We start from the raw sequence: 70,541 nt of genomic DNA, 5'->3' as shown, positions 1-70,541 counted from the left end.
GAGTGTGCCGCGCTTCTGCCTGGCTCTCCCGCTCGCGGGGGCGAGAAGCGCCCTAAACCCGCATCTGAACCATGATGACGGAGTAGGTGAGCACGAAGCTAAGCAGGGAGAGCATGGTGGTCCTCTGCACGGTGAAGAAGTCGGCGCCGCCGAAGGACAGCGGCCGACGCGTCCGCTCGATCAGCAGCTGCAGCGAGAAGCGGTCGGCGGCCGTCAGCAGATGCCGCGACCAGCAGCTGCCTATCAGCGTGTCGTGCAGCTGCTGGCTGCCCTCGATAAGCTTGCTGCCCACTGAGCACACCGTCGCCAGCTTGAGCACGCTGATCAGCAGGAAGAAGGTCATGGCGGAACGCTGGACGACATCTGTGTCGCCGTTGCGGTACTGGGAGATGTTGACGTAGCCGCCGACTAGGAGGATGCCAGTCACGCTGGTGTGCAGGCTGGCGGTAGGCAGGGAGCAGAGGTCGGGCCGCCTCCTCTGCCAGCGCTCGCACGGCGCCATACGCCTCGGACAGCAGGCGCAGCCGCCGCGACAGCAGGGTTGAGACACGCGGCGACGCCAGGTGCGCCGGAGTCGGACTGGGGTCGCCACCGCCGGCTGCCGGCTCCTCGGCGGTCCGGGCGCGGGACTGGTCAGGCTCTGAAACGTCGCCTTCGACGCTCCAGATGACGGGCTGGTCCGGGTCTGGAAGGCGAGCCTCCACGTCCCGGGTGGTGGGCTGCTCTCCGTCGGTGTGGGCGAGCCCCCCGCTGATCTCGGCGGCTGGTTTGATTTTAACGCCCCTGCCGTCTCCGCCGCCGCCTCCACCTCCGCCGTCACTGCCGCCACCGCCGCCGCCGCCGTCGTCACCGCCGTTCAGGCACTGGCAGGCATACTGGGTGAACCGCGCTGTCTGTGAGACGATTGCACTCTGAAATCCGATGAGAATCAAGTCGAAGGTGAGCGTCATGGCGAATGACGTGATGACGAAAACCACCTGGAGGATCAGCACCACCCAGTACCCTGGCGGCTCCCGCAGCGCCGCAGGCACCATCACCGGGAACAGGTAGACGGGATGGTGCAGCTGACCGCCCGCGAAAAAACCGCCTACCCAGATGAAGCCCGACAATGTCGTCAGGGCAGCGAGGGTGATGGTGTGTTGTCTGAAACTGACATCGTCACACGTTCTGTGGTAGGTGGCGCTGGCGCGCGCGAGCGCAGTCATCCGGTGCAGCAGGCGGTGCAGCCGTCGCCGCTGGCGCGACAGGTACAGCAGCAGCACCAGCGCGTGGTAGGACGTCATGGCGATTATCGAGGCGTACAGGAAACCGAAGACGTTGCTCGCCGTCACCGCCTCGGCCGTGTTGGTGGCGATGGCGGTCAGCGTCAGCGCCAGCGCCAGGAGACGAGCGGCGCGCCAGCCGGTCGGCAGCTCAGCGTGCTCCACGTGCAGCCCGGTCAGCGTCAGCACCGAGCCGGCCAGCAGCACGCCGCGCAGCACGCGGGTCTGGTTCAGCATGCTGAGACGGCGGGTAGACCGCTCCGCGCTGGTCACGTCCGGACAAATGGCCGGCCGGCCGCAGTGGCGTCCTGAAGACGCCGGTTATGTGCGGCGTCCTGGAGACGCTGGTGATGTGCGGCGTCCTGAAGACGCCGGCGATGTGCGGAGTCCTGGAGACGCTAGCGGTGTGCGGCGTCCTGAAGACGCCGGCGATGTGCGGCGTCCTGGAGACGCTAGCGGTGTGCGGCGTCCTGAAGACGCCGGCGATGTGCGGAGTCCTGGAGACGCTAGCGGTGTGCGGCGTCCTGAAGACGCCGGCGATGTGCGGCGTCCTGGAGACGCTAGCGGTGTGCGGCGTCCTGAAGACGCCGGCGATGTGCGGCGTCCTGGAGACGCTAGCGGTGTGCGGCGTCCTGAAGACGCCGGCGATGTGCGGCGTCCTGAAGACGCTGGCGGTGTGCGGCGTCCTGAAGACGCCGGCGATGTGCGGCGTCCTGAAGACGCCGGTGATGTCGGGCAGCAGACCAGGCGCCCCGCCAATGCCGGCGCTTGCAGCTGTGAATGGTTACGAGCCCGCCGACTGGGCCGCAGGCTCCTGTACCGAACTGACTGATGTCCGACTCTGTAGTGAGCGGCCGCAGCGAGGAACGCCAGCATACATTCACATACGATGGCGCGCCGTTCGATACGAGGCGCAAAAGATATTGCATAACGCGAGGTCAAAATGACGCTAAATCAACATAGCAAATAGCTCGCATTATATACGAACAGCCTGCAAACTCAGGACTCATTCTAGTGGATGCGTTTATAGCACGTTAGTAATTGTGTGTGGCCAGTGGCCTCCCGCCACTGTTTTTATGCCGCGTTCGTGCGGCGTCGCTCCGTGACAAACAGGCCCTTTGAAACAACTGTTTGGTTTGGGCCTACCGGTTCCGGATAGGGCATTAGGATGGGCGCAATGAATGATGTGCTGCCAGCGTCAATTGCTTGCCTACGCTGGCGGATAGCTGCATGACTGTGACAATACAGGTACCGTTTGTGCACCGCGTAATCATCAGCCGAATAGACTTCCGTCGTGCGAGGTATGGGGACCATACAGTCTGTTCAAGACAGCAAACATGACGTGTGACAGCGTTGGGAGACTAACCGGGTCCGGTGACCTTCATTGCGCATGTCCGTTTTTTTGAAAACATCGGGGCCAGTTATATGAAGTATAGCGCAGGCTATGTGGCCGTATTTTATCGTTATTGGGATTAAGTTCCTTCCGCATTATTTTTCGCCGGCACTTCGGGCGTTAAGTAACTGTGACGAACAAGGCGGGGTCCGGGTGAGCTTGGTTGAGCCATGACGAAATTTCAACTTAAACGCCCCGGCTGATCCGGTCTAGATATTGAACGATTTAGAAACTAATATATTTTTGTCAAGTAATTGTAACTTACTGCAGTTTGTCGAAAGGAAGTGCAGTTTAGGATGTTGAGTTGTACAAATTCGTGAGTTTTTTCTCTTAAGCCGCACTACCAAGCGTAACTATTTTACAATATTGCAATTAAGAAGAGCACGTAGAAAAGCTAACTTTTCCTCACTGGTGCACCCAGGACGCTGTTGAGTGCGCGGCACGGAGCTCGGTGTGTAAGCATCACGCCCATTTTGATTTTACGCCTGCAGCTTTCCATGGTGAAAACGAAAAATCCGGGCTTTTAGGGGAGAGAGCTCGGCCGACCCGCACCCTCCTTTGGCAGCGCCCCTGCTTCCGCTTTACTTCCATTTAACAAGGGAAAGGTAAAAATGCAATTTGCGGAGTGGCTGGATAATGCGGATCGAAACCAGATCCAGATATCGACGCCTCGGTGTCCCAGCGGGCCCCGATGCAAAAGGTGAAGACAAAAATCAAAAGCAGAAAGCAAAAAAGGCAAAAGTCAAGAACCCAAAAAGTTAAAACGATAAAGCCGAAATGCAAGCAGCGAAATAGTCAAAAAGCAGAAGTGTCAAAGGAGAAATCAACGAATGTCAAGAGTCAATAAGCCAAATGAAGGGAAATGGATTGAATTCAAACTGTAGGCGTGACGTGCAAAAAAGCAAGCGAGCATAAAATGCAAAACGTTAAAAGGCAGAAAAAGCATTCAAGAGTAATTGCCATCTAACAGCATCTAGCATTTTGTGACACACTCAAAGATAAAGGATGCAACTAAAATAGATAACTCAAACCACATACACGCCAAACTGTCAGCCACGGCTCTCATTAAGTTTACGAACACACCAGGGTCCCCTGTATAGATATGCGTCCAGGATGGGGAGGGGGTACCCGAGGAGGTCAAATCAACTAATAATGATAAAACTTTCCTATCAAAGTCATCACCACGGATATCGAGTTGGGGGCTCATAGTTTTTCAGAGGAGTCCCAATGGGGGATCATACAGGGCGAGATTTTGGAATGGGAGTCCCGAGTTTGGATGGGGAGAGGCCCACAACAGTCTATTCTAGCGGTCAACACTACATCTTCTAAACCTCTCCTTTTGAACAAAATAAGTGTCGCTTTTCTTTGTTTTGAGATCTAAGTTGGCAACAGAGTCGTCATGTTTCGGATTTCTGGAAGGCGGTGGGAGCACGTCGCTAAAATTGATCCTAAACAAACGATATCTTCTGACATGATTAAGTGTAGCATTTTTAAGAACTAATGCTGCTCTCTAGAAAAGGTTAAGCCGTAAAAAGCAACAGGGCCGTTGTTAAAACTGATTCAGATTGTTTTTAACTCGTGGCAGAGTCTGCCAAATATTTCAAAACAATGTGCAGACCTGATTTCAAATTGGCTGCCTGTATTTCACCTGTTCTGTAAACACGCAGAGTGGATATCTCAGTTTTATCTATGGAGGGACCCTGACGCCCGGGCCGTCAGGTCTGCGGTGTCCTGATCTGGTGAAGGGACACGAGCTTGTTTTGCCCGCTTGTATCTGCCTGGCATGCATTGCATCTGACACGCAAAACTTGCGAGCTTAGGCGGACCCAATGTGTTATGTCAAGAAGCTGTGTTTAAGACATCAGAGATAAGTACTGGGATCGTGCTCCTGAGTACCAAATCTTTGGTTATCAAGGATCCAGGTACAGCTTTCAAGCGTTTCTTGAAGAAGTCTTCTGGGGTCTGAGCTCCAAGGATGTTCGCTGAAATTTTGTTTTAAGAATACTTGCGGTCCAGCGCCTTGTTTATAATTTTTTCAGAAACTTTTTTGAAATCTGGAATTTTTCCTTGAGATTGTGCACACATCACATGTGTGATTCCCGACGCTATTTCAAAATTATTTCGTTCCAAACTCACTACCTATGCACTGGAAAGGAGAACTTGCTAACTGTTGTTTCCAATCACTACAGCTGTTCTTACCTGGTATGTGTGACTCCTATGACGGACGTGCTTGAATATCTCAAGTCTCAGAATTTATGCAACCGCTATCAGTTAGTGGCTCACAGGCAAAGAAGAAAGCGAACAGTTGTAGGGGTAGCTCACCCCATCAATCGGCTAATCGTGGAGCCTTTGTGTGAGAGACCGGCAGAGATCAATGTGACAAAGGCGATCATTTGCCTGAGTACCTTCTACAGTTGCGGTCAATATGAGCGCAATGCGCGAGCAATGACTGTAATTTGATGCAATTCAGATCCTACTGAATCACGCTAATGACATCTCTCAAGAAAAGTGAGTCCAATTGTCGTCAGCTGCCGGTTTCACAACGACAAACTTTAAGGTACGCCTCTGTGCAGTTGCCGCATTCTTCCTAAATTTCTTTAGTTTCTGCCACGAGCTCACCAGTTTGGTCTCTGGGGCACCGCCCGGCGTCACAGCCGTGACGGAAGAGTGAGCCGTTCCCTGACCCCACAGTCCACACTGGTACACCAAACTCGAATTGCTTTCCGAGCTGTATCCGTTCACCTATACATACGCTGCGCCCCGAGGAGCGCTGGGGTCGTCTGTCATTGAAGAACTTTACGACTTAGGTAACCTCACATATAATATATATAAATAAAACATTCATATATATATATATATATATATATATATTTGTGTGTGTGTGTGTGTGTGTGTGTATGTGTGTGTGTGTGTGTGTGTGTGTGTGTGTGTGTGTGTGTGTGTGTGTGTGTGTGTGTGTGTGTGTGTGTGTGTGTGGTGTGTGTGTGTGTGTGTGTGTGTGTGTGTGTGTGTGTGTGTGTGTGTGTGTGTGCGTGTGTGTGTGTGTGTGTGTTTGCGTGTGTACAAGGCATAGGTAAAGAGAAGCGTGGTGTGGAGAATTGGGAAAATTACCAGCATGGGTATCAAAACATACAATGCTACCACGGTGCGCTTGTAATTTTAGTCACGATTTTCTCCAGAAGCTCTGCAACTTACAACGCAAGAAATATTTTGGATCCTAACTCCTCCGTGATATATAACTGAAATGCTGGAAAGTGCAAGTGGGTGAGTAACGAGTGGTATAATCGATTAGAAGTGGATAGTGAGTGGGTGTTGGCACAGTTCTACCGGCTGCGGATGGATTGAGCAAACCGAAATCATCCCCATGGAAGCTTTAACTGTTTTGCGGTACAGACGATTATGAGGCCGCCGTAATCCCGGATTGTGGAATGGCCGGCCTTTTCTATTTAGTGACGAGCGAGAGGGGAAATAGAGGTGGAAAGAGAGAGAAGAGAAAGAGAGAGAGAGAGAGAGAGGGAGAGAGAGAGAGAGAGAGAGAGAGAGAGGGAGAGAGAGAGAGAGAGAGAGAGAGAGAGGGAGAGAGAGAGAGAGAGAGAGAGAGAGAGAGAGAGAGAGAGAGAGAGAGAGAGAGAGAGAGAGAGAGAGAGAGAGAGAGAGAGAGAGAGAGAGAGAGAGAGGAGAGAGAGAGGGAGAGAGACAGACAGACAGACAGACACAGACAGAGAGAGAGAGAGACAGAGACAGAGAGACAGAGACAGAGAGCAATTGTTGATGATTTGTTGGTGAGGTTCGCCCCAGCTGAAGGCATGGGTGAGGGTATAGTCCAGCATACCGGCTTCGGGCCACACGTGCCCAGCTGTTGCCTTTTTGCTCAGAGTTACAAGTTGGTATTTACAGAGGTTCATGACGATAAACCAAGCCATAGTCGGCACCATTGTCATGAAGATCTGAGGCGCTTACTGACTGCTGCCAGCTTCGTGGCGAGCGTGCTGAAGGCTGCTGATCGCATCAGTCATTAATCCCATGAGGGTTTGTGCATGCGCTCTTGTCGACATTTGGTTTACATCATGGCTGGATGCAAACAACCTCAATGTATTAATTTCATAGAAGTAAGCCTTTGCATTAGTGTGCGTGCTTGATCTATTGTTCTCATCTGGGGTCTGATCTTTCCGGGCAATCGATTGTGGGCTATTTTCCTTGCGTATCAACTGCAGTATAAATTCACAGATACAGCATCTAAACCGACATAGAAGCAGATAGCTGGGGGGAGGGGAAGAAATATGCATCAAGGGATCCTGCAGCAGAGGGAAGTGGGAAGAACAAAGGATGTTGGCGGTCGGAGGGAACAATGGGGAACGCAATTCGAAACAAGTTGTAAACTTGAAGCGCCTTGAACTAAAGCACCGTCAACCCCGACATTAGCGTACCGCAAGAGCGTGTCTGGCAGCTCTTCTCGACTGGAACTGACAGCGGTCCACCACGAAGCAGCCTGCGGCGCCGCCTGCCCAGTCCCAGGGAGTTTGTCCCGGCGTGCGCCGCAGGCCGGTTCCGCGCAGTCTCCGGGAGCGGCGCCGGCAGCCGGGCCGCCGCGCGCCGCCACCGCCTGTCACTGCATGTGGGTCAGCAGCGCCCGCTGCCCGCTCGACCCTGCTGACGGACGGACGGCAGCAGCCGGCTCGCGCTGTGACGTCACGACGCCTCGGAGCGCACCGCTGCCGGCTGCCACCCGCCGTTGTGCCCCCCGCTCTGCTGGGTTGGAAGCGCAGTCCTGTGAGGTGCTGTCGGTGGTCTCCGCTGCTGGAGTTAGGGCCAGTGCTTTGGGCTTGAAGTGGCTGGTCCTGCCCGGAACACCTTTCAGCTCACGTCACGGCTTTGTGCTGCTTTTTCAAGCTCTCCTGCTAGAAATTTGTAAACGGTGGTTATGAATAACTTCAGTTCAAGAATACGAATTTTGAAGCTCCGCACAGCGGTATGTCACCGTTTCCTGCAATCATTGTAAAACAGGAAATGCAAGCAGTTGTTTTGAGCAAGCTCGATTCAATCAAACAATCTGTAGTTTTCTGAATCAAACACACGATTAAGCACATGCTCACATGGCACTGAACTGCAGTCGTTTGTAACTGGCTGGAGGCATCAAGATTTGATCCATGAAGACAGGTGGACTTAGTGGGGTTGCTTAATATAACCCAGAAGCTTTTAATCTCCTGTTTGGCAGCATCGTTGATAAATGTTCAATGACAAATCACATGACACGACTAGATTGAGATTGCATTTCCCAGTGCCGATGTCATCTGACATTCTCACGGACAATCTGTACTTGATCAGAGACTTGCGATGCCGGATACGAGGAGGCTCTTCAATTGCCAAATTTCACGTCCACCTCACCGAGCCACTGTGAAGTTCAAAGGTAGACGTATTGTTAGCACTTCGGACGCCTCCTATGAGAGCAGCTCGCTTTAAATATGAAGCAGATGAACCCAGTCGAGACAACGTTTTTCCGTAGCTGCAGGAAGACGAGCACCGGCTCTTTTCAACAAACGCAACATCTCTGTCCAACGGTCCTCCTTCACATTAAGAATCATCTCCTATGAGAGATAGCGGACGTTGGTTCTGATCTTCATTGAGCGGCCGGTTGTGTTGACGTCCGCGATTCGGCGGCAACATAGCAATTATGGCATTTGTCCGTGGTCTACGTCAGCGACTACGCCCTTCGGCCAGCCTTTGGGGAGCGGAGGAGCGGCGTGAACAAGAGATGCGCTCGGTACCACGGCACCGACGGCTGACATAGAAGCAATCCCGGTGGTATCGCATTGGTGTCTGGAATGGGATAGCTACTAGTTTGCCGATCACACAAAATGTGGACCTGTATGGAATGCATTGAAAGGCGATACCAGTGCGCCTATTAACCAAGTATTCCTGACTTTAGGCCGGTACTTATGCATCTCGGTTGGTGCTGGTTACGAGGTTTTAGAGAGCAACATGTAGAATTGGTCGCTGACGCCATTCCCGCTATAAATCCTGGAGCAAAAATTCAGAAAACGGATTGAGACTTTTTCTTCTTCAGCCGGTACTTTATCACACAGCTTTTCGGCACTTGGTGTGCCATAATCTAGACCGTCCTGAGAGCAGCAGGTTACCATGTGAAGAGACATTGTTACATTACTGCGGACATTTGATCCTTTCCTACATAACTATGATGGTAGGGCTATTTATGGCAACCGGTTCTTGTCAGATGAAGTTTTGAAAATCGATACAGGTAAAGTGAACACTTAAAATAAACTTACCTCTGCAGTGCACCACAAGAAACGTATCCACTTTGTCGCATCCAAAATACACGCATCTCAGCTCGACATTTAGTGTTGCTGGGTGCGCACTTAATGTCGAGTGCGCGCCCAGCAGCACTTAATTATCACCCAGGAAGCACATGGATTTGCCATATGCTTCCTGGGGAATGGGTTCGACGGCACGGATATCGTCATTTACTTTCATATTGAGTGAATTGAAGTCGTCTGATAAATGAGGTAAATAACCTTTCAGTGGCTGAGATGATCAAAAAACTTTCAGCCTTCATGAAAGCTGATGATATTGGCGCACTGTCAGGTGTCTTCTAAAATTGCTTTTGGAAATTTGGAAGACTTCACGCTACGTAATCTTGACCTTAAATGACCCTTATGTTTTCATTGAAACCGGCCAACAATTTTCTTCAAATTAGAGAGGCAGCGTTGGGAAACACCATGTCGACATCGACATTCGAACTGATTTTCACCTGATTGTAAACAGTATCTGCAAGCTACTGCTATTTCTGACGCTAATTTTGCAACCACTTCAACCATGTACACGTCCAGAACCACCAGGCGCGAGTGGCTATGGCGTAGGCAGTGCCGGTAATGTTTCAGCGCCGATAATTCACACTCTCACAGCGGCAAAGTTTCAGAACGCTGCATAGGCTCATTGTCTAGACAAGATAGAATACGAGAGCGCCCAGGTCAGGTGAGATCAGTTTCCGAAACCCGTATGGCCAAAACCTCGTCACCACGGTTTGGGATCAGCTGTCCTGCGGAGTTCTCGTCCCGCCGTCGGCGTGCTCTCCTCAGCTAGCGGCGCCCGTGACCGCCATCCGCGCGTGCGCGCACACGGCCGTGCGTGCCAGCCCCACCCAGTGCAAATTGATCGGGTCGCGGTTGAGGATTTATCACCGCTGCGTTTGGACCCGCGGCCATCGTTCATACCGATGTGCGCCGTGTGCACACGCATTGCTCATCTGAGACTGGCGAGCTGGGTCACAGTGCCCATCTGAGACTGGCGAGCTGGGCCACAGTGCCGACCTGAGACTGGCGAGCTGGGCCACAGTGCCCATCTGAGACTGGCGAGCTGGGCCACAGTGCCCATCTGAGACTGGCGAGCTGGGCCACAGTGCCCATCTGAGACCGGCGAGCTGGGCCACAGTGCCCATCTGAGACAGGCAAGCAGAGTCGCAGCGCCCATCTGAGGCAAACAAGCAGAGCCGCGGTACCGACCTGAGACAGGCAAGGGAAGTCGCAGTGCCCATTTAAGACAGGCAAGCAGAGTCGCAGCGCCTATCTGAGGCAGGCAATCGAAGTCTCAGTTCCGACCTGAGACAGGCAAGTGAAGTCGTAGCAGAGGTTCTCGTGTCCACGGGTTGCTGTGGACCGTTTGTGAAGGAGTCTGTGTTCCCTTGTGCAGATGACTATCCGTTTCATGCTTAGCCACACGTGCATGTCTCTGTTGCGCTGCCACTGAAGCGTATGCACATGCCGGGCGCTCCCTTACATTGATCCGCTTTTGTGAAGCCCTCGGCGTCTGACCTTATCACGCGCCCATGGCAGGTGACGTGGAATGGGTTCAGAAGAAACTATCAGATGGTGACATGCAGCAGGACATTCGGCTACAGAAGTGACATGGCCAAAATTTATCGGCAAATCGACCTCAAATCAAAGTAGAGGCACACATAGTTGGCCAGGGAGCTTCACGTGAAGCGGATTTCTCTTTGCACTACTCGACAAATAATGGTGTCTTTTCAGCAAGGTTTCCGCGATTCTCTGGTATTTTCACCTGTCCACTCTCCCCTAGTTTTCATCCTTTGTCTTCTTTCTCATCGTCAGCGACGGTGAGCGAGATCACATTGCATAGATCTACCTTCGGACCCACGCTTATTCACACGCTCCGTAACATGGCTTTCTGTGATTCAAACTGAATTAGTTCTATAAAGCCCTGCAGCCATACTCACTCCACACTCAGTGCGCGGTGTCACTGGATGCAGGCGCAGTGGCCGCGAGCGTCTCCCATGATCCAACGTAGCAGGTCCGCCTGCATTACATGCCTGTGGCTCAGAGAACGTCCGTCCGTCAGTCCCCTAATGAATGGTGATGAGCGTGAAACACAGCTCATGGCGGTCGGTTACATGTGATACACCCATTCCATTCACCAGTTAACCAGCGGTGCACGTGACGGCATCAACAACAGAACTCATTCAAAGCGGTCCCGCGGTGTCAGCGAAACTCACCATCAACACTGGACAGTCACATGGTCGGTGGATGGCCAAGCCCCCACGGTTGACGCAGCTGAGCTGGCGGCAGCGTACACGGAGACAGCGGACCTCTCACCGCGCGTGCAGCGCGAGTTCTCACGAGCCCGCGAGCGCGGGGAGAATGCGTTCGTTCTCCCGGTGAGCTGTGGCCGAGCGCTGTCCGTGGTCGACGTTAACAGCTGCACGACCGTGAGTTGTGCCCGGCGTCGCTTCCCAACGGCATTCCAGGCGGCGGAGCCGGGCGAACGCTGGCGGCCAGCGCGGGCAATTCACGGGGCACCCGCCGCGTGGCGGCCTGCGAAGGTCGACGACACCGTGTGACCTTTCTCGGGGCCAGTCCGGAGCCGGCGCCTCGCAGCCAAACCGCAGCTAATGGGGCAAATACGCTGCCCAGTGCGCCATCTAATGACTGCTAGAAAAGTGCCCGATCCAATACAGAGCATATATATTGTCGAATTAATTTCGGTTTTCGCGATTAAATCCAGTAAGAACGTTTTGAGAGTCAAATATTGTTGGTGGGCGAGGCCTTGTGTTGAAAATAGCTGGTCTCCAGCAGACCAGCAAACACCGACATTGATAGATAGCAAACATGAAAAAAGCACCGACATGATAGATAACAAACATGAAAAAAGCACCGACATGAAAGATAACAAACATGAAAGAAGCACCGACATGATAGATAACAAACATGAAAGAAGCACCGACATGAAAGAAAGCAAACAACCATTTTTTAAAAAAAAATATTTGATCAGAACCCTTTGAATGAATGGACTTTCGGGATCAGAGCTCACGCTAAGCAGCGCTTGTTGTGTGAGCCCTGACCCCCACCGTCCGATCGCACAATTCCATGTCAACGGCAGAATTTGGTGGCGAAAGCTTAACGTGCCGCAATGCTCGCCACGGTCCGTCCTGCCCTCTGACGTCAACTGACCTTTTAGCGCGACCGCTGCCACCGGCCGCATGCCATACCTGTCAAGGGCAAATAGCGAGCGCCCTAAAGCGACTCGAACCCACCCCGCCACGGGTGGGTGGATCGGAAGGCAGGTGCTCTAACCAACTGAGCCACCGGGACGGGCTGACCCGCCGGGACCATTGAGGGATATAACGAAAATACTAAGGATATGATATATGTTTCATAGGTCCTTGGGTCAAGGTTAGTAAGCAGCTAGTTGCACAATGTTTACGCGAGACTGCAAAAATGCGACATTGAAAATTGCAAAATTCAGAGCGCAGATTACGTTCGCAGGTGTCAGTGGTGTGCCTAGTAACCTAGTTTAACCATTCAATCGTGGCATGTTGATTGCCCGTCATTTTCAACACTAAAACTCGCCAGGCCGAAAACCAGCGGTTTGAGGCCTTCCTCACCTATATCAGACACCTCGGAGTTACTCTAACAATGCCTTCAGCCTTGTCTAGCCATTTTGTATCGCCCTCTCTGATGCCACAAGTCACGAATGGTGACGAGACCGCGTACCAGTAGTCCCCCCGAACAACTCCTTATCTGACAGATGCAGCGGTGAGCGAGCTGCCTGCCAGCTGTACCGTCCCGTCCTCTCCACGAGGCCGCGAGCTGAACATCATCTCGGGAAGGCTCACCGCCCTAGTGTTCAGCACAGCAGCGCTGGAGCGGCACAACTTGATACTAGCGCCCGCCAGCGACCAGCAGCCAACGGCCGGCAACGGTGAGTTGGCAATAAAGTTAAATGGTTTCGCTTTGGGACAATTTAATAATCAAGTGGGCTATAGCAGACCCCACCACGAGATTAGTCCAATTATCCCTTTATTTATTTAATGGATACGACCCACTGGGGTGGAGCCGGACGAGAAACACAGCCAGAGCTGATGTAGAGGGGTAGAGAATAGCGCAGACAGAAACGTATGACAACAGGATGTAGCGTAGCAGGTAAGGGAGAAGAAGAAGGGGGAAGGGGGAGTAAGACAAAGAAGGGGAGAAGTAAACGGAAAAGGAGGAGTAGAAGGAAGAGGAGGAGGAGGAGGAGAAGAAGAGACTATGGCAGGTAGTCTCTTGATAAGATACCCACTACAGATTACTGTACACGACGGGCATATTACGCACTCGTGCAGGCTGCTGCGTGCCCTCTCCTGGCCACCCGGCAGATCTGAGGAGCGGCGCGACCCGCTCCCTCCCAGCGCCGCTCCACATAGCGCAGACGGACGGGACCGACCGCGTCGGCCTCTGGCGTCGGGCCGAGCCCACCGCCTGCAGACAATAAAGACGTCCGTCAGCGTAGCCGGAGACGGCGGAGTATAAAGCGCGCTCGTGGGCCGGCCTCTCCGCGTGACTGTTCGCGTGACTGGCACGCCGCCGCGCGCCGAGTGACTTCATTCAACACGGCTGGGTGCACGCTGCCGGCTCGTGCGGCCGGGAGCGGGCTTTCTCTCCGCTCCTCACGTTCGGGCTGTCGAAATACGCGAGCGACATGGATGTCATGGTGTTGTTTAGCCTGTTTCTTTCTGGTGTGCTCGGGCCAGGGGTGTTGTATGCTCTGGTATTTCTCGCGCGGTATTCATCGTCACAAGGCTGATTGTCCGTCACTGACATCGCCGTCATTCAGATCAAATGTCACCGTCCGTTCATGTGCCTCCAAACATTCAGCTCCCTTTTCTTTCACGGTTTCTTCTCAATGCTTATGCTACCAGCGTGGCACCTGGCATTTTCGGACGTCTGGATTCCGTTTCCACATTTGTTTCCTTCAGCGCTGTTGAAATGATGATCCTTTGCGTCTGACACGGCCGTTGCATCCCAAATCCGTCACAAAAACGAATCATTCAGACTGTGGCTGGCACCAAACAGCGCCGCTGGCGCCCAGGGTCCCCGGGAACGGTTAGCGGTATCTCCAGCGAGCGTGTCCCCCCCCCCCCCCCCCCCACTGCCTCCAACGGAGCAGGCTCAGCTACTCCCCACCGCACCTCTGCCTTCGGTTGAGGAGACTCAACAGCCCCCTCCGCCGGGTGAGGGGCTCAGAAGCTGTCCCGCCACGCGCGGGAGCCGGCTCCGGGGCCCGTCGCTGCTGCTGGGCGGCGGGCCTCGGACCAGCACCGCCAGCCGCCCGGTCCCGCCGCCGTCCCGCCGCCGCCGATCGGCAGGCAGGTGCGGCGAGCCGGGCCGGGCCGGGCCGGGCCGCCGCCGCGGACAGCGTTATTTCGGGGCTCACCGATGGCTGAGTCAGAGTGTGACCTCCGCCCCCGCAGCGCCGCCCCCGCGCCAGGCCTGACGTCATCAGGGGTCAGGCCGCACCTCCGGCTTACCTCAACGCCGGATCCGGTCAAGCCGCCTGCCAAGGCCGCCCTCAGAGGCCATCGAACAGGCTTCGGGCTGGGGAGATTGTAATGTATCATCTTTATTGCATGATGGCATTGGCCACAGCATGCCGTCATGCACTTTGCAACTTCGTGCAAGGGGCTCATGCCGTTCTAGATACGTCATCTGTGCCAATACAATTACAATATTGCCTGTTTGAGTAAGGTCGAGACTCCAGATCTCTAAATCGAAATCTTTATCGAGGCATTGTTCCCCAAAGCGCTTTATTTCGTGATGCTCTTTAGCCGAAGCGTGAGTTGTTGACTTCGTAGTATGTAAATTCTAAGCGCCAATGTACATGGACCCAACCGCACTTGAAATGTTGCTGGGGTTCATGTCCACGTTTGGGGCATTTTATGAGGTCTAAACGCAAGCATCCGTCCATCCGTCCAAACAGCGTGGTTCGGACCCCACGGACCCATGCGGTGGTGGCGCCCCTGCCCATGTGGGTTTTCATGTTTGGTCCCACATATACATACGGTCATGAAGAACTTTCGTCTTTACGTAGCATAAATGCGGACACAGTTGAAGGTTGTGTTCACAAAACACGTTGTGGCCTCCACTATCCTTTCGTAAATCGTAGCACGGAGTTTGCACCCTGTCGCCTTTTTAGACCACGCTAGCGACAGTTTTCGGTATTCAGAAGCTATACATGTGTTTTCGTGTTTAAATACCTATGTCCTAGCGAGTCAGGCATTGAGACGGTGCCTGCCACCTGTTTTCCTCCTCATTTTCCCTTTCTTCATGTCCGCCACTCGACTTCGGCAATGCTCAGCGTTGAGTTGAAATTTATGTCATCGGTAGGTCGTCAAGGTGTAATTATTTAGATTTATGCGAATGGACGAGGGGAGCTTAATTGAAAGTCAGCACATTTGGGCGTTTTGTGTGATTTGGTTACAAATTCGGAGTTCGAAAACCATCACCGGGCGGGATGTAAACAGCCATTTAGCTTCGGCTCGACTGAGCGTCGCAGTCGTGCGCCATTTTTGGTATTGATGCGCCATGTGTGCCACGCATGCGACGCAGTTGACAGTCGCGAGTTCCGGGTTCAAATCTTTCCCATTTCACTTCAATTCATTCGATTCACTGCCCATTTAATTCACATATCGTGATGAACCGCAGCGACAGAACTTTTGGCCGGAGATGTCAGATGTTCACTTGCCGACAACAAATGAATGAAAATCGAATGCTTTTGAATTGGTCGACTGTTTTGCATCGGTGGCCGTGCAAGATCGGGGTGTGATAAGCATCGCTTCTTACGGAAACCCTTCTCCTACCACTCCAGTAACACCATTCCACTTCGACGGGTAAGGCAGAACATTCTTAACATGCCAGCAGTGTCAAACACCTGGTGAGGCCGACTGTTCCGGTCAGCTACCACCTGGGCGCCAGTGACGGACCACGTGAGCGCGGTCTCCCGGCCGTGAACCCCAACCGTCTGCCGCGTCTTGGTCCGAACGCCCGCCGCTCTCCCACCTGAGCTACGCGAACAGCATCGCCACGATTAAGATAAACATGCAGTCTTGCAATTTGGCATGTGGCTTACCAGTGCTGAATTTGGGCCAGTGGTCATAGAGGCTTACAAAATACAACCGGTGCGCATGACCTCAGCACGTCAATAAAGCCACAGGCACACACACGCGGCGCACGAGCTAGAGGCAAACAACATCACCATCTCATCTCACGAGTGCAGCCGCCCGCAGGAAATTACGCTCTCACACAATTGCATTATTTGATTCATGATTGAAGTCGCTGAGCCAAGTGCTTAACCCAGTTGTGCGGTCCAGTCAACAGCGTATTGAGCAAGTGGCGGTCTGAGGCGGTCTGTTTGGCCGTGGCCGTCGGGTCGAGCCAGCGCGAGGCCGCCCGGCCGCCGAGGGTTAATTGGTGTCACGGCTTACACGTGGAAACACACCCCGCTGGGTCATCCCGTCTGGGTCTCTGGGTCGATGGTGCTGCATGCAGAGTCATCAGGCTCCCCGTGGTCTCCAGCGGCTGGGAGGCACGCTGTGGAGGGGTGATTATGCATTGTGTGCACGTGCAGCGTTCCGATGTCGGGACTTGTTAGGCTTGAAGACCCGATGGTCGGCGCCGTACAATCTGAGGATGCGAGCGGGCTACGGAAGGTGAATAAATGATGCTTCTACGGTTCGTTGTTGACTTGCAGCAGTCAAGTGTGCCAAGGCCAACTTCGAAGGGGATCCAGCTTGACACGAATCGAATATCTTGTAATGAATCACACAACTCGTCAGACAGTTTTCATAGACTAGATGTTTCATTAGCGAGATGACAGACCACCGCAGCCGCCTGGTCACAGGCGTGCATGTGGGGAAACGGACACAATAGGAGCTTAGAATGCTCCTCTCACTCGTCAAGCACCGACCAACTCTACGTTCAGATTCAAGAAGCTTGGATGTGGCAAGGCCTTGGCTTCTCTCCAAATGGAACAACTCTCACTCGTAACTGAGCCGCAGAGCTAAGTCACAGAACGTCGACATCTCAGATCCCCTGCGGCGTCCCATCCCACCGACGCCGTCTCGCTCGGATGACATTTGTCTTTACACTGTACGGCATCCGGCGACGCCGCATTCGACACGGGCGCACTACCGGGCACGGGACCGACGACCTTTTATGACATTTGGGGCAAAAACACGACTCTGCTCCGCTGTTGTCCGTTGAAAAGCAGGAAGAATTGTGTCGTTGCACTGCACTGGCGCTTTGCATACATTTGAGCTCAGACTACACGCAAGAGAGCAGGCTCTGCCCAAGCTGCCCAGCCCTGATCAACCAGCGGCAGTCATTCCGCGCTACTTTCGAAATGAGACACCTGTTTGCACACGAATCAATGTAGTACCTAGCGCACCGCATAAGAACGCGTCTGAAAAATATCCTCGCCAATGCATTAGGATGCATTGCATGCATTCTCACCCTGTAGATGCATTTAGAACCTCTTTTGGCAAACCTTGCGGCTACATACAAGTTGAATATTAACCTTTGTATGAGGGCAAACAGGTGAAACCTTGCGCATGCATTCAGGCATATCCCAGACAACAGCATGAATGGGTAGGGTCAGCGACGTTCGTAGTCCCTCTAAACGCAGCACGGCGGCGCGGTGAGCATTCCAGCGCGTTTGTTTCCCACCCAGACCTCGCCTGACGTCCCCACTTCCGCCTCACGCCTCCGCGTGGGCACCGCGGCCGCCAACCCATTCCCGCCGTCAGTCAGACTGATATACCGCGCCGGCCGAATCAATACCGAATCATTCGGCGCGGCGCGCGGGGGGGGGGGGCGCCCAATGTGCGAGGTCGCGCTGCAACGCCGGCTCCACCGCGCGATGTGCAGACCTCGTCTGCCGGGGAGGAAGGAAGGGCCGGCACACCCGGCTGACGGCTCGGGTCAGCTCACTGTAGCGCCGGAGGTGTGGGCCAGTCGATGTATGCAGACACGCGTGCAGCGAATGTTTGACAGCGTAATCCATCGGCTTTTAAGCCATTCAATCAGGAGGGTTGTGTTCGTGTGAGGGTCGTCAGGTGCGCGGTCAGTTCCACCAGGGTGCGCGGAGCAGTGCAGCACGCTTATGCATGCAAACAACGAAGGACGCTGAAAGCGATACCTCCGAACCCCGCTTCATTAGGCCTGCTGACCCTGCGCAGACAGGGTCGCTTTGTAACCGCCCGTTGAAAGGCGCAGCGCATTGCATCTTGATTGGGGCGCGCGGCCGGCTGTGGGAACTCGATGGGTATCGCAGGGTCACCAGGGTTCCTCTTTCACCATCTATCACGGTGGCGCCCGCTCCCAGCACGGCCTTCTTCCCGCTCGCTGCAGCGCGGGTCCTCACGAGAGGTCCTCCACGGGCGTCGCTCGGTTCGGCACGCCGCCGGGGCTGCTCCACGGGTCTCACTCGGTCCGGCACGCCGTCGGGGCTCCTCCACGGGCCTCGCTCGGTTCAGCACACCGCCGGGTCCCGCGAATACCCTCGCCCCTTCCAGTGCAGTCCGTCAGCTACGGCTCCGAGACTGCGCCGGCGGGTGCTGACAGCGGCTGCCGACCGTCGGCGCCGGGTGAAAGGCCCCGCGCTCCGCTGCAGACCGGCGGGGCATGCCAATGGGAGCTGTCGCGGTCAGGCGGCGGCCAAGTTCGCGGCGAGTTTGCCGAGCGAGACTGGACACCGCACCACGGCCGCCTGGCCCGAACGCCGACGGAGAAGGCCGCGCTGGCGTTCACTGCGTGGGTGGAATGTTTCCGTTACTGCATCTCAGTCTACTGATAAAGTGGTATACTGCATACTGATATAACTGATAGGCCTTCGGCATGGATACCTGTTCCTGGAAGTACTGGATGACCTTTGATGGAGCTCTCTGATAAAATGCACTTCTGGACTTTTACACCCATACCCTGAGCGCACGTTGGCTTCCCTTTGAACGGATATTAAAGTCCTCGCAGATGCATTGCGCGCAACAAAGCGATCACCTCAAAGACTCGGCCTTTGGGGAAGTTAAGGCATCGCTCGCTATGGGAGCATGTTGTAAACTAACTTTGTCGAAAGTAATCTGCTGAGGGCACACTCCACCACAAACATACGCCCTCAGTTAGCCATGGTACAGCATGACTAGCTTTGTCGGAATAGCTGCTGCGATTTCTGGCACGTCTCCGTAGGCTATATCCCTTAGACGGCGTCGCAGAACGCAGGACATCTTCAAGAACTTCAGAGAGCATTTCGGGTTTGTAAGACACTCGCGCAGGACACTGCAGCTTCATTCGCGATCAGTATATTCGCGACTTCTGCGGCTGCGAGTACTGCTGTTGGTGATGTGATTTGGGGATTTGGGCACCGCCTTCAAATGGTCATGCAGTTCCCAACACACGCCTTTAAATTCGCGTAAATTCTCATGGATAGGCATTTAGTATGGGTCTTTAAGCTTCATGGGTCTTTAAGCTTTATGCTTCAAGTGAAGCATAAAGATCTGAGAAAAAGACTAGCAGTTTTAGTAGAAGGAGTATCCCTATGAGGACAACCTCCCCGAAAGCCAAATTTAATTTTCAAGTGATACCACAGAATGCTGATGATTGCGTTCCTGTTATAAATCTAGCAGTTATAAGATATGTATCATCACTTTTGATAAATTAAAAGAACGCAGGAATTTTGGGTATAATTTGGGTGCAAATTTGGATGTTCTTGATCTCTTTTATGAGTTAGAACCGAGACTTTATTAAAAGGTTCACGGTGGGTAACGGAGGATGGGAGAAGGTGTGAATCAGTAGCGATAGGTGACGGATGGGAATGGCCATAAACCCACTACGGGTGGTGGGTGGATGGGGCAGAGGAAGCCATGCCTCCCCCACTGATTCGCCATGACCCCCTCCCCCTCGCACCGTGAGCAGTGATTCCGTCCCTTCCCGTAGCCCCAGTGCAGGTACCGGTGCTTCCCAACGCGCCTGCCGATATCGCTGCGGCCGCCACGGCGGGAGTGGCTGCTGCGACACAAGATGAGAGAGACTTGCGGTGAGTGTGGCCGCGGTGACCTGATGGGAGAGGCGAGTGGGACGAGTGGGACTGTGGGACTGTGGGACTGTGGGAGTGGGGCGAGTGGGACTGCGGCGACAAAAACTGAGAGGCCTGCGGCGAGTGTAGCCGCGGTGACCTGATGGGAGAGGCCTGGGGCGAGTGGGACTGTGGGACTGTGGGACTGTGGGAGTGGGACGAGTGGGACTGCGGCGACAAAAGATGAGAGGCCTGCGGCGAGTGTAGCCGCGGTGACATGATGAGAGAGGCCTGGGGACAGGCGCCACCCGCCTGCACCCCGAGGGGCCGAAGCGCGTCAGCACATCCGTCCCAGAGCGCGGTCGGTACGGGAGGAGCCTCGGTCTGGGACCGAGGGCCGGCGCAGTCGTCATCCGCGACCGCTGTGAGGAGGGTGCGCGAACGTGACGTCACGATAGTGGTTCATTACGTATGCGGCGAATGTCCGGCGGGTCTTCTATCACGGGGGCCGGCGTCGAGCTCTGCCAGCCTGCCCGTGGAGCCGGCATCATGTCACGGTGTAGGGCGTCCGATGACAGCCCGAGCTAGGGAAGTCGAACATTGCCGAGGATGAAGAAGCCTTCAGGCTGCTTTGTTGCTGTTATCGTTTGGAAGGACTTTGTTACCAATAACTGCTCGCCTATTCACCGCGTGATCTTGCAGTAGGCCATGGTCAGAACCGGAGTATATTGTCGGCATGCAAAAAGAGAAAGCTAAACTGAATGGTTGTACAGTAAAAACAGCTGACACATTGCACGTACAATGTATTTCAACTCATTAAAAGGCGCCTACCGAAGGCCATCCTATTCAATACCCACGTTTACGTAGCATAACACTCGTGTCAGAAGCGTGCGGTACGAGGCACAATGTCTGCCTCCAGAGGACTGAAATCAAGCCACTGGTTCATGAATGCCACAAGTGTTCCTAATTATCCTGGCGACAAGAGAAAGAGAAAACCTAACGCACAGGAGGTCTGCTATTCTTCAGAAGTCCAGTACATTGCACACGACCGCGCGCCGCCCGCTCACCGCGGGGCCGGGCTAACGCTCCATCCGCGCATGGCACAGCAATCGGGCGGACGCAGCGAAGCGGGCCGTACCGCCACCTGACGTCCCAGCGGCGAGTCGAGGACGTCCCGCGCAGTGTGAGACTGCTACCGGCTGTCAGCGCAGAGCGTCTGCCGCAGTCGAGACTGGAGTCTGGACACGCCTGCTGCTGTCACGGCGCCGGAGAGCACGCCGAAGAGACCTGGGAGGCAGGGCAGTCATCGCCGTCACAGGTGGAGGAAGATGGTCTGGCCTGTGTAGAGGGTCCCCGTTACGTTTTGAAGTGTTTACAAGGTGCAATGTCTCTCAGCTTAAACATGGTGTGATGTCTAACTTTCAAGCTTAAATACGTGCTGCTCCCTACTCACCAATTCGACGCACGTCCGCACTTCGCCATAAAGCGGAGAAAGGGTTAAGACAATAGGCGATGGCGCCCAGTGTCAGATGTCTGTGTTCATCACGCGACTCCAGACCGTTCAATGGAGGGTGGGAACAACCTTAGCCCCTCCCAGACAAGGCTTGCACTGCAGTCAAACAAACACAAACACACGCAAAGACATGCTATCCGAACCTGCTCAATCTCGACTCCACCGGTGGTCGGGCCCGTTATGTCAGATGTTTAGCAAGGCCATCAAGGCGGCGATCAGGAAGGTCGCAGCTCCGGCACGCATAGATGACGCAGAATCCCCGCCGGCGCCACCAGCTGCACATAACACATCACCCGGTCAACTGCACGCCGTCGGTGGGCCGCGATTGGCTGACAAGGCTCCCGAAGATCAGCGTGCCGGCGAGCAAGTGGCCAAGACTCCAAACAGCAGTTAATGCTTGCTGCATGTCGCACTGCCACTTCCGCATGGCTCCTTAACTTTTTTACACGTTAATTTCGTGTGAATCACGTACCGAACTGCGAACCGGTGACACAAGCGCGCCTATTGGATGAGGACAGGTACGTGGCCACAACAAATGGTGAGACAATTGTTCCAGTAGCATGACAGCTAACTGCGTGTCGTCAAGCTAGCTAAGTTATTGGCAAAGGCTGTTTACAACAGGCGCAGACAACCCACAGGAACATCTCTCCTTGCGGGCTAAAGTATGTGTACAAACACCCGTATCTTTGCATGCCCTGTTCGCCTAATTGTTGTCTCTTGTCCACGCGGCCCACAGTAAAATGACTGGACAAAGGCTCATCCACTCGGGCAACTTTTGACAGCTTATTTCTATTACATTATTATCATTCCGTAGGATTCATCGATTGCTCCGGTTCGTGCGCAGCGCAGCCGCACCAGACTGCTTAGCTGAAGGTAATTGAACAGCAGGTCTTTGGTATACAAAATTAGATATACCTTGTAAGGTCGCTGACCTATGGAAGGCCAAAGTCAGACCACGGCCGTCAGCGAAGGGAGCTCATGGGGAATCGCCTATTCTGGTGCGACAGCGGAGTCTTCGACGGAGCCATGCATCTCTGATATAGTTCCTGATACAAATAGGCAGTTGAATTAGAGTTTCGACTAATTCCGTTGACCTTGTGTCAGGTGTGACGATCACACCGAGGTAATAACCAAACTGCTCTGTCACTGAAGAGCCTGCCAACGGAATAGTTTTTGACACTCATTTCAAATTTCTTGATCGCAGTGATTTTTGTTGTCTTATTTAAATTCCTATTCAGATTCATAAGTCAGGGTAGGTTATTTACCCAAAATGACCTCTGATCAACCTTGCGCTTTTTGAAACATACCACCTAAAACCGACGTCATATTATCATACCGCCGTCATGTTTATCTTAATTCAAAAATCAGTACAATCTCGTAGGGTTTTTGTCACCGTGACCTTCTTAAGGTCAAATAAGGTCACTGAGCTAAAATGTGCACCAGTGACCTTTTGCTTAGTACAGATGTCTTTGGAAAAGGACCTTACATGAGGCGAGTTCGATGCCATCCGAAGTTCGGCCTTGTGTGACCTTATTTGACACGAGGATCTTAACCTAGGGATTTCCAAATTTCGCGTAAGTGAGCTCACGTACAGGCCTGTCCTCCTGTCTTTTTGATGTTTCTAGCTTCCTTTGCTTTTGAGATCTCGAGCCAAATTGTACCTCTCCCCCCGTTCACTCGAGCGCGTCGCATTCCACCGGCCACTCGTGCGTGTTTTGAGATCCCAACATCTGCTGAAGAGCTCAGACGTGCCGCAATGCCCGTTCACAGTTTCCATCTGTCCAAAAATGCTATCGGTAAGTTGTCCCCGGTCTATGCACTGCTTTGAAGCTGTCTTCGGGCAACGCCGCCATCTGCATGAGCACGCCTACAGCTGTACATAGCGCCATACCTCACCTAGCATATTAAAATTCACCGCATCATGGTTCGTCCCCAGAAGTCGAGCTTTGACAAATGGCCGGTGTATGTTCACCACCCCCGTGCCAGCACACTATCACATCTCCGCGGAGGCGGGGCACCGCCACACACTCAGGAAGGTGAGCACTCCCCGGCGCGGCGACGCGTCACGCATAACATCACGGCGATGACACTGGTTAACAGGCGCGACGACGCGGCGCCCACGTCACGTGAGGCACCGTTCCTCCTCGGCGTGCTGCGTGTAAAGCGATGGCGGGGCTCAGAGCTTATCGCGTGGGGGCGGGCAGCGGGCCAGCTTACCTTCGTGGCGGCTGCTCCGGAGTGTCTTCGCTGCTTCAGTGTCTGCGGGTAGAAGCGGTGTGTTGCCGTTACCTAGGTGTTCACATGACGCAACGAGGTTTCCAAGGCCCACGGCTCAGGTGCTCAACGGCTCATCTGTGCCGCAGGTCAAACCCTCATGGCGATCACCACATTTCCGCACGTTCCTCAACAGTCCTCTTCCGACGCGCCTGGGCGTCCGTCAGACTCTCCTTTTCGGCTGGCTGCTTCCATAACTAAGGCATACAAACAACAATATGACAGGAAACGCGGTGTGGCGGCATGAGCGGTCCGACCAGGTGACAATCTGGTATCGCAATTTTGTTGCGCGTTCCAAGATGGACGACCCATGGATAGACCTTTCGCCGTTGTATCTGTGCATGATCGCAGGCATGTAGACACTGTGACAAGGGAGGGAGGCCGAGGCGCACCCACGCGAAAAAACTTGAACCTCGTGACCGATCGTGATGTGTGACGATGTATAATGCTTCGAGTGCGGGGCGTTGGGTGCGTTTTTCAGATGGAGAGTGTTGTGTTACATTGTGTTCTTATTGCGCTGAATGGTTATGTCTTGGTAACGGCAAAACTAGCTCTATCACGCGGAAGGGATAACGTCAGACCCTCTTTTTCGGCTCGCTGCGTCCGCTACCGCTGCCCCTGATCTTTGTGTCACGTGATAACCTGAGGCACGGAGGTCGGCGATGACGGGTGAGGCCGGTTGTCTACTACAAGTTTCGCCACGCGGCACCTGGCGTGTGGTTGGGCCCGCTCGCGGACGGCCGCGGCAGCGTCACTACTCTGACACAGCTTGCGCAGCGCCCCGACTGGAGCCACTCACTCCCAGGTCGACCTGAGGCGCGTGCTCCGACCACAGGCCATCAGGAGCAGGCTCCCGCAGCCGCCCCTGACTTCCTCCGCCTGGGGCGCCTCGCCGGCGGCGGATCTCACCGACGTCGGGCGCCGTGCGGAACAGGAACGCCGACTCCGGGGCGCCCCAGCCGTGCCGCGTGCCGGCCAGCACGAGCGCCTCGTACCAGGTGCCCGGCTGCAGCCGGCCGATGGTGTACTGGTGCCGGTACACGTCCCCGGCGCCGGCTGGCCGCGGCTCCAGCGGGATCACCGCCTCCAGCCAGGCGCCGGCTGGCCGCGACTTCGCCGTCGCTCCCGGCTTGACCTGGCGGCACGGCGGCGGAGGTGACGGTGACCTGACGGGAGAGCGTCGGAAGTGACAGTGACTTGGCGGGAGAGCGTTGGAGATAATAGTGACCTGGCGGCACAGCGGCGGAGGCGACGGTGACCTGGCGGCACAGCGTCGGAGGCGACGGTGACCTGGCGGGAGAGCGTCGGAAGTGACAGTGACCTGGCGGGAGAGCGTTGGAGATAATAGTGACCTGGCGGCACAGCGGCGGAGATGACGGTGACCTGGCGGCACAGCGTCGGCCGGGACGGTGACCTGGCGGGGGGAGCGTCGGAGGCGACGGTGACCTGGCGGGAGAGCGTCGGAGGCGACGGTGACCTGGTGGGAGAGCGTCAGAGGTGACGATGACCTGGCGGGGGGAGCGTCGGAGGCGACGGTGACCTGGCGGGAGAGCGTCAGAGGTGACGATGACCTGGCGGGGGGAGCGTCGGAGGCGACGGTGACCTGGTGGAGAGGGGGGGGGGGGGAGCGTCGGCGGCGACGATGACGGAGGGCGGCGGCCGACAAACAGTCGGCGTTTGCCGAGGTCGACAGGACGCTGTGTGGGGTAATGAATGGGCTGGGGCTGGGGCAAGGCCTGGGCTCAGGTGACCAAGATTGGCTTGCACAAGCGAGACCGATGGCCCGACGCACGCGTCGGCAAACGAGGGGCCCGGCCCGGGGACAGACGCTGACGGACCTGGATGGACGGGCACGATAGGCACGCCCGGCCAGTTAGACAGAGGCCGGATTTCTTCGCTAGGTGCGGCCCGCTCGCCCTTGGAAGCAGACATTCCGTGCGTGACTCGGAAGCCGCCACCTGTGCCTGCTGTCTGTCAAGGCGGCCCGGGCAAATATTGTAGCAAGAGACAGGCCGTTTTTTCAGTAAGTCCTTGTGGCAGCGGAGGCCAGGGCTGGCAAATATTACCAGAGAACGGGACGGCAAATAAGACTATTCAGTTCATACACCGTATGGAAATTCGCACGACGAAATGTCCGTGGGTGCGTATACATGTGTGGTCGCGACCTAATGCAAACATCGTCTGTAATTGCTTGAAGGTCAATGACAACCTTTTGGTTTCGACGCTATTAACCCGACGTCAAACATAACTTCAGCGAAATTTTACGGCACGCGCTCTATAGTCAACTCGGGGCGGTGGAGCGTCGGTTCAGACGTTCGCTAGTTTCCATCCCAACCCAGCAACCGATCCACCGCTGACTGCCCAACTCCGAGGCTGCGCACGGCCAGCCTGCCGACGCCGCCCACGTCCCGCCCCCCCCCCCCCCCGGCCCACGCGCAGTAAAATGCGGCGCCGACCTCGACGGAGCCGCTGCGTCGCCGCCGACGACAGGCGGCGCCCGTCGGGCGCGCGGTCGGGACGACCCGGCGTCCGGCGACCCAGTTGCAGCATCGATCGACGCCGCGTGCTGCAGCGACCTCCGCAGGCTCCGGCGCCCGCCGGTCGGCGCTGCGGGGCGGCTGGGCGGATTCGCGGCCAGGACTGGGGCGGATCGGGAGACCCTGGACGCCGTAGGGCGGAACTGTCCAGGCTGAAGACGTTCTGGAGATAGCCGACCGGAGCATCCCAGAGCTCCCCAACGGAGTTCCCCAACCTCAGCAGCTGGTAGCTGCTGAGGTTGGGGAATTCTGGGACTGCCCGCCACCACCATGTCATGGCACACAGTACCATACAATGAGCCGTATTTGGGGATACTAGGGGACAGTCGATCAGGTCCGCCAGGTCGGGAGCAGACCTTGTCGCTTATCACCGACGGTTTTTGGGGGAGGGGGAGTGCAAGAAAGTAAGAGACGGTTGGACGCATTTCAAAATATTGCCTTTTGAAGAACCACTTCAGATTCATGGCAACAGCATCGTTTATGTTGATTTACTAGTCTGCGGATTGTGACCATTCGAGAAAAAAAATCACCAAGTCTACAGCTGTATGTAGGTCCCCTTGATAGTCGGCTTGAAAACTGCCAATTAAAATTCCAAGCTTCGACGGAAACGTCGTTCGATGTGCCAATTTTGATCTGATCGAATGCCCCGAATAACTGGTGCCATACTGGCTAACATGCATTTAGCCACAGTTTGACAGCTTTATCAAAGGCATCACAGATTCGGTCATTTCAAAGTCCTTGAATTGCAAAGCCGTCAGTAACCCCGTGGTGCCGCGTTGGACGTCCAGTGATAAAGGCTTAATAAGTAAGCATTCAGAGCATCGAAACACCAACCTCCAGCAGGTCGACCTTGGAACATGAAGTTCAGATTTACCAATCCAGCGCTCGCGGATTGATTCAAGCTGTGCCTTTTTAGGCTGGATTCCGGTCGTCACGTCTTGACTCGTGATGTACCTGTGCATCTAAAAATCTCCCGCATACAATGCACACTGCTCTATGCTTTCACAGTTTACGAACATGCGGACATAGATATCTGCGATGCAGTAAAAGAAGCACGACTGGCTTTTATGTTAAAAATATTTGACGGCAGCACAAACCACCAGAGCTATCTTCCGAGACCAAAGCTGTCATCAAGATGTTCCGATGTTTCGGGACAGAACACATGGGCTCTCACCGTTGGTCGGCAGACTGATGTGCGGTTTTAGCGATTTGCACATCATTACCTTGAGTAAGATGGTAGACTTGCTGAGTTGCCATGCCTACATAACATTTAATAACATAGAGAAAATGAGCTCAGAACCCAGAGTGATTCATCCAAATAACTTACATGTGACTGCTTTTCCCAGCACCGTGCGGGCAAAGCACGCCCAACTCTGATCGGTCATGTTGTATGAACGTAAGAAGCGCTGGCACACGATGGTCTACACGGGCAGTGCCCTTGACGTCCTGTGCTTCCCACCACCAGACCACAAGGGTTTGCCGGCCTGCAGCTGGAAACCCACATCCGCCGTCGTCCAGCCCCGGCGTCCCATGCGCCGATTTATCCCGGCCACTCGGGTGCGGCCAGTCACCTCACCCGCATTGGTCCCACGTGAGCCGACGGGGGGGGGGGGGGGGGGGGTCAGCCGGTACGGGCACCGCCCGCGGGCCGCCAGCAACCGTGACCGATTAATGAGCCAGACTTATGTCACCGGTCCGGGCCGCCGTCGCTCCTGTGCCACTTCCGGTACGTCTCTTTGATGTGGCCGGCGCGTAAGCGCGCTTACCGGACCGTGCACCGCCCCGCGCGGGCGTGTCTCCGCCCCTCGGAGTGGGGCGCGCCGGACGAGACTCGGCAGTATCAGCCAGGGGTTTCGTTACGGAAGCCCTACGCGGGATCTCGATATACGAAGCCCTACTTAGGATCGCGGCAAAGGATAATGGATACGGACGGCCGCGTAGAGCCTCCAGCGAAAGTGCGGAAGCCGAGCACTGCAGCGTTCTGGACCATAGCGAGTAACAGAAGCGAAAGAAAGCACCAATGACATTACCGTCTTTGAGACTGAGGAGAACGGCACTGGATGCCATATCTACCCGTCCGCCTCGTGGGCGTGGGTGGAACGAACTCAACGCCCACCGGGCCGGTCATGACGTCATGCATAGGTTCACCGGCCGGCGGAGCGGCACCCACAATCAAAATTCACCGGGAGCGGTCGTCAGCGGTCGCACTGTGCGGTGACTTCAGCGCGGAGCTGGGGACCGGTGGGCGGTCACACCCACCACCCCCGCGCGGGCCGGTGCCATGGCGTCAGCGCCAATGGGGCGCGCTGCGACAGCGGTGACCGGAGCGCGGTCACGTGACTCACCTGGTGCCTACGGCAGCGGTGACAGGGCACGGTCAGATGACTCACCTGGTGCCTGCGGCAGCGGTGGCAGGGCGCGGTCAGGTGACTCACCTGGTGCTTGCGGTACAGCAGCTTGTAGGCGAGCAGGGGCGAGAGGCTCCGTACCCGCCAGGCCAGGCCGTAGGTCGTGCTCCGCTGACCCTGGGCGGGAGAGGTCACGACGGCCTGTCCCGGACGCCCTGAAGCACGGGCGAGAGGGGTGCCTGCTCGGAACTTAGCACGTGACGCAACATGGGAGGATGTGCCGCAGCGAACGCAAATTACGCCTGTCCTTGTGGCCGATTGTTGAAGCGACAGCAATAGTAAAATATGTCTGAAGTGTCGTTAAGCAGACAAATACACAACAGGCGGGAAGGAGGGAATGAGTCACATGCTCGCAGCCACAGTGAGCCACCTCACCGTAATCCACTGCGCAGTCCTTCAGCTGTGCTTTGCTATCAAGTGGAATTCATGTGACTTCACTTAATGACGTTTCTATGCCGTAACTTGGGCAGGTGTTGCACGACATGTGCTGTTGGGTGAAAGCTCTGTCATCATACATGGAGACTAACAGGTGTTACGCCCTGGTTTTATTACTATACAGACGAAATGTTTTTTTTTTGTAAACTGGGTTAGCGTGAAGTGTTTCAAATCTAAGCGTGCTAAAGGGTACCACTTGCGATGGGTTTGAAACACAGCCTCTGTCAGCATGGAGCTGTAAGGCGAAGTGCAATTCCTTCCACAATATCCAACATCAATCGATCAGATTTCAGGGTATGCGGTATGACAGGCAAGTCATGGCATTCCTCACGCTCCCGAGCCCCGAAATTTGAAGGTCAGTCTTGTCACCCCTACTTACAGCAGTAACTCAAGGTGTATTGGACAGCTTTCGAAGCAGATTATATTTGCACCACCACGTGGCGCCTCAGAGATGCACAGAACAGACAGCCTGCTAAACAGCATTCCACACAAGAGGAAATGAAAGACCTTCCCACAACCACCCACGTGAATTTTGTTGCACCACCGAGTAATTTCCGGCGTAATTTGCGCAATTTACCGGCACATTTGATTAAGCGCTCGATGCGTGTTCGCACGGTACCGGGTCGTTAGCCGCACACTATTAACAGAGTTCTTGCATGAGCCGACGTCATTACTGCGGCGGCTCCAGCAGAACACCCGCTGCGCCTTGCACGCCGGCGGGTGGAAAACCTATGCCTTCGAAGCAATATTATGGGCAACAGGAAAATCAAAAGGCACCGCTCAATCTGCTAGTTTGAGGATGGTAGTTGCCGTATGACTTAACATCGGCATTTCCGGTATCACTAGAAAGACGAAGGCAAGTGCTAGGAAATAGCAGCATACTTGAAGAAAAGTATGAAACACATTCCGTGTATGAAGTGGTAACCCTGAAACGGACCAGAGCCTAACAATGTAGAACAATTAACGGATGGTATTTAGAACAAATCAACGGTTACCGCTAATACAATCATTAAATGCAGTCATGCAACACAAAAAGTTAGGCTATTTTGGATCTCAGTTAAAGCTGACGTCACCAAAGCCAGATTTCGAAAACCTTGGTGGAATATGCTCAGGCATCGCTCAGATGCAAGATCGGGCAGTCTTACATCGATACTAAATTCATTGCTTTTTTCGCGCACCAAATGATAAAAGGGCATACGTTTTTATTTCAAAATGGCTTTTTTGTTCCTCAGCCAAGCAACTCTTTCAAGGCAGTACAGGTGAGCAATGCCTGATATTACAGCTTGGCAGTGGCATGGGCAGCGGGTCCATGATCATAGATCGTGCATTAACAACAATTCATAACTGCATGCATCTCAGACAGCATCTGGCGCATATAAGGCGGGAGCGGAGCGAGGAATGCAGCGCCGAACAGACATAGATAACATGACCAGTACCTTTTGACCTCCAGCAAGCAAAGACAACGTCAGCAGAACACCAAATGAGCAAAGATGATGCCAGTAGTGACCCTCACGCTCATTCCAAGACAAATGGAACGCGTTGCGACTAAACACGACCTAATCACCCGGAAGGTCGGGGCTGCGCTGCAGGTCCCCACTAGATAGTTAAGCATTTTCCACCGAAGCTGGACCGAGCTCCAGTAACCAGAGTTTGGTCCTGACTGACGGGGCTCTGGCCGCTACTTGTTGACTTGGGATGAAAATAAAGCATGAGCGCGAGCAATTGAGCCCTGGATTTCGCCCCGCAGCGCTCCAATTTTCCACTCCTGGACGTTTAAGTTCACTGAACTTGGCCGAATCTATGGCCCTCAATACTTAACTGTTGTAGTCTTGTAAGCAGACTGCTTTATTTCTCTCCACACGAATCGAACCTGACTGCGAATCGGTACACCAAAGACGGGTTCTCGCATTGACTCCACTTCGCTCTGCACAGCACGAGTCTGAACCGAGTCCGACTCTGACTCAGGAGAATGTACCTCGACTCCGGACTAAAATCCGACGGAGTCCATTCTGGTGACAAATGATGCGGAGGCAAATGCTCTGTAGACTCTAAGAACGGTAGCATGGGACAGCGCTGGAGGTAGTAAGATAGCTATATGTTTTACACGTTAAGGAGATGCCTTGTCAATGACTCTTGCCAAAACACAAATCTACCTGTTCACTAGGTGTAGCTAAATGGGTACCAATCCTCAAATGATAGATAAGTGTGCTACTTCTCACACTTCCTGAATCTTAAGCTGCCAGCCCACACCCTTTGTGTTCGATTTTCCAATTTTGACACGTTAGTAACAGCATGGTCGTGCTGTACCACACCTACCCGTCAGCTGCACGGAGGCCTGGCCGACGCCCAGTGGGCTGGTGGCGACGCATAGGTACGTGTCCAGGTCACCGGTCGTCACGCGCATGGCCAGGCGGAACCGCTCGCCGTCACTGGTCGTCACGTGCCGGTCCGGCTCCAGAGGCCGGCCGCTCGCCCTCAGCCACGTCACCTGGGGTCACCAGGTCAATAGGCAGTTCACTTTTAGTGGCGCGCAGCCGCGGCAAACGCGGCCGGCGTACGTGACAAACATTTCGTGTGGCCTGCAGCCATGCGTAGGCATCATCGCAGGCATCAGCAGCTTCTGCGGGGCCTCCAAGCCGCGGAGCAGCATTCAGGTTGGAGCGAGCAGTTTACGGAACTGGGAGAATCTCGCCATGCTGCCGGATTTTCGTCAGGTTTCCCAAAGCTCCCCGGATTTAGTTACCTGTATTTTAAGTTCTGAAGTGGTATATGGTACCGCCGTCCCCCACGCGCCGGTGCCAATGAAAGGTAGCGCTGAGAAGTTCCAAAATTTTCATGGTCGAGGTAGCAGACAACTCGTCGAGGCCCGTCAAAAATTATCCGAAAAAACTGCAGTGTCATTGGGTTCGTGCCCTCGTCTTTGGCCGTAGCCCACAGCCGGTCCTAGATTGATGGGACTGCCACCGCTGGCACGTGCACAAGGTGAGTCAAGCGTCCTCACCCCTTTGTGGAACTTAACACCTGTGGGCCGCACGTGAATCCACCACTGCCGCGTACGCTGCGTCAGTGTGATGTGGCCTGAGGACGCATGCGGCGGGACTGGGATGCTGCTAGGCAGCACACGCAGGGACGGCACCATTTGCTGTAGAGCTGGGGGGGGGGGGGGGGGGGGGGGCGCTGCAACGCTGTTTGCGGTTGAGAATTAGGCTCAGCGAGATGACGTTATTGCACTGAAGGATCAAAATATGTAGGCTTTCAAAACCAGTTTTGTCTTGATATTTTGTGTTGTTGTAAGATATAACTATATCGACGTAGTGGTGGTGATCACATAATTGATGGTAACAAAATAACCTCTCGCATTGGTACACTTTTGGACGTATTAGCAACAACCAGCCTATCATCATTATGGACAGTGATCGTATTAGCATAAGGTCTTTACCCTAACTCTGTGCGAAATTAAGATGGTATTTTGCGATCAAAGCGCTTTCTTCCTTGAAAACAACGTTCAGTCATTTCCTCTGGAGGTTTCTTCCCACGTTCAATAGCAGACAGGTCTGACCAGCGCCGATGGGCTCAATGGCAGACAGGTCTGACCAGCGCCGATGGGCTCAATGGCGGACAGGTCTGACCAGCGCCGATGGGCTCAATGGCAGACAGGTCTGACCAGCGCCGATGGGTTCAATGGCAGACAGGTCTGACCAGCGCCGATGGGCTCAATGGCGGACAGGTCTGACCAGCGCCGATGGGCTCAGCAGCAGACAGGTCTAACCTGTGCAGGCGGGTGCGCGAACACGTGACAGCGGAGCACCACGTGACGTCCCTCTCCCGAGTAGACCACCGGCTCAGGGGAGACGACCTCCGGGGCGACTGAAACACAGCACAGCACCGCCCATCCCCATCAGTCGGATCGCTGCGCTGGGTCACGGGGAGGACGCCACTACCCACAGCTGAGCTACACTGCACCGAACGACCGACGCGGCGGGGGGGGGGGGGGGGTGACACGCACTCGGGCGTAGCCATCACGGCGTGACTTAACACCGGCTGAAATCTGCCCCAAGGCCAAAACGGGCATAGCTTGCCATCGCTGCCCTTACTCGAGCCTGGCATGAACCACGTGTGCCTAAAAATTGCAGCAGGCTAGCAATAGCACCTTAGCAGGCTCGTGACCACCGCACGAGAAGCGTGCTGAACTGCGGGCATGCTCCAGTGCGAAATCCCTGCAATCCAAAAACAGCGCAAGTCTTTTGGTGCACCAACTGCCTGCACAAAGACCAGGACGAAGCACTGGTTAAGATGACAGTCAGCGTGCTTTGTGCCGTCGCAACCGCGCAGGCGAAGGCTTCAGACAAATGATGCGTCATAATGGCCTCTCGTTGAGCCCGACCGCACGAATTGTCACATTAGAGGCAGCGAGACAAAAACTTGTTGACGGAGCGTGCTCTCGGCGCGCTGCGGCGGACGAGCCGGGATTGGGCAGGTCAAGCGCGGCGCCTCCAGTCTGCAGCGGGGCTGGAGCCCGGAGCTGCGCCGACAACAGCCGAGCTCGGTCGTCGCAGTCCGCGCCAGCCGCCCTTCGGGCTGATGCTGCGGCGTGAGCGTCGAGCATCGAGCGTCGTCGAGCTCGAGCATTGAGCGTCGTCGAGCTCGAGCGTCGAACGCCGTCAAGCGTCGTCGAGCGTCGTAGAGCATCGAGCGTCATCGAGCGTCGAGCGTCGTCGAGCGTCGAGCCTGCGGCCGGCCGACGGCCTCCCTCGGAGACGTCTGGTCGGCCGTTCTCATCAGGTGCTGCAGCTTCGGCCGGCGTCCGCGCTGCTGCCTACGCCGTGTGTCGTGGCCCCGCCGCTCCCTGGGCAGGCCCGCCCGTCCGCTGCAGCGCGTCAGCCGCTGGACCGCCTCAGGAGAACAGAGAGGGACGCACGACGGGGCCGCCCTGCTGGCTGCGCCGGATTCGCAGATGATCCAGGCCCACTGCACACAGCCGAACTCATCAGTGAGCTAGGGGCCTTACCGGTCGACCTCGCTCGTGCCTATGGCTGACCTCGCCGCTGCTCACAGCTAACATCTCCGGTACTCACATTCGACCTCGAGGCGGAGCCGGTGCACCGCCGTCCTGTTGTCGGCAGACCGCGCGGTGCAGACGTACGTGCCGCCGTGGGAACGGTCCACCTCGCCGATCTCCAGACGGGCCCCGTGCAGGTCTGTCTCCCCGTACGGCAGACTTCCCTCCTGTCGGTCGGGTCAGGGGTAGGTCAGGGGCGGGCGCGGCGGCGACGGCCGGCCGCCACGCCAACTCATACCACTCGGCGTCCGGCCGTTGGGGAAATTGATGATTGTCCTCATACCAAGGTCCACGGTGATGCGAAAATAAAGCAAAGCCGGATGAGCTGGGCATGTTCGTCTCATATCATGAGCGTTCACGGCCGTGTTGATTCAGATAAGGCTAAATGAATGACCCAGGACCCTGACGCAGGTGTTTGTAGATGATTCATCAGCGTCTGGTGCGGACACTTTGCTCGTAACTTCAGCACATTTGTGTGTTTTTTTACGGATAACAAGTAACTTAGCCAGGAAGGGCATATACAGCCTAGCATCTCTGTGTGGTACGTTGGCATCTTTCAGCGACAACCACCTAACATGCAAGCTAGCGAGAGCCTTCGCCGAATGTCTCCACGACGGTCTTGCTCTACCCGAACACTTAACGGATTTCTCTTGCTCTTCACGCATGAGTGCGTCATGGGGATGCAGCAATATCTATGACCGCAGATCTGCAGTGATAAGCACAAATTTCCAGCGCTCGCACCCATGCCTCGTAGCACGCGTCCACATGGTCTGAATGCACCCCGTGCCGGGGAGCGAGGCGGCGGCGCGCGTCACATCCGGCTGCTGCGGCAGCTGGCCGGCGGGCCATCCCGCCACCGGATGGGCAGTGCCCTGCAGCGCCCACTCAATCGGCGCGTTGCAGCTGTGTGTCGGCCATTACCGACAAGCGACACAGGACAAGTGGCTACCGGATCGCGACCTGCTGCGGCGGCAGACCGGCCCGTCACGCGCCGCTGCAGTGGTGCAGCTGTCACGCGCAGCAGGAGCGCAGCGCCGCCGCCGGTCCCGCTCGTCGGGCGCACAGACCTGCTTTGTGGGGTGGGGAGCTGGTTTGATGCGTGGCGAGATGGGCCGTGTCAGGCGTAAGTGCTGTGACGTCCTGCAGTTGGTTGATATGGGTTTAAGACCGGCGAAGTCCGATTTCAAAGATGTCGCTTTAAATTGGTTGTGCGATGGATGCCACTAACATCTCTCTTCTATCTCTTATGCTCACAACGATAAATGCTGGTGGGATCTTTAAATGACCGGAATGATTATCCAAAATTCGGTAGCGCTGTAGTCTTCTGCGAAACTGACGGCGGTCGGGGCTGGAGAATGTTGTCCGTGCTTGTTCTATTTGCGCAACGTGTGTCTCCAGGATACAAAACGGGTTTTCTGCTATGTACGCATGGTAATGCTGCTTTCGTTAATGATTGTTGTCTTAGGATGGGTTCTGTGTGGTTTGCATTTCATGTCGCAGTCTAAGTTCGGTGAGCTGTATTTGAATATTACGTGCGCTTACAAACCCAATCAAATTTTATGAACATGCCTGGGAGGTGGGCAAATAAGCATGTGATCTTACCACGTATGTGCCTTTCTGTTTACATTAAATCACGGCACTAGCGATCTCTTTATAAAACAGCCCAGGATGCAGAGATGCAATACCGATCGGAAGACGAGACTTGGGCGAAGAAGGCTACGGATCATGTCAGCGTCACGTACACCTTCAGAAAAAGTTCCCTGGATAAATCCTTGACAAAATCCGTCAAATTATCTTCGCTTGTGTAACAAATTTACTACAGTTATTCCAGTTCTCGTTTGTGAAAGGTTCTTGAATTATGCCGGTGCGCGTGCAGCATAGACACCATGAAATCGGACACGTGGGAGTTACCGATAGCGTTGCCTTATCGACTTCAACTCGGGTTTGAGCAAAAAGTGTGGCACATCGGCAAAAAAAAAAATGAAGACGATGCACTACACCAAAGGTCAGTCGGATGTTCCCGCCAGATGCCCTGACGTTGACAGGAAAACTAACTGCGTGGCTCCCGTGGGGAATGCGGGATTGTGCCTTAATGACCCAGACCGGGGGGGGGGGGGAGGCAGATTGATCAGGGGGGCCGCCCGGCCCGGGTGTCGTGAACGCCACTCGGCCCAATCGTGTGAACATGCCGCGACGACCGGTCAGACAAGTGACGTGAGAAACGTGCTCACAGTCGGTAATAAGGACGGACGCCGTTAAAGCTTCCGTCGCTGGGCGGAGGTAAACAGTCCAGGGATCCCGGAAGCAATCCACCAAGTGCCGTGGCATGCTGACTGTCGGCTGGCTTATGTAGATGTTGATATTTACCACTGCTGTCGCATGGCAAGAAAAGGTCGTTGGCACATGGAAGGGTGCCGTTTTCAGCCTGATTTGAATGACTGGAAAAGTTAAACATGCTACGGAAGGGAGGATTCAGTACTGCAGCCAAATTACTTTGCGCTGGCAAATAACAAAACCATCATGTCAGTAAAGATTGCCCGAGAAAAAGTATGCGGTCTACAGGATGAAGCTTGGAAAACAGCGCATCGAAAAGCTCGTTGCTCTGAACTAGGAAACTTGTGTTACAAACCTGAGCAGCCCTAAAATTGAGTTATCAAATCATACCGGAAACCTTGTTCGTCATGCCAAAAAAAAAGAATCAAGGATGGGAAACGAAAGTGGCTTAGCTGCTAAGCTGAATGGACTGGACCTTGGTCAACAGGGCGTGCAATAGTTGCGTCATCGTTAAACGTGGTCACATCATTGTTTTCGCGAGCATGGTTTTCAGCAGACATTTTTTCAAGGCCACGATCATTTTTGTGTAATGGGCCTGACTGTAGGCTCCATCGTTCGTCGAATCTCGGACATCTGGTGCCATCAACCGTTGCTTTTTAGCACGATTCTAGCGGAAATTCCAGAGGGCGTAGAAGGATAGGGCGTTAGGGAGCGACATGCCCCGTCCATCAATGCTTGTTGCGTGCGTTCTAGTGTCACATTCGTATGCTTCTCGCTGGCCCAGCAGAGCACCAACGGTGTGAACAGGTGAGATGTTCTCATCAACTCACGCGAAAAGTAAATTTTACTGAAGAGTGACACATGTGTTGACGCCTGGAATCAGGCCATCTGGAACGGGTCGTATTTTCTGGTTCCCAGGGGAGGGAAAAGCTACTATCCATAACTGGCTGTTTCCACCACAACCAAATCAGGCAGAATGGCTGACACCGCCATAAAATGTCGCTCAACGGGACTGCATTAGTCAAGCTAATGCTTTCCGAAATTACTCACGGAAATGCATTAGGCTGTAAACCAGTGTTGCCACCGGGCTGTCATGAGTTGAGTGTCCGTGCAATAACCAGCTAAATTACGTCGTGCGAAAGTCACCCCGTTTTCTGCACTGGATCCCACCAGTGCCTGTCCGTCTGAGCCTAGTGGGATGTCCCGCACCCCGCCGCGCTGGCTGCCAGCCAGGGCTCTAAAACAGGAGGGAGAGGCACGTAAAGAGGTGCTGCGTGCCGCCGGCGCCAGTAAAAACGCCGGCTGCGCACGTGGAGGCAGCGGCCGGCGCGTGCCGCCATAGGGGCGAGCCTCGTAAACCCGGGCGGGGCGCCGCTCACCCTGTGGGCCTCTCGTGGCCAGCGGTCACGCGTTCAGCGACAGCCTGAGCAGCGACCGCCTAAGCAGCGACCGCCTAAGCAGCCACAGCCTGAGCAGCGACTGCCTAAGCAGTGACAGCCTAAGCAGCGACGGCCTAAGCAGCGACGGCCTAAGCGGCGACTTCCTAATCAACGACGGCCTCGTGAGAGCACTGGTGGAAACCACGCAGGAATTACGACGGATCCGATTTGATGTGAGTCATTCAGCAATGCCAAAAATGCGTCAACTATCGATGGTACTTCGCATGGACCCGCTTATTGACAAATCCGATGCACCTGATCAGGCGCTTCCACGAACATGAGCTCACATAACGATGGCTGATAAGCTGTGGCTACACCATGTGGACCGGACAGCTTCAACAAGGAGCATCACTGTAATGGAACGCCACCCCCAGTTATCGGTTCCAATCCAAGGTTGAAAGCACTTTGCTAAAGTGGCTGCCGGCCAGCGTGCTGAATGCTAGGGCGCGCACGCTAACTGGCTAGGCGTCTAGGTGTTGCTGGTTAGTTAGTTTCCGTCCATGTCCTTGGAGCCCGGCTGACTGCGTCTGTACGGTCCCGTGCACTGCCGCCGTACCTACAGGCATACCAGTAAGACAGTTGGACAGGCTTGTTCCGGCCGTTCCAACCGGTCTTCGCCAAGCGGCGAGAGCGGCGCCGTCCCGGTGAACGAGACGCCTGGCATCACGTGGCGCCAGGCTGCCGGTATGGCCGCGGTCCCAGACACAACCGTACCCCAGGGGTCTCACGCCTTGTCGGCGTGGCATACCTCCTTGGTCCAGACGACGGTCGCTGAGGGGTCGCCGGTCACCAGACAAGCGAGCGTCGCTGGGTGACCCCTCTGCACCACGCTCACGCCGCTCCCCGGCCGGGTGACCACCTCCAGGGGCGCTGAAAACGGGAGGACGACTCAGATTGTGGCGCTGTCACGTGACCTCTCCTCGAAGCTGGTCCCCAAGATCCTCGAGGCTAGTCATCCAGGCCAGGTGAGGCGGCGCTCGAAGGCGGCACGGAGGCGCCGTACGGCTCCGTGGAAGGGAGATGGACCGCTGCCTTGGAGGTCGCGGGTTCAAGACGCGCTGCTGACAGTGTTTCGGTTGCCAGCGTTATAACCGGCTTGGAGGTTGCAACGCTAGTACCATGGCAGTCGCATGCGGGGCAGTGCCGCACACCTGCGGTCGGGCTCCTCGGCCTTGGTGAATCTGCCAGTCGCGTCCACAGTAAGCAGTTGGAGGTATTTGGGCGCTGAGCCTTCGGCGACATGGCTGCTTCCATCTGACCGATGCCGGTTCCATGGAGGATCTCGTGCCCTTCCCAAACCAGTCGATATTCTTGGGCTCAGTTCAGCGAAAGTATGAGGTTTTTCATAACGTGCATACTTGACTAGCCATCAGATTAGTAAAAGCCGTAGGGCTTCAAGTAGAAGTGCAGCACACCTGCCTTACTGTGGCTCAATATTTCCATTCAGATTGAAAAGGTTCTTTGAGTACTACAGCTGCACCGGCGATAGCACAAAACAACAATGCCACAAGGCAACAATGCCACACCGCAACAATTCGAACAGAGGTCTCCCATTGAGATCTCTGGAACATAAATCACGCAGCGAGGTGCCACACTCAATCAGACATTCACGACAGCGGCGAGCATGCAAGCTGTTTTTAGAGTAATCAGAGTATGGAAGGAAGAGTAGGTTTGACTGTGATGGGAACATAATCGATGGTATTCTGAACAGACTTTTAGTGCGAGCTTTGTCCAAATGACTATTTTTTTGTGTGGGCTTTGTCCAAACCGCTATTTTTACGGATCTAAAGATATAACGAATCGGCAGCGCTGTTTTCATTCCCGCCCACACACTCTGAGGACTTTGAGGAAGGATTTTCGGAAAGAACACATAACGACCGACGGTGATGCCGCTTCTGCTCACCAAAAAGGTGGTATTAAAAGATAGTGTGCTGCAAACGGAAACGAGAGACAGACGCCGACCCTGTCTTCGGGCTCCTTGAACGACACGGGCATGCAGTGAATACATTTTTGTCACCCTCGCTAGCTACTGGGCCATGCGAGAGCGAGTGCCTGGATGGCTGACAGAACACAGAGCAGCCACTTAGCTGACTCTGCTCTCCAAAACACAGGCCGTCTGCGTGATGGATAGACAATGGAAAGCTCACTACCCGCCTAACACCGTCATCCACATGGCCCTCCTGAACATGTCACTGCAGGCATGAGCGAACCAGCTGAAGACGAATGCAACACTCACCCTCCAGCTGTGCGTTCTCTCTCGCCTTGCCCAGCACATGGACGCGGTGAGCAAAGGCCTGGAAATGGCCGGCATCGCCGTACACTTTGCAGGTGAAGGTGCCGTTGTCCTGTGGCCCGGCGTTCGTGACACGCAGTCCGGCGTCGGGCAGCAGGCTGTACCGCAGGTCCTGCGACACCGGCGTCCCGCTGCTCACCAGGAACCTGCCCTCATGCAGCCACGCCAGACTGCGCGCGCCGTCTGGGGGGCGACCAGAGTGGCTTACAGAGAGGCCACAGATGAAGCATGCTGTGCTGGATTAGGCGGCTCTGGAAATGTCTATTGACAACCAGGGCAAGCGCCTGGGTCCTTCGCAGGCTAACAGAGTAAATGACCTTTGATCGATTGATGTGATGAACAGCTGCCTCACTTTATGGCTGGCCTCGTTTTACCCAAACTACCGATCAGGCTATTTATTAGAGCATCCGATTAGCTCGATGATGCATTCATGTGACATTCATTGAAGTGGGATGGCTGTTTTCACAAATGAAGAGTAGCCGGGAGCGTGCAGAGGTATGGGCGTGGCCACACGAAAATGACCCTATGGCGTGCGCTGCGCTTTCAACAAATAGTGGCTGTGAGGAGGACAAAAACGGCGGCCCCGTCGCTAACATCGCATCTGCCCTGCGGCGCCGAGGTCAGGCGGGGTCGGGGGGTCGGGTCACGCACCTGCGGACCGCCGTCGGCAGGGCAGGGTGAGCGAGCCCCCGACTCGAACCGTGAAGGACACCGGTCGGCTGACGAGCGAGACGGGGTCGGACCGCTCCAGCTCCCTCGGCTCGTGATCCTGCGGGACGCTCGGGGCCGACTGAAGCCGGCGTTCAGCCACGTCGGCACCCCCAGCAGCTCTCAGGCCGGGCTGCAGGCCGATGCCGGGCTCGAGGTGGTCCTGGCGAGACGCCGGCTGGGCCTGTACGTCGAGCTCGGTCACATCCGGGTCAGCTTGAGCGGCCTTCTGCACCGCTGGCTGCCGGCGCTCCGACGCAGGCTCGTCGCCAATCTCGAGACCGGCCTCTCCCGACGGCGTGAGCCCCCGGCTTGCCTGTATCTTATCAATCGGTTCTGGGATACGGTCTGGAGCAGCTGGGGGGTTATCTGCTTCAACATCGCCTTCAGGATTGAGTTCTGGCCAGCTGGTTTCTTCAATCCCTTTCTCGGAAATCTGCACGCCGAGCTCGGTATGAAGCGGATCGACCTCCAGCTCTGGCTCACCATCCGACAGGATGCGTTCCTCCGAGGAATCCTGGTTTACGTCACGCCCGTGCTCGGGCCGTTGCGGGTCCTCTTGACTCTCCTGACCTGCCGCTGGCTCCAGGTTTGTCAGCTCCTGGTCCGGCGATGACTCCCGGGTCGTCCCCTGAGCTGTCAGCTGCGGGACTTCCTGGACTCCGGGACCTGCAGCTGTCGGCAGCTTCAGCGTCGGCTCCTGAGTGGTCAGCCGCGGGCCTTCATGGACTCCGGGACCTGCAGCTGTCGGCAGCTTCAGCATCGTCCCCTGCGCTGTCAGCCGCGGGACTTCCTGGACTCCGGGACCTGCAGCTGTCGGCAGCTTCAGCGTCGGCTCCTGAGTGGCCAGCTGCGCACTGCTCGGCGTGGCATCTGGCGGGACGCTGGTATACGCTGAAATGACAACAGAATGTGTTAAGCCAATCGCCTTCCGTGCATGGACTTATGCTTTGCTCTCGCGGCTGAGCTCTTTCGTGATTTATGCTGAGTGAGTGATAGGGAGGGGCATAGCTCACAAAATGAGTTCAGGGGGGGGGGGGGGGGCTGAACAGTGAAGCATGATGTAATCTACCCCAAAATACTAGGCCATGGTCCACGTTTTTAAAGTTATGGGCGTTTTGCCTTGGCAGGCCTACCAGGATTCCACTCAGCATTTTACTTTTACTCTTTTACGATCTGTTACATTTACTATTTTTCACTTCAACCACTCCTGTTTGTTTTAGCTATTTCTGCCAGCGCTTTCACGTCTTTCGAGCACAATTTCCATCATCATTGCTTCACAAAACCAAACGTTACTTGATTACACGTGGCGTGAGGCTGACTGACAAAAGACATGGGCAAACGGAAAGGCCAGCCACATTTTTCTGCGGAGAGTCGAGACAGCCGCGCTGGCCCGGCCGGCCGCCGCGACCCCAGCAACGTCGTCCCCCTGATGGTACGCCCCTCGCGAGGGTGCGAGAGAATGCAGGCCGCCTGTCGCGGGAAACAAATGATACCAATTTCATTCGTTTGGGTCCGCAGGTCGTTGTGGGCTGTGACAAAGGGCGCGGAAGCGAGGGCTTTGTGGAAAAACTCCGGCGGAACTGTTTTGCTGCCGCTTCTTTCCCACCACGAAGAAGACTACATGCGCAGGATATTGTTATGCTTGTTCTTATCCATCAAGTCTGTGTAAGTACGTTTCCCCCATATATTTTGTTCAAGAGAACGTGTGCTCGAAAGCAAGATGTGATGGAAGACAGTCTTTCTCCCAAGTATTTTATATTACCGGCTTGACCAAACCGCAAGTTTACGTTCTCATAATGATATGTCCTCTGCCTCAGCCGGTCTCGGTGCGGAAGTGACTGTCAGGCTCAAGAGATAGAGCCGTGATTGACAGGTAAGCTTCAAATTTGAAACCGACAAAACCTTTCGTACTTCACTGACAGCTTTGAAAAACACATATCACTGGCGGGCTTGTCGCGGCCTTGACCGTACGCTAGAGGCCACGCAGCGCCGTGTGGAACATTAGTGCCCACCATTTGGGAAACAGCTCGGAATGGCGGGCCAGAGCCAGGACGACAGGTACGACCCACATCAGAAGCCGATTCGAAGCTTCCCACTCACGTTTACAGAAACGAGCTCAGGAAGTGTTAGCCTCCTCCGAGTGCCCGGGGGGCATTACGACTTAACGCTAAGCGACCGCACACAGGTTAGATCGGAATTGACAATCGCGTTCGTTAAAGAAGCTCCGAAACTTCTCCCTTTCAATTCTTTCTGCCTGTGCTTGCAGTCTAATTTGCAACAGCTCAATAACCACATGCACTTCTTGCAATGGATGGAACCAATCTACTCCTCATGTGTTTATCATATTTTACGACAATGATAAATCGTTTCGTGTTTAAAAACCGGAACGCATATATCTTACAATCCAGAGCTGTCAGAGTGACACTCCTAACACTGTTCGAATTATTTACTAGACACTATGCTATCGCAGCGCCGGCCGTTTTTGTAGCTGACCACCTGCACGGGCAATGAGTCACAAGCTTGCCACCTAAGTGCACTGCGATGCTAAACAGCATGCACCCAGGGCCTCGTAAAATGAGCTCATAATCGGTCAGTCCCTCCTGACGTCATCATTCCACGCCCGGAGCATGAATGACGTGTTCAGCAGGGCAGAACGCGACAGACAGGCTCAGCAGGCCCGACCGGCTCAGCAGGCTCACGCCACAAATCGCCGGCTCAGCAGGCTCAGACCACAGACGGTCGGCTCAGCGGATCACGAATCGCCGGCTCAGCAGGCCCAGCTGACAGACGGCCGGCTCAGCAGGCCATAAATCGCCGGCTCAGCAGACTCAGACCACAGACAGTCGGCTCAGCAGACCACAGATCGCCGGCTCAGCAGGCCCAGTTAACAGACATCGGTTCAACAGACCCAGAGCACAGACGACCGGCCCAGCAGGCTCAGACCACAGACGGCTGGCCGCTGTGTCGTCGCGCCGTCTGGGAGCCAGAGGTCGTGGCCCGCGCCGCCGGCTCGGCGCCCGGCGCTGACTGATGGGTGCGATCTGTCGGTGTGGGTGGGCAGCGCACGGCGGACACCGCACAGGGCGCTGACCTGGCCTCCGGGCGGGCAGCCACACCGGCCACTGGCTGGCAGCCACGCCGGCGGGCAGCCACACCGGCAGCCGCAGGGCTGACGGTATCGTGCGCAGAGACAGAGACACACTGCCCTGCCGGGGGATGCTCCACGGCAGCGGACGGTGTGGGACAGTTGGGCTCAGGCGCTGCCATTGTGGAGGAGCGCCAGCTCGGCATGCAGAACAGGGTAGTACCCGTGTTGGAGCAGTGACTGATGCTTATTTCTAACGACAGACCGGGCTGTCCGTACGTGGCCGCACCGACAAAACGGGCTTTGCGGACGCTCTGCGTACCGTGCAAGTCGATGTCCGGCCTCGTTTAACATGCTGAAACACGAGTTTCTTAAGCAATCGGGAAATTCTGCGTCGTGCACACACTGAAGGTTTGCTTGCTGTCGGTTTACCGGCGGTTGGTGGCACTGTTACTTAACAGTAGGCCTACGTTTATAACACGCTCCCTGATGACCGGTTGGAAGGTGACGAGTTCGGTCGGAGGTGGGGATGGTAGGTCAATTTGACCCATCTGAGATCTTGAAAATTAAGGGAGCGAGTTTTAGTACTAGTGTTAGTGCCAGTGCTAGTGTGCCAAGTTTATCGGATTGACAGGGCTCTATGTAAACTTATTGCTGTCAATTTTTGGATCCCCAGGTCGCGCCTTTGGTTCACATGACGTCAAACGACGTCATGACGTCACATGACGTCAAACGACGTTCAACTCGCAATTGGTGTCCGAAGTGCCCTCAGGCCTCCCCACAGGACCCAGATACCTTCCTATGCAATAGGTCATTCGTATTCATGCAATGCCAGTGATTTTATTCAATCATTTAGAAGGTGAAAACAACTCACCATTCAAAATTATTTTGATGCAGCTAATTTACGATCCACGCCAAAAATTACTCCAGTCGGCGATACCTTGCTGTCGCATCATGTAGAGAAATTTCCTAAGCAATGTCTTCGCCTGTTTTTTGGCCTGCTCAAGATCAGCGACCTCGTTACGTAAATATAATTTATTAGTTCCAAAAGACCAATTGTTTAGTAACCTGCCGTTGTCAAAAATTTTGCTTGACTGCGTTGCACTGTTGGTAAGTTATTTTGGAAAAACATCAGGCGTTGGGGTCAACTTGTCCCCCACTTCAAGCGCGTGTTAAAAATCCTGCCGTGTCCGTGCTGTTCCGTTGTCAGCGACCGCCAGCGTCGGAGTTGTCCAGTCGTCGGCCATCCTTACATTACGCGTTGTTGTATCGGACGAGACTAACCCACGCGCGCATGCAGGCATGTCTTCAATACGTCCAGCACCCCTCAAACGGTCAACATCCTGATAACCGCTCTAGTCACCGCGAAAGTCTCAGCGTCTTTCCAGTCTGCCAGCTGCGGGACAGCCCCAGCGCCAGCGGCACCACTCCCGCGGCGGCTGGCGCCCCCCCCCCCCCCCCCCCCCAGGGCGATGGCGCCTGTCTGAAGCCCGCGGCGGCACCAATCGGCTGCCGCGCCGCTCTCCGGGTCCGGCCGGGCTTCGTCAGCCGTGCGGTGTCGGTGGCGCTGCAGGGCTTTGATTGCGGCCGGCGGGTGGTGTTCCGCCGACAGGCCTGGCCCATGTTCGCCTCGGCGTTGAACGTTTGAAGCGCGCCATGGGCTCAGGTCAGCGGGTCACTCAGACCGACCTTGAACTGTAGGTGGGGGATGGGAGCGACCTCAGCGCGTGGTGACGGAGGATACGTGGTCTGGTTCACGTCGAAAGAATCCATGGTTTCGAAATTGGTCAGCAATGAGACCTTAAGATTATAAATGGCTGTATGGTGAGGGACATTACATAATTGACTGCTTTGCTAATGCGGGTGGTCGCTGCAAGGGCAAACTGATTATGCTTGGAGGTTTTAAAACTTCATAGAACATTTCTGGAAGATGTCGACTTACACCAATGTAAAAATAGACCTCGAGCGGTGGACTTGTGCTTTAGCTGGGAATTGGTGCGCCAACAGGCTGAACGCCGACATGTTTTTTTCCGAACAAGTGAACTCATATCATACATCAATCATGATATGTCATACTATCGTCATGATATCATCATCATCATCATCATCATGATATGCCAAGTTTATTGCCATTAACCATGGCCAGATAGTTGTCTCATTAAACACCGCAATGCAGATGTGCAGGAAATTGCATGCAACCGACGGGATTGTTGCTTTGTGCAGGAAATGAGTAGCACGAACGGGCCACAGAGAGGTTGATGCGTGACCACGGGTATCTGTAATGGTGTGCACCGATGCGACGTGTTCGTGACAAGGGTGAGAAAATTCCACCTTGGTATGTAATCTAGCATAATCTACATGGATGACAGCCAACTACAGCGCGCATGACCACGCCTTTCGCAAGTAAATGTCGCGTCATGCACAACTTTGCACCTAATATGTCATGTTTCTCACCGAGTCGCTGGCAATAATGATGACAATCGCAAACCATGCGCTCTTTGAGCACTGGCATCGTTATGAGTGTATTCAAAATGTGTATTCAAGATGCATGCCCATGTCCCACAAGAGACGTCAGTCACTGCACACGGCGGCATGTTCATGCAGGTAGGGGAGGGGGAGAGGTAGGCTAAGCAGGTCGGCAGGCGAGCCAGAAGTGTCCACAAGTAGTTCTTGATGTAAAATTCAAGATCAAATCCCAACAAAGGTCTGCTGATTTGGTAATACGTTTACACGTTATAGTGCTAGAGATTGTCCGTGATACCTACTGGGTTCCGTCAACTTGACTTCATGATGCAGCATGGTTTTCCTATTGGCCATCAACGCGACGCAGCATTGCTTCGACACGCAGCAGTTTGTCTCCTGTCGTTGTGCCCGCCGGTGTTGGAAAGGCTGGTGACGTAGCCTTTCCCAGCGGCAGCCGCCGTTTGATATCACACCAGTTAGCCAGTCACGTAGCACCCGAACGGCTGAACGGTTTAAAAGTGGCCGAACAGCGGTACGTGACATGGGCACCACCTCGAAATGCTCGCCCACGCCGCACTGGGCGCGTGCTGTACCTCTCCCAGGCGCGGTTGAGGACCATGGGGCGCCCTCTGCTGGACGGCTTCTCCCCATCTGTCGAACGGGGCTGTGCTGGAGAGCAAGCAGGACCATCGCGCGCGACATCTATTGTTTCATCGACAGGCGTCTGCACCAGCCCCGGTTCACACCACACACCAGAGACGCCCTCCTACATAGCGGTATTTGGGCGTGCTACACAAAAGGCAAAGCCGGCACACGTCCCGGTGAATGCTGCTCTGGGCTCAGCACGCTGCATATGTGCCTGTGCTTCCTCTGCATCTGGTAAAGCACATGGCTGGCGAGGGACCGAACTCATGACCTGTGGCACGAGCTGGCCGCTTCACTTCACCAGTGTAGCCAGGCTAGGCAGGGGCCATCTGAATATCAAAGAAACGTCCTTTTGAAAGCCAAGTCTCGACCCTCCCGTCAGCCTTAAAATACAGGTTCTCTGCTGAGTTTGAACGCCACAGTATGCATTACGCATCGCATGGATGCGCTATTTCATGAGGTCCTCCGCGATGTAATTATGTGGTGGAGTTCGGGTCGGATCCCACCACCCCGACGAGTGGCCCTTCGTTGCATCCCCTTAGCGACTAGGGGGACCAATAGTGTGTTTTGTGATTCACGGGGACAAAATGGCCCTTTCAGCCGAAGCGTGCTGTGACGTCGATGTCAGTCACTAAACAGTGGAATAGGGTCTATTGACAGTTCCCGTCATTTTTGTGTTTTGCCCAGAATCGAAGTACTTGCAAAAGGATTGAACCCCGATTCCGCCGTCCTCCTCACGTAAGCTCCCGCTAGGCGACCACCCCACTTGAGAGAACTGAGTAAAACGAATGTGACTTCATTGGGTAAACCATGCTCGTCTTATCCTGTCCCTTTCCAGTCTTCGGACGAGGTGCAACTGCCATCTAGCGGTATTCTACTAAACTATGGTTTCATAGGCGTTCCTGCCTCGTCCGTGCCAATTGAAGCCATAAGGTCCGAGCCGATGTTGACTACGGGGGCTCGGATCGCAGTAATTTATCGGTCTAACGCATGAAATGAATCCTTCACTACGAATGAACAGCTCTACCTGTCTTATCATTGCAATATGCACACATCGTATACTATTTTATCATATATCTATTATGAGGCCAAGAGTGCGGGAGCAACTCAGAAGGTGGGCTAAGCTTTCGTGATTCATGCTGCATTTTTACGAAAAGTAAATAAACCATGGTACACCACTGTTCCTATACTATGCGTCCACTAGTTCCATCATCCTCTAGCAACCCACAATGTCATTGGCACACCTGAAAGTCTTCTAAGAGAATGTTCGTGAGGTGAGCGATTTATTCAGCGACAAGTTCCAATTTGTCTTTAAAAAAGGTGAAGGTCAATTTTGGCACGAGAACATGGAAAATCACGTTTGTTTTGCAATGCTATGTGCCCTTCGAGGTTAAAAGCTGGGTCGAAGGACAGAGAACGCAATGTCACCCAAAATATACCCACCGATTTGAAAATTGCAAGCATCAGATTATTCACAAGTGGAAGAGCTAGCGCCCGTCAAAAAGGCCTGACCTCTTAAGGTCACCCTTCAAAATGAAACGCCAGCTCAAAGGACGGGGAGCTCAATATCACCCAAAAACAACCGACCGATTTTAAGCTTGTAAACATCAGAACATACCCCAAAGAAAGAACTACCGTCCGTCAAATTAGTTCCCGTTTGTTAAGCCCGAGTTTGACCTTGAAAGATAACCTTGAGAGGTCCGGATCTTTTGATGGACGCTGGTTTTTGCGCTTGTGAAGATTTTGTTGCTTGCAGTTTTAAAATCGGCCGGTAATTTTTGCGTCATATCGAGTTCCCCATCTTTCGACCCAGTTTTTGACCGCGAAGGTCACATGATATTGCAAAACAAAGATAATTTCCGATGTTCTCGTGCCATTATTGACCTCAAGACTTTTTTCAGAAAAATCGGGACTGGTCGCTGAATAAATCGTTGGATAAATCGCCAACTTCGCGAATAAAGTGGGACATCACTAGCGTCTGCAGGTCTAAAGAGCAATCATTAGCGTTCAAGTGTTGCGATAAGTTGCCCGAGCTGGTGCAGCCCATGGCAGGGCGATCGCGACGGACGGCCCCATGGGCCACGCCCAATCATCAGCACGACAAGACGCCGTCATACCGGTCATGGGCATGACCGGAGGACACGCTGAGGTTGATAGGCTTCAATACTCAAAACACACACGTGCTTGGAGCAGGTCATAGCGTTCCGTTTATCTAAGCACTTGATTTGCTTGATGGTGTCAACCAACAAAGGTAAGAAATGCGATGGCGGTCCTGGCAAGACCGCCTTAATCCAGGGAACTTGCAGTTAAAGCTGAAGAATATGCTCTGCCCGCTTTGAACAATGCTAGTTAGGAAACAGCCCTGTTACAGGAGGTTGCCTTCTCAAAAACAAAGCCTGACCTATGCAGACGATGTTGACTCACCGACGGCAAGCAGCAGCGACACGAGAGTGGCTTGCACCACGGCCGCCATTGGGGAGGTGTGGACGTGACTGCCTGGATTGATGAACGCGCAGCGTGTGCAGTCGTAGTCGCAGCACCGCGTCGTCTACTCAGGCTTCGCTGTGCGCATACTCTCGGGATCCCGTGCTCTCCTCAGCAGGCAGACCGGATACGGATCCGGAGACACACTACCACCTCACACGCGCGCACTGCTCGGATGTGCCCCGGCTGTGGTCCATTCGCTGCGAAACGGCGAACCCAGAGACAGACGGCTCCGCCAGCGACGCGCCGTTCTCCCAGCTGCGACTCACGGCTTCCCCCGGCTCACGCGCGGCAACAGGGCGGCAGACACCTCGCCTCAAATCTAATCTCACCGCGGCTCCGTGCCCCGCCCCCTCCCTCCCTCCTAGAGCGCACGTCCCACGGCCGGTGGCGCCCGTCACAGGACCTATCTGTCCTGTATCGGGGCAGGCCGGCGCACTGACGCCAGCGTTCGGGCTCACATGACGGCTTGTGTCGCTTGCGTGACGTCCTTAACGCGCTGAACGCAACAATAAGGAAACCGATGAACGCTCTCAGGATGGGGTGGAAGTTCGATGCATCGCATCAACATTCAGCACTGCGCCGTGATTGGCTGGGACCGGTGGGACGGCGCGTTGTCAGTAATGTCCATCAGACAATAACAATACGCAGCAGATCGTTTTGAGACGAGCTTTCCTTGAGGATCCACTCAACAAACGCGCATAACTTTTGATGATCCATGTATTACAAATGGAAATATCAAACAAGTCGTAGCGATTGAACATGCGTTTTAGCTGGCAGGTCACAACGTCGCCTCCAGCCTGATGAATTCGAGTTGACAACGCCTGCTTGTTTCGTCGTCTACCGCAGCGAGCGCGCCGAACGCAACGCGGCGAAATAACATCCAACGAGACCAACCGAATCAGTCCGCGACAATGAAACTCTCCAGGGAACCCGCACGCAGAGCGAACGGCCATGCCAACGCCGAACACACCCAGACAGATCGACATGCCCCCATGAGACGCGACCGGGAATTCATCGAGCCCGCGCACATCGCGCGCGCTCCCGCCGGCAGCCGTGATCGGCCAATGGGCGCAGCTCTCGCGGCGCTCCACGGCCAATCCATGCGCGCCGCGAGCACCGTGCGCGGACACCGAACGCGCCCACCCTACCGCCAATAAAACACGCACACACACAGAGGGAGGCCGGCCGACCCGGCGGCCGGCGCGGCCACAGGTAGCGGAGTCCACGCGGCCGGCCCGGGCCTCTCTCAGCAGAACTTCCACCGGTGGCCACACTCGTTGCACATGACGAACGTGGTCATGGGCTCGTCGGCGCTGCGCGTCTGGATCTGGTTGTAGGTGCAGTTGCGCTTGCCGCACTTGCCGCACTTGAGCAGGTCGGTGGAGGTGCCCTGGACGGAGGCCAGCTGCGCGTCGTTGATCGACTCCTTGGTGAGCTTGTCCCGGAGCGCCTTCATCTCGTCGCTGGCCATCTCCTCAGGCGCCATCGTGGCGAGCCGCTCGGGCGTGATGCCGCCCGTCAGGTAGTTCAGCCGCAGGTTCACGTTCTTCTGGTCTTTCAGGTTGGCCATGCGCGAGCGCACGCGGTTCTTGTACTTGGCGTTGGTGGCCTTGAACTCGGCGAAGATGGCCGCCTCCAGCCGCTCGGCCAGCGCCTCCGGGTCGCCGCTGCCGTCGGGCACAGAGTCGCCGCGCAGCGCGTTGTAGAGCATCTCGCGGCACTTGAGGCGCACGGCGTCGCCGGTGGGCGGCGCCGCCGGCGGGAAGCGCGCCACCGCCTCCTTCTCGGGCGCCGCGGCCGGCATCTCCACGTCCCGACTGGCGCTCGTCTCGCCGCCGCCGCCGCCGCCGCCGCCGCCGCCGCTGCTCGCCTTCTTGGCGTCGGCCGGCGGCGTGAGCAGCTTCTTCCAGCCCTTGATCAGCGACTTGGCCAGTGTGATGATCTGCTCATCCTTACTGGACTTGCGCAGCGAGTTGACCGTCATGCCGACGCGCGTCTTGTTGAGCACCTGCAGCGTGATGGGCAGCGACTGCAGTTTCTTCAGCGAGTCCATGGCGTCATCAAAGTTCTCTGTGGAGATCATCTTGTCCAACTTCTTCATCACCTTAAGAACGTCCTCCTCTGTTGACATGGTGATGTATATTTTGTCTGAAAATGGGAGAACACATGAGGACTTGCAGGACAGCAGCAAGCCTTATATGTATGCCAATAAATACAATCTACCAATTGAGAAAAGGCTGATCAAAGCCCATTCACTGACATCATGAGCCTGCTATATGGGGCAAGTTCTTAAGGTTATATTGAAGACCAAAAGACAACAGTTTGATTGACATACTAAATAATCTGAACAGATTGTTACCTTCACAAAACACAGGAGGGCCAAACACACCTTCTGTGAATGGAATACAAGACACCAACATGCCTCCTTTTCCTTGTCAGCCTCATACTTTTGTTTTACCATGCCACTTTGTACAGTCAGCTGAAAAAGTTGTGTTGATCTGGTAGCATTTCATATTCATATAGATGACCAAATTAGCTCTTCTGTGGTGCAGCCTAAGGGTGCTGATGGAATTCATTAGTGTAGATATGGAGCATATAACATGACAAGGAATGTGATAAAAACCTAAAATTAGTAAAGATCTTATCATTTTAACCAAAGAAAAATGTTATACTTTAATGTATCATTGTGTTTACTTAAAATTCAGGTCCCTAATATATTTGTGTTTAGTGTGTGGTGTTTGGGCAACTAGTTTCAGACTGTGTGCTTTGATATTTCAAGAAGGCTCTCAATTCGGTGGATATAGCAGCACAACTCAGGTCCTGAATGCTCACTGAGAACAATCAGGAACAACCATCTTTTTGATGAAACAAAAAACAATGCAATCTTTAGCCAGTCAGTGCAAAAAATGAGTTTTCTTGAAGATGGAAGAAACAGAAGTTTTGAGACCTTTAAACAGGCTCAAATTGATGAAATTCATTGCAGTTAACATCATCTGGCCACATCTCGTCCTCAAATTTAGAGCTGAATTTGTGCATGACATAACAAACACCTAATTCATGGAATGCCCATAACTGCAACTTAAGTGTAATTCATATGTTATGTATGGCTCATATAGTATCATTGAATCATTATAAAAAGTATCTGGAACATGTGATATTTAACTGTTGAAAACATCAGCAATTTTTTTCTGTTAAGTTTTGCACCATATTAGCTTGTAGTTTTCATATTTCCAAAGAATAACTTTCAATGCATAAAGCTAGCAAATCACAAGTGGAAAATATTATGGTGTTTTTTGTTCTTCTGGCATGCCACTTTCAACTTTGCATAGGAGTCTGTTACATCTGCATGTCCCACTTATTGCTGAAACAATGTGTAGAAAACTGGTGAAATGGTAACACATCATACTTGGAAGATGATAGCTTAAAGAAGCTTAGATGCAGAAACATGTCATAACTCTTCTCTTTGCAGCTTGTGCATATTGCACTTTCATTGTCATATACCTCTGTGCCTGCGAAGGGTGTCAAAGCTGTGCCTATCCAGTGACTTGTCAAACTGCATTCTTAAATTGTATATTTACAAAACCCTTGGTGATAGTGGTGCCTAATTGATCAAGAAAACAGTCTCTGCTTATAATAACTTACACAGTACAATCCAGAAAGACCCCAAAACACCCACAACTATTTGTTTCCCAAATGACATAAACTGCCTGGCCACAAGTGTGCGTGCTGAGTAGGACATCATGAGGTAAATGTGGCCCACAAACTGATAATACCCGAAAAAGGTTGCCAGCGGAACTGCCGTCGCGTGGATGAGTGCAAATGCATATAACCTTCTTCTCAAAACCCGACAAGACATTACGCCATGGCGAAAACTCGGCGTGAATTATGACCCTAATGGTACGTAACGGCTAGTTCCGTAGTCAAAACACCTTTATTAGTTTTACGTGTTTGGGGGAATCTTGCCAGAATAAATCTATCAAAATGAGTTATGGAGACAAAAACAAAACACAGTTCAAAACAGTTGAAAGTACAAAAATCATTCTAGACAAGTTTACCTTAGCCTACACGTTTGAAATCTGGCAGGACGCCCCCAACCACACCTCCCCTTCGGCCTTTCCCTCAGAATGCGAAGCAAAATGGGCGACAATCGAAACATAGTCTGCGCCACATTTGACTACCATCAACCATTTGTCAAAGCTATTAAAGCATTATTTAATTCCGTTTTTTCCACTTAAAGCCTTGTTATGGGCTAATACAGCCAATGCAAAATATTTCTGATCCCTTTTGCCAGCGACCTATCGTACCACATTTATGTATATACATGATAATATTTAACAAGACACATTTCATGACTTCTGGATCGGGTACTTCTGCTGAAGTGCGGCAGTAGTAGCGCAGTGTACACATCGATGTGTTGTGAGTCATTACATGCATTTGTTCAGTGCAAATTTTGATTATTTTCCTGAAGTGTAACGTACGTTGTTAACCCATGGGATGTTCGTATAAGCTGTAGGACATCCTTCACGTTAAAGCCCCCAATAATTGTGATATTATGGTGCCTGGCATAACAATCAAAGCCTTGGGATATAGGCGTGGTGAGGGGACGGCCAAATAGTGATTGTAGCGAGTAACTAGGTAGGTATTAGGTGGGTGTCGTCTTCAGCAACGGTAAGTGGTGTAAACCAGGACATCTACAGTAGTGCCCACCCATGAATGTGCGCCATACCCATTTACCAAAATGGGATTGGATCTGCTAGGATTCGTTTTTTCAAGGTGGGATATGGGTATGGGTCGTTACACTGTCCTGACAACTCAGGTATCTTTTCTCAAGAGTTTCCCAGGCTTCTCCAGACATTACGCGAAGTTCTTTTTTAGTGCGGTTTCATTGAGATTGAGCTGCAGCTGCGAGTATTTTCGTTATTGCAAGATCTTAGCCTACGTAATGAAAAAACAAGTTGCTATAAAGTGCCCATATTTCCAGTATTCAGGATTAGAAGAGTCAAAATCAGTTTCGAAGCATGAACATAGCATGTTGAAAGTATTGGCGTCCAAAGTGAAATGCAACGGGAGGTGTTAGCTACTTGATATATCACGCGTGATACATTGATATTTCTTGTTCATGTTCTGTCTTGAGGTAGAAAGGCCCGGGCGCCATTTTTTCGGGCACGGCGTTGTTTATGTCGTTCAACGTGCATCTTGTGATGTTTATTGAAAAGTGAGGAAATTTTCGGTCGAACTGGTTCCAACTTTATTTTTCTAATCTTGTAATTTCATGCATATCTTTACTTTGCTGAAGCCTAAAAATGCTTCTCAACATTACGTTTGATGGCGCGTAGGTTTTTCCCCTCTGGACGGCGGTTGCACATCGAGGTCATTTTTTAAAATACAGTTGTATATCAACCACATTTCCCTCACAGTTTTTTGTTCGGATTGTTCGTAGCAATCATAAAATTAAGAAAACGCAACATCTTTTGGATGTTTTTTGGTAACACATTTGTATTGCGTCCAATCCGTTAGTTCAGTGTTTCTTCAATACAAAATGTCATAGGAATGGAATGATCATTTTAACATCCTCACGTGCATACAAGGTTATGCAGTATGAACATCAAAGGACTGATGAGCCGGGTTAGTTGCCGAACCACATCCGCACCACATGGGTTATCTTAGCCACTCGGTCACTTTTATGAGAAACTTCATCATTACAGTGCCTTTTAACGAACGGATTTGAAAACTTCTCGGCCTATCACCTTCGTCTTGTGTGTCTTTAAGCATGTAAATTATCGGGCAGTTAGTTCTCCGGCTGTCCATATGCGGCAGATATTCCTAAAATGGGCATCTTATTTTGGGCTTCAACCCCGTCCCTGCCGCGGCCTCGAAAATCTGTATGGTACATTGGCGTGACGGAGCGGGTAAGCCGTTTTATGACGTGAAGCCGCAACTGCGGTATAATAGCAAAAATCGCCGTGGCGAAGCCGAGGCCTGCAAATAAAGTCTCCATGAAGCCGAAGCCGCCGCCATAATTCAAGATACTGTTCGAAGCCCCAGCCAGCAGCAGCAGCAAATCTTTTGAAACCTCTTCTAAGGCCGCAGTATATTCTCCAATCGCTTTGAGCTCGGATTCGGCATTGAGCTCCATCACATCAGTGCCCTCGACTGTGGCACCCTCTTCATTTACGATATACTTTATACCTACTTTTCAGTTATGGCACCCTCTTTTCATATGATGATATGTGATGTACACATAATGACTTATGCTGTGTAATTTTCATTGACTGGCTGGGATTTTGGCTTCGGAGAATTCTTTAATTTTGACTTCAGCTTTATATGACTGCCGATTTGATTGTGCACGCCATTTTCTAAGAGGCCCTCAGATGTTATAATGACGTTGAAACTTGCAAAGCACAAAGCGTACATGTTTTTGTGAGACGATTACGGGGCATATTTCATTTTCTTCCACTCTTGTTGTCCTTACCTGGTGTTAAATCTCAATTTGCTCAGATATCATACCAATAGAATTTTCTGAAGTTTCCTGCTTCCCATGCATGGCATGTGCTTGAAAACTTGCGCAAATAGTGTCTTTAGCTGTCTAGGAGATTGTCCCTTGGCTTTGGGAATATACTATGAATCGTTTTGAAGGGAGTGTTCCACATTTATGTGGGGTTTTGAACTGAAATAGCCTCTCGGAGACCTGTCGCTGATGTTCACAATCCTGCCCTTCTTAAGGCCTAAGCCCGTCTAGTTTCTGGGCTAAACGCCCGCGAAAATGGGAAAAGTATATCGGGTGGAGGGGAGCATTTCAGTCACCTTGGCATTCATGACGTCTAAACAACGTCATCCATATCCTGCTATTCCATGAGCCATGCGGTGATCAAGGCCAATAAAAATGCAGTTGTCGAGGTGTTCATAGCTGGCGTTTGTGAGCGCGATCCGCAGATATAACGGCCGTCAATTGGCTCTTAATCAATGCTGCGTAAGGTACGTTAGCGAAACCAAGCTATGACGCATTGAGGCCGTATTTACTGAACAGACATCTGTGCTGTCTGGGGCAGTCCTTTCCAGTTAAAAAGTACACCAATAGTTTTGAGTGCGCCTGTTCCATTATATCTGATGCTTGCTTCATTATCTTCAGATGTGGAGCATTCGCTTTAAAGGGAATGTTCCACATGTGAAAATACTGAAGATGTAATAAAATCAAATCTTAAGATCCAGTGGATGTGATGAAGTCAGCTCATCTTCTGTATTACTAAAGGAACAATGTGTGTGTGTGTGTGTGTGTGTGTGTGTGTGTGTGTGTGTGTGTGTGTGCGTGTGCGTGTGCGTGTGCGTGTGCGTGTGCGTGTGCGTGTGCGTGTGCGTGTGCGTGTGCGTGTGCGTGTGCGTGTGCGTGTGCGTGTGTGTGTGTGTTTGTAAACCCTCCTAAGTGGGGACCGAAGTCCGCTACACTCACGCAAGGTGAGGACCGTTTTCAAGGTGGGGGCCGAAAATCGGTCCTCATTTTGCAAACCATTGGAAAACGCTAATTTCGTCCAGGTATTGGTCTGGTATCAATCCCTTAGAGGTCCCGACATGGTAGGTTTTGTCCGCCAAGTGTATGTTTCATAGTCACGTGACTTAGGTTGACTTACACAAATCCGCCGGAGAAGTTTCTCGCCTTTCGACTGAAATGTGTGACGTCATCTTTGAATAGAGATGTGCTAATCTTGTTGTCACCTTGAACGCACCATGTAGTGTTGATGTCACAAGACAGAATTGACTGTAGTAACTAAATGATAAACAATAGTTATTTTTATATGCCTTAAGACGTTTAATAATGACCAAACATTAACAATCATATAGTTTGGCGGGGCACATGTGTAGTACCCATCACTACTGATTGTTATGGCAGACCTTGGCCGCGAGTTGGAATGCCGTGGAGGTGTCGCGTCGCTCGGTTGGCGTCTTGTCACGCGATCAAGGGACGTGAGATATTACTGCGTGGTACTTAGTGGTGTTCCTGTGGGCTGTCAAGATATGGTAAGTACTGATAACTGCATGATGTTCTCTACTGGAAGCTCTGTTTTTTAAGTGCATGAAGTTTCTCGTACTCGGGTGCACCGCAGTATCAGGGACAAGGGAAATTCTTCCAACTTGGTTGCGGTGCGGCAGTTTTCTGTTGAAACCTCTGTAGATATGAAGGAGGAAGGGGGCAAGCATTAGGTGCGCAGCGTTATGTGGGGCAATGCAAATTCTTCCAACTTGGTGGTTGTGTGGCCGTCTTAGCGTTGCATCCCATGTAATTGTCGACGGGAAGAGGGGGGGGGGGGGGGCATCAGCGTGCTTTTCACCTCATGTTCCCATTTACCCCTCAATGGGGTGCACCATTCTCACCTTACCTGCATGCACTGAGTGGGGGCGTAGGTACATAAAGTGAGTAGGGGGGGGGGGGGGGGGGGGTCTTTGGGGCGGGGGTTGCCAAAACTTGTGAAATGATGAAGCCTGACCCAAAGATCGTCAACAAACCAATTTCTCTCTGAATTTGGCGCCATTTCATTTCTTAGTTGACAGCTGTAGCTTGATTTCGGAGGGGGGAGGGGCCTAGAACCCCCCTTCCCTAACGGAATAGGAAACGTGAACCCTGATATCGAGTAGTGATGGCAGGAAACCTTAAAGCCTTTTAACCAGCAGATCAACACACGAGATGTGAACAGCCATGCTTTTTGGAAACTGCAATTAATGCGTGCTTGATCACTTCAGAATGAATGCAACTTTGACCAGCATGGCCCTAAAAGCATAGTGATCTGCAGACTAATCTGCTTGTGGCCCTCCACGTCATGGGGAGCAAATAGCTTTTCCTGCCTGCTCACACCACGTCATGTCAGAATGATATGTCAGTTAATAAAACATCAAAACTCAACTTTTCGACCAATGCAGTCCTTGGACCCTTCCACAGCTGCTTGATGTAGCAGTCTTTTGTAACCTGGAGGTGCAATTCTTTTGTTTTTATTTCAGTTTCCATGAGATAACACAGAATACACTAGGTACCTGGCCCAACTCATTAATCTTTTGAAAATGTGCATATTGCATATGCTTCCCACCCTCTATGTTCTCAATTTCAGGCAAAACATAGTTTAACCTACCATAATGTGTGGACTGTAGTGATTTGTGGCATTGCTGGAAAGCAGCTAAATCAAGGGCGTAGCCTGCAAAGGAAGTACCAAAATCAGACGAAAATATGTCCACTCTGTTAGATAAATCACAAACTAAAAGCTTAACGTGTACTTTTTGACCAACAGAGAGCAGCAGGAGGCGCAGCCAGAGGTTTCGTAAGGGGGGGGGGGGGGGCACAGGATTGACAGAGGACACCCTGATAGTAAAATTCCCCCCCCCCCCCCAAATCACCTCATATGACCCATTTGTTATCGAAGACATGTTTTTTCTTATTAAGCTCAGACCAGCACGGAACTGACAGTTCGTTGTTTGCGATCTCTGACCGAAATAGAGGAGTTTTCTGTCTCAGGGGTCTCCATCGGTGCCAAAGATCATTTTACTGACATTTGAGATCACGGCCCTACGAGCGGGGGCCCTTAATGTGACCTACAGCCAGCCCTTCGGACTCTTCTAATCTTATATTAGTATTTGGTCTCTTATATTAGTCTTTGGTCCATATTTGGTGTCGAGAGACCCTTCGGCCCCTCTTTGGGCCCCCTCAAAATCGCTCTGACTCGGGGCCACTTGCCGCCACAGTTCGAGACGGTGGCTCCTAACCGACACAGAAGCCCTTCATTGTACCAGGGACCCCGAACATTACAAATCGCGGGCCCCGGCCTTGTTTCTGCTTGGGAAATGGGTCTCAAGGGCTCAGACGGACATGGAGCCGACTGTTCGGTGTTCGTGGTCTCGGACCGATTGTCTCAGGGGGGGGGGGGGGGGGGAGGGGGTGATCCTAAATCGATGCAAGGGGACCTCTGAGTAGTATTTTAAGTCACGACCCTCCGGGCCGCGATTCTTTACGTGACCTACAGTCAGTTCTTTAGACCCTTACACCCCCCCAAACAGGCCTTTGATCGTCGGTACCGGTGTGCTGTTCAAAAGTGCTGTTCAAAAGTTGAAGAATGATGTACATTTAATCTTGGGTGTTTTTGGTTCATCCTTAGCACGCATTAGCAGTTATGAAATGTCGACAGCCAGATGCAAGTATTTCACCACCTTGCCAATAATTATTGATGCTTTGAATGGTCATTCTTTCCGCATGTCAATTTACAAAAGTGTAAGATAAACGGCCTAGACTGCTTAGCAAGCGCGCGGGCTGAACGAGTAAAACGTTTTAAAACGCCTTCTGTTTCATACGCAAGCGCGCGGGTTGATCGAGTGAAACATTTTAAAACGCCTTCTGTTTCATACTTAGTAAGCCTTTGGCTTTCGTTCGGGCTGGTCAGGTGTTACCGATATGACATAATCGGTGTACTGGCTCTAAACGCTAGGGTCAGTGGGTCTGATTGGCATGAAAACAAACATGACGCTATTTTGGTGGTGGGTTCAGGGTATACGCGACACACAATACTTAGCAAGTACAAGCAATGTGAGATTCGTCTCATCATTTTATTACCGTCTCCTACCCATCTTTAAGAAAGCCATTCATTTGCCATTCCTCTTAAATCTGTATTATTTGCCCTTGCGATTTGGAGACCTGCGATGAATAAAGTGTTCGCTTCTAACAACGTCCCTTGACCGAGTGATGTAATGCTGGCTTGTGATGGAAAGTGGCATTCACTTCATGGAAGAAAGCATGGCGGCCAAAAAGGTGGCACTCCAGGAACTGATAGATTTTTGGTACATAGACTTGATGACATCGTATTCATGCATTTTATGTGTGAACAGACACGTGAACAGGTTTGACGGGTTTTGCGTGATTGATCTTTGGTAATCTTGACGCGCGTCTCGCATATGTCTGGATTACGTGTTTTTGCAGGGGGTTGGTTTCCTTTACCGGTGGACGACTTTAACTCCCCACCAACTTGTGATGCAGGCAATCCCAATTCAGTGGTCAGCCTTCTCTTCCCAGTTTATGGCGTCTGCCCTGGCAGGAAGGCTGGACCAGGCAGCAAATCGAACCCCGTACGTCTGGTTTCCTATACGCGCGGCTTAACGTATGTTTCTCTACCTGTTTGGTACAGTCAAAAGGCAACGAACATGTGTTGTGTTTTACAAATGCTCGTGCTCACTGTTACAGGCACCAATCACACCGCTTGAAGTTATTCAGCATGCCACTAGCAAAGATGGCATGTTTATACTGGTGAAGTTTAGTGGCTTCAGGTAAGAGCATACAGTGTCCCGATCTCATCGAGCTAACAAGTGGTCCTTGTTGGTAGGACCCCAGTGAATGACACTCGTGCATTGCGTTTCGTTTGAACAGCCGTGAGCCGATTTTTAAGGCATTCAATGAAAGACTGAATGACCTGAGTGCTTCGTCTGTGCGTTTCTTGGCATAGCTGTTCAGGGCATGAATAAACCGATATATACATTGTTATACTTACCTGAAAATGAGCATGGGCGGTGCCGAGATGGGAGGCAAACGGGCTGTCCGATCCCCTTTCTCCAAAGACCGCGACAAAACCCATGACCAATGTGCGTGCGAAGGAAAACCCTACGACCCATGCGCCCAGCGGCCCATTACCCAACCAAGCAAAAGATGGTAGTCAATGGACTATTTTTGCAGTGAACGCGCAAAGGACCAATGCTAAATTTTCAGAAACATGCAGGTTTTAGCCCCTGCCCCTATTCATCCCCGGTTCTCTTACCCATGTCTTGCAGTGGTGCAACCAAAGACACGTGAGCTGTCTATACCTATGAGCGTGCCCTGGGAAAGCGTGGCTTTTCGGCGATGCTAGCAACCAGCCCTGACGTCTTCCATGCTGATGTGTTATGATCGTTGGGCGAGGGTATGATTGTACGATGAAAATAGCGTCATGAAATGTGATGAAACGGGTCTCCAGGGTGACTCCAGGGTCTCCTAAATGCTTTCTTTCCTCGCGCATGAGAAAATGGTCGTATAGAATAACAGCCAACGTTTCTTTGCTCGATTTTACAAATGCAGAATTATCTGACTATTCTTAAGGCCCGTTCTGGCCACTCCAGGGCCCCTCAAGTTTTTCCGTGTGCCACTCCTGGTCACTAGTTGTCTTCTGCTTGCCTAATTGGCGTGCATTCTCACGTTTTTCTACTTATTTCAGAGTTCCTACATGGGTTTCGAGAGAAAGAGTGCCTCTGAGCCTAATCCGGTCATATTTTGAGAAACGTTGGTGCATGGTTAAAAAAATGTTTCTTAAAGCATTGAGTGAAGCGTGAGCAGCAGCATAAGCTGAGAGCATCAGATCGCACAGTGCCCTTTGAAAGTAGGTGTAGCAACCAAGGGTGATTGTGCTCTGTTTTGGGTTTAAAACTGATCAGTGGTAGATACCACCTAACAAAATAATGTGTCATGGCATAGACTGTCTGTCATTGCTGCAAATCCCAACTGCTCTGCGGGGGAAATTTGCTCATTGCTTTGTTTCGTAACGTTTTGCAGCTTGTGTGTCTTCATTGTTTTTTGCTTGCTTTTAGTTGGATAGAAGAAGATAGAAGTGGTTCTTTTGTACTTGCCAAGATACCAGTCATCACGAACATTTTTGTTCCGTCCATGAAGGAAACTGTTCATAGAATTTGAACATGCGCATGGACACACGCACCAACGTGATCCCATGTAGTAGGCATCACAGAGTAACTGTGGCCAACCATGCACTTGCCCGCACCCTAGCACCGAGCGGGGTCAGTAGACCGACGCCCCATGAATCGAGGTCCCCTTGGTTAAACAGCCGCTTGGCCATGTGGCTTAGTTGGCTAAGGCGTTGGCTTCGGAGCCCGAAGTACCCTGGTTCGCCTCTGACCACCGGCGCATTGTGTCTCGGTCCCCTCGGCATAAGAATCGCAACTCCGATGGGTCTGGCGCTGTAGCGCATCGTTGAGTAACTCGAACGATCCTGCTTCCGACGTTCTGGTTTTTTGTTTTCGTTTTTGCTTAATACTCGTCATTAGGTAACCAATGGCGATCGGTCTGTCCGCAGATCATGATAATTATGCTTCTGGCCTCATTCCTGATGACGATGAAGATGAAGGTCGTACGTACCTCCCCGACCCACGGCCAGCAGCGGACACGGACGAGGACGAGGACGAGGACGAGGACATGGACGAGGACATGGACGAGGACGAGGACAAGGGCAAGTCCAAGGATATGGACGAGAACCAGGATATGGAGGAAGTCAAAGACGAGAACGAGGACGAGGACCAGGATGAGGCCCAGGTAGTGGCCAAGAACAGCAGTAGGGCTTCCGGCGAACACAGTGTCTCTGTTGAAAAATCTCCTAAAGCAAGAAAGCCATCCCTAAAGCGGAACGTTTGCCCCTATTGTGATACCCTGCACACCAAATTTGCACGCCATCTTTTCCGGAAGCATAAACGAGAACCCGACGTACTTGACGCGCTCGCCTTTCCAAAAGGATCAAGGGAGAGGAGAATCACTCTGGAAAGTATCATTCATAAAGGCAACTTCAAACATAACTGCTGTTTTCCGAGATGGGCGAGGAACGATCGTCCCCGGGAGGCGTCCACCCCAAGATATGAAAGTCAACGTGAAAGATATGCTGCCATGTGGGAAATTTCACGGTGTCTTTTCTAGACGCGGCCTCTTTCGGCATCGGTGCCACGCCCATGGGAAAACTGCCTCTGGGGGCCGAGTCCAGTCCCAGGGAAGATCCTTGCTGTCGTGCCACAGAGATGCCGCGGCTGGTTTAGAAAACCTGATGGCGAAGATGCGAGACGATAGTATTTCGTCCACTTGCAGGCATGATGCCTTTATCATGGAGTTCGGGGCCCGTCTATACACAAGATTGGGCCACGAGCGCCACTAACATGCACACATCAGAGAAAAAATGCGGCAGCTGGGACGACTGCTGCTAGAGCTGAATGCATCAAGCCCAGGATCAGGTCTAGATATGTTTATTCACCCCGCGAAGTTCATGGAAGTGGTAGGCGCGGTCAAGAACATGGCCGGTGTGAAGGAGGGCAAATATCATAGCCTATCGCTTGCTCTCAAGCTTGGTTATGGCCTCAGCGAATGCGCGCGCATACTGAAAACGCGCGGGATCACCAACGAAGACGCCACCCCGAGGACGGCTGCGGACGATTTCCTCCTGCTCTACCAACGAGATTGGAAGCTACACGTGTCTTCTCGTGCGCTTACCACTCTCTAGGAAAGGAAGTGGAATAAGCCCGTCGTCCTTCCCCTCAATGCGGATGTTCAGAGTGTAACGAAGGAGGTGCGGGATGAGTTGGTGCAGGCTCAGCGGCTGTTGGAAGAGGAACGCTCTATCAAGAACTATGTTAAATTGTCGGAGACTGCGATGGCACCCATCATTTTGTTTAACCGGCGAAGGCCGGGAGAAGCGTCAAGGCCTACGGTCAGATCATACGCTGAAAGGGACCAAACTCTCAATGAAGATGTCCTGCAGCACCTGTCTCCCTAAGAGCGAGAACTATGCCATTCGCTGGGAGATGTAGTGGTTCGGAGCAAAAAAGGAGGCGATGTGCCCATCATGCTGACAGCCACAATGCGAGGGGCGCTTGATCAGCTGAGCGCAGCGAGGAAAGACGTTGGGATTCCTCTCGACTGTCCACACATTTTCTTCAACAGCGCAGCCCCAGTTGCGAGCATGCTCAGAGGCAGCGACTGCGCGCGGACATTCGCGCGGAGGGCACGTGTCAACAACATCACAGTCACGAAGTACAGAAAGCATGTGGCTACTATGCTGCAGCTGCTGCAACTGAGCGAGATTGAAATGGATATCGTGGCCCGCTTTATAGGCCATGACATACGGGTCCACAGGCAGCTCTATAGACTTCCCGAAAAGACGGTGCATGCTGCCAAAGTGAGTAAAATACTACTCGCGATGGCCAAAGGGATCGGCGGATTCGCAGGGAAGACCCTGGATGACCTGACCCCAGCAGTTACGATGTCGTCGAAGGTGGTTCCGCTCCCAGTGTCGACATAAACGACAGCGCTAGCATTATTGCCCCTGACGACATGGGAGTGGAGATGGGGGTGAAGAACGCTAAAGGGATGGCTTCCGATCCCCAAGCTGAAGCAGAAAACGGACCACCCAGGGGGCCAAGGATTAATGAAAGAAGGCCCAAAGCCAAAAGGAGGGGCGTGCTGTGGACTGAAAGAGAAAAGGAGGCTATACAGAGGCGCATGAAGCCATTTATCGGTTCTCTGAAGTGCCCAGGAATGGCAGACTGCCTAGCGGCACTGAAGGAGAAGTCTGCACTGTGTCGGCGTTCCTGGAAGGATGTTAAGTTCTGTACATACAATGTGATCCAGAAGCACAAGTGTACCATGGAAATGTAGTTTCAGCTGAAAGCTTGGAATGCTCCATATCTAGATCCCCTGCTGCGTTGTGTGCAATCGCTGCCTTGCGGTGGCAATGTTCTTTTACCTGCAAGCTCGAGAGGCTCCGGACGTTAGATCCTCTGTTGTGTTATGTTGCGACCCCTGCTTTGCGGTGTGGTTGTTTGACCCGTTTGCAAACAAAAGAAACCTTTTGCACAAGAGTGTGTTTGTGGTGGACTGTGATCGGAACTGATGGATTTGCTGTCTCATGCTGCCCTCCCCACATGGAAATAACACAAAAACTTAAAACGAATAGCAGAAAGCCCGCGTCGGGAGACCTCAACATTGCCTCACAGATTGCAGTAGTGACCTATGTCAAGAAGTTTGAAACCGATTTTGTGACCTGCATAGCTGACTGACCTGACCTGCCCCAGATCGTCGTCGATCTGGACTCGTCGATCATCGTCGATCAGGACTATCGATTGATCGTGGTTGTCGTCATCATTGGGGCTTCACGACGCACTTACCTGCTGAGGTCATATGGCGTCGCCTGACTAACCAAGGCAGTGATTTGTTATTGTGATTGTTCTTCATCTATGCCGTGGGCTGGTCAGACAGGTGCCGGCCAGGTACCGAAGACAGGGATAATGAAAAGACAGCGGAAGAACTCGGAATGTTGAAAAATTCATGGAGGTTCAGATTTTTGTACTGTTCTCATTTTACGCATTATTCACGCTTTGAAATCAGCCGCCTTAATGTGATGTAATACCACATAGTTTGGCAACTTTTAATTCGCACACAATGTTGTGCGTCCTGTCTTGACAAAGTTTTGGCGTCCACTTGTTGGAAAAAGTTTCGAACGCAGACGAAGAGACATAATTTTGGACTGTAATGAACAAGGCGTAACATGTAGCATAAAAGTAGGCATAAGAAGTGAAAATCATCTGTTGCAAACCGAAAAATTGCGTGTAGCTCTTGCCATGCGTCAAATATAACATAATATAATACAATATAATCAAATATAACAATATAATGCAGCATAATGGGAACATCACATAACATTACAATAAGCTACAAATATAGCAGTATATACTGCAATATAATGCAGATATAACAATATAATACAATATAATACAAATATGACATGATATAGCACAGGTCAACATAAATATCACGGCTCCTTCCAAAACAAAGGATGTGCAAGCAAGGCATCAGCAACCAAGCTCCATTTCCCTGTCACTTTGTTCGCCAACGTGACCGAAGCGACGTTATCACCCAAATTCCCTTTCTTTTCATGCCATAAATGAGGGCAATTTAGATACACATTACAATGCGGAGACCGGTCCATAGCTTGATAAGTGTAAGGCGTATGACGCACCTTTGACGTCATATTAGCTGGTCCCCGCTTCGCAGCATCCTACGGATATTGATCCCTTATCGCTAGACCTACGAGATGCTTACCATCGCACTCTTCGGGTTTTCAGCAGCACTAAGATGTTAATTTCGTAACGCTAGCTCATGTTTAAAGAGGTGTGTAAGTGGTCCCCACTCTGTAGTAGTCTAGCGCGGTCCCCACTTGGGAGGGCTTACAAACAGGTGTGTGTGTGTGTGTGTGTGTGTGTGTGTGTGTGTGTGTGTGTGTGTGTGTGTGTGTGTGTGTGTGTGTGTGTGTGTGTGTGTGTGTGTGTGTGTGTGTGTGTGTGTGTGTGTGTGTGTGTGTGTGTGTGTGTGTGTGTGTGTGTGTGTGTGTGTGTGTGTGTGTGTGTGTGTGTGTGTGTGTGTGTGTGTGTGTGTGTGTGTGTGTGTGTGTGTGTGTGTGTGTGTGTGTGTGTGTGTGTGTGTGTGTGTGTATGTGTGTGTGTGTGTGTGTGTGTCTGTGTGTGTGTGTGTGCGTGCGTGCGTGCGTGTGTGCGTGTGTGCGTGCGTGCGTGCGTGCGTGTGCGCGCGCGCGCCATTTCACTGGGATCACCTTCAGGCTGATCCCAGTGAAAACGGTTGCTAAACGGTTGGGAATTTTTCCATGAAATTTTCCCACGACCAAGGTCTGTTGGTAGCGCGTGACAGAGTCGCGTCAAAATTTCACATTTCGCAAAAATGAGCGCGTGCCGAGCGAAAAAAGAGCGCAAAAATCCCATAGGATTAAAACGGGCGACGCCAATTTCAAGATGGCCGGCCGACGCCCCGATACGTTTTGCTTCCCGGAGCCGCATCTCGATAACCAAGGGTCGCAGCGACACGAAACTTGCACAGTGCGTGTAATGAGGCATGTAATGTACTGTAAACAGAGCATGTAATGAGGCATGACGCTTGGGTGTTTTTTTGCGCCACTTTAGACGTGGTACGTGTGCACGTGTTGACAAGATGAAACCGGTTGTTTTTTATGATTTTTTACGTTTACTGGTACATCTCGGCAAGCAAAGCACCTAGAGGCCTAAATGTTGTTTCCCAATGTTTACAATTGAGGCGGTTTTACTTTTAGTTGCATCGGGAGTTTGTGCAACTTACCGTTGCGCTGCAAATTGCAAAACACTTTGCAATGGGCCGAGTTTTAAAACCGGTGCCGAATACAAGCCGCTACCGTCAAATTTATGTGTGATTTGGCGTTGAAAGCTACACCAGCGTGTCGGCCGGTTCGTCCTGTCTCTTATGCACCCTGATGTTGATCACATTTTTAAGAAATGCCGCTCGCAAATGGGCCCAGACTATGGGTTTCCATGACGGCTTTTTCGTGTGACAAGATTTACGTCACCGCTGCCTTTATCAATGAAATGAAAGTGAAGTCGCGGCGAAAAAGCCGTCATGCAACCCCATAGTCTAGGCTCGTTTGCCAGCGACAGTTTTTGAAACGTGATCAACATAAGGGTGCATAAAAGACGGGACGGTTGTGAACAGCACCGAATTGTGAACAACACCTAGAGGTCTTCAAGAGGCTATTTCAGTTCAGGACCTCATATAAATGTGGAACACTCTTCAAACCGGTTCATTGTATATTCCTAAAGCCAAAGAGCAGCCTTCTAGACAGGTAAAAACACTGTTTTGGCAAGCTTTAGGGCACATGCTACGCATGGGAAGCAGGATAGTTCAGGAAATTTTACTGGTATGAGATCTGAGCAAATTGTGATTTAACACTAGAGAAGGACAACAAGAGCGGAAGAAAATGAAAACTGTCACGTAATCGTTTCACAAATACATGCACGCCTTGTGCTTTGCGAGTTTCAACGTCATTATAACACCTGAGGGTGTTATAATGACGTACAACCCACGTCATTATAACATAGTCGAAGGCATTGATGTGATGGAGCTCAATGCCGAATCCGAGCTCAAAGCGATTGGGAGATACCCTGCGGCCTTAGAAGAGGTTTCAAAAGATCTCGCTGCTGCTGCTGGCTGGGGGCTTCGAACAGTATCCTTTGAATATGGCCCGGCCTCAGTTTCATGGCGACTTAATTTGCAGGCCTCGGCTTTGCCATGGCGATTTTTGCTATTATGCCGCAGTTGCGGCTTTACGTCCCATAAAACGGCTTACGCGCTCCGTCACGCCAGTATACCATACAGATTTTCGGGGCCGCGGCAGGAACGGGATTGAAGCCCAAAATAAGATGCCCATTTTAGGAATATTTGCCGCATATGGACAGCCGGAAAACTAACTGCCCGAGAAGTTACATGCTTTAAGACACAATACGAAGGTGATAGGCCGAGAAGTTTTCAAATCCGTTCGCTAAAAGGCACCGTGATGATCACCGCTGCCAAGTTACTGCCCCGACTCTCGGCGTACACCCTAGGCGTTAAGGGGTAAAATGACCGTTCGCGCGGCGGGCTGTCGGCTTTGTTCATATTCCCGGCCTTTATATCAACACGCGCGCGCTCGGGTGACCGGCTAGATACCCTTCGCTCGGGATGGGGGGTCAATTTGACCCCCCTGAGATCTCAGGAACCAAGAAAGCTAGAGGCACTAAATTTACAGGGTGTGTTGACTTGTACGTGAACTCACTTAGGTTTAAGTTTCAGGGTCCTACGTCATGACCTTCGGGTCAAAGAAGTCAAACAAGGTCAAGTTATAGGTTATTCTCCAAAGTGTCCCAGAGCCTAGATAACCGTTTCTAAGTAAAAGGTCACGTGTTCATTTAAGGTCATTCACCTTGTTTGATCTTTTGAAGGACAAGGTGACCAAAATCGTACAAGATTGCTTTGAGTTTTGCATTTGACTAAGCGACAAAGATGACAGTATGCTCCTAAAACAAAATGTTGACCTGGGCCATTCAAGGTCAGTGACCTATTGCGACCTGTAGGAGGTCCGTGGACGATGTATAATGCGGTTCCTGCTATCAATAAATTCGAAATGAGCACCAGAAACTATCCCATACAGGAAGCCCTAGAGTAACAAAACAGGTTTGTTTTGACCTTGGTGTGACCTTGATACGTAGCCTTAGGTCAATGCAATTTGCTCATTCAACTGTCTTGCTGCCTAAGAAAGCATCTCAGATATGTATGGCTTCGTCTAACACTCCGTTGTTGTATCAGACTGAAGGATTCCGTAGAAATTACCTTCGCTGAAAACATGGCCTTACTTTGACCTGCTCTAGGTCAGTGACCTTATAAGGTAAATCCAATTTTTTATTCCAAACGATCCGCTATTTAATTGTCTACAGCTGTGCGAAATTTGGCGCGGCTGCTCTGCGTCGTACGGAAACCATTCCTGAAAAACCTTTGGGGGTCAAGTTGACCCCATCCGAGCGCGTGTTAAAGAACGAGCATTCTGGCGTGCCCTCAGTCTGTTCGACTGCTTGACGGAGGGAAGGGTGGTCCGTGAACGCGGTCTCGTCTCAGACATGGTGGTTGACGGCGCGCTGTGAGCAACGGTCGTCGTGCGCGTGCAGGCGTGAATTTTGTTTGCCAACATTCACAATTGACGTGGGTACACTTTTAGTCGCATCGCAAGTTTGTGGAATGTACCGTTGCGCTGCAAATTGCAGGGCAAATTGCCAGATGCCGGTGCCTAGTACACTAGCTGCCACCGTCAAAACTATGTGTGACACCCAGGACACGGAGCCTCTGGGGATTGGCACGCATTGATAACAAATGGAACAGACAATGATGTTGCATGAATTATTATGTCGTACGTGCTGCGCGTAACGCGTGCACGAGCCAGCAAGATAGATTTGGCCGCTACTGGCCTTTTTTTACATTTTGTGCTGCATCTCGGGAGCGGCACCTAAAACCGTGCTGAGGGATGGCTTTTACTTAGGATGATGGATTTCGCTCTTTTCGATAGTTCTTGAAGTTTTGTGCCACATCTCTGCACCCAGGGCAGGGGGCGCACTCGGAAGTAGCATGCAATGATGGGGAATCGAACGGACAGTCACGTGCTCTAGATTGTAGCGTCACATGTGCGTGAGCCAGGAAATTTGATTTGGCCGCTATAAACCGTTTTTCACTGTTCGATGCAATACAATGCTGTTTAATGTAACGGCAGTGCGTGCCGACAACATTCAAAATGCGTACAGTTGATGG

The 70,541-nt window shown here is 52.7% G+C and overlaps 3 protein-coding genes across 6 annotated transcripts in view; 1 reads left to right on the top strand and 2 right to left on the bottom strand.

The window, feature by feature from the left end:
* Nucleotides 1–21,057: 21,057 nt before the first annotated feature.
* On the bottom strand, nucleotides 21,058–49,909 carry LOC119105887 (hemicentin-2). Of its 2 annotated transcripts, XM_037229457.1 has the most exons (13): nucleotides 49,568–49,909; nucleotides 41,755–41,841; nucleotides 40,891–41,616; nucleotides 40,183–40,422; nucleotides 38,695–38,816; nucleotides 34,250–34,400; nucleotides 32,944–33,041; nucleotides 31,491–31,662; nucleotides 28,767–28,894; nucleotides 24,704–24,929; nucleotides 23,738–23,779; nucleotides 21,664–21,795; nucleotides 21,058–21,294 (listed from the first exon to the last, which is right to left on the bottom strand). In XM_037229457.1, exons 1-12 carry the CDS (start codon nucleotides 49,614–49,616, stop codon nucleotides 21,704–21,706), a joined length of 2,133 nt encoding a protein of 710 aa, XP_037085352.1. In that variant the 5' UTR covers nucleotides 49,617–49,909; the 3' UTR covers nucleotides 21,058–21,294; nucleotides 21,664–21,703. The 2 variants fall into 2 exon arrangements, with proteins under 2 accessions (XP_037085352.1, XP_037085344.1); XM_037229449.1 differs by having other exon boundaries at nucleotides 40,891–41,841.
* A 420-nt stretch (nucleotides 49,910–50,329) lies between these two features.
* Nucleotides 50,330–53,753, bottom strand: TfIIS (RNA polymerase II elongation factor). Of its 3 annotated transcripts, none has more exons than XM_037237192.1 (2): nucleotides 53,686–53,753; nucleotides 50,330–51,778 (listed from the first exon to the last, which is right to left on the bottom strand). In XM_037237192.1, the coding sequence occupies exon 2, from the start codon at nucleotides 51,759–51,761 to the stop codon at nucleotides 50,877–50,879; it is 885 nt and encodes a 294-aa protein (XP_037093087.1). In that variant the 5' UTR covers nucleotides 51,762–51,778; nucleotides 53,686–53,753; the 3' UTR covers nucleotides 50,330–50,876. The 3 variants fall into 3 exon arrangements, with proteins under 3 accessions (XP_037093087.1, XP_037093095.1, XP_037093078.1); XM_037237200.1 differs by having other exon boundaries at nucleotides 53,696–53,741; XM_037237183.1 differs by lacking the exon at nucleotides 53,686–53,753 and adding an exon at nucleotides 53,404–53,655.
* A 9,087-nt stretch (nucleotides 53,754–62,840) lies between these two features.
* LOC119100957 (phospholipase DDHD1) overlaps nucleotides 62,841–70,541 on the top strand; it is a 14,272-nt gene continuing 6,571 nt past the window's right edge. Inside the window, exon 1 of the mRNA XM_037224183.1 lies at nucleotides 62,841–62,903. Within this exon, the coding sequence (XP_037080078.1) occupies nucleotides 62,841–62,903 (63 nt within the window). The remainder of the gene's footprint in view (nucleotides 62,904–70,541) is intronic.

Source organism: Pollicipes pollicipes, unplaced genomic scaffold (genome assembly GCF_011947565.3).
Source record: "Pollicipes pollicipes isolate AB1234 unplaced genomic scaffold, Ppol_2.1 Scaffold_2555;HRSCAF=2994_pilon_pilon_pilon, whole genome shotgun sequence".
Classification (NCBI taxonomy): Eukaryota; Metazoa; Arthropoda; class Thecostraca; order Pollicipedomorpha; family Pollicipedidae; genus Pollicipes; species Pollicipes pollicipes.
Note: the sequence above shows the minus strand (reverse complement) of the source record. Positions and strands in the feature narration are given on the sequence as shown.

What these genes read in the sequence shown, in the direction of transcription:
- TfIIS (XM_037237183.1), bottom strand. Translation starts at nt 53,455, where the DNA reads ATGCATTTGCACTCATCCACGCGACGGCAGTTCCGCTGGCAACCTTTT. An exon ending in CCGCTGGCAACCTTTTTCGG is followed by an intron (nt 51,779 to 53,403) that starts GTATTATCAGTT and finishes TCCCATTTTCAG; the next exon opens with ACAAAATATACATCACCATG.
- LOC119105887 (XM_037229449.1), bottom strand. Translation starts at nt 49,616, where the DNA reads ATGGCGGCCGTGGTGCAAGCCACTCTCGTGTCGCTGCTGCTTGCCGTC. An exon ending in TGCTGTACCGCAAGCACCAG is followed by an intron (nt 24,930 to 28,766) that starts GTGAGTCACCTG and finishes CCGTGCCGCCAG; the next exon opens with GTCAAGCCGGGAGCGACGGC. An exon ending in CCGCACGGCGCCCGACGTCG is followed by an intron (nt 23,780 to 24,703) that starts GTGAGATCCGCC and finishes TTCTACCCGCAG; the next exon opens with ACACTGAAGCAGCGAAGACA.